A 67,230-nucleotide genomic window follows, 5' to 3' on the forward strand; every position below is an offset into this window, starting at 1 on the left:
ATCCCTCTGATCCCTGATCGCCAGCGAGGAGCATGTCGCTGACGCAATGCCACTTCGTTCCGCCACCGTCCCGCTGGAGATCGCTGACTTCCTTTCACCGAAGCGACAAAGTTACGATCTATGTGCTGCTGCCGCTGCCGCTGGGACATTCGATCCCTTTTCTCCTTTCGATGATGGTTCATATGGCCAGGATGCGGATCTGCAGCAACACTCTTCGTTCGATTCATCGGCGACTTCGTCGACTGGAACGACCGACACGACAACCGTTACGACGACTGGTACCGGGGCTGTTGCTAGCTACGACCAGTTGATCGACTTCGCTAGTCTCCCCGCGGCTGACGATGACGACATCGGTTCCACCACTAACGATTCCAACTTCAATCCCTTGGCGGCACCGTTCGGTGGTGCACCGGAAGCACCCGGAAGCAGCGATACCCAGCATCACCCGTTCGACTACCATAACCTCTCCAACAATAATAGTATTAACTTGTTCGACACCACGTCGTATGACGACGGGAGTAGTGCAACCACCACCAACACCACCACCACTAGGTTTAACAATAATAACAATGCATCCATCGCCAACCCGCGGCTAGTCTCGGCCACATCCGACGGTCAAGAACATCGAGGTAATTAGGAAAACGCGTGTCGTATCGCATTCCTCTGCTGCTTTGTTGGCCTCTTTTACGGCGGTCCTAACTTACACCAACACCAATCACGCCGCCAGCAATGGTGTTGGTGGTGTGTTTTGTGCGTGCTATCTTTTGCGTGATAAACGATTCGTGCACCAGTGTGAGCTTCCTTTTATCCTTCCCGGTTTGGTATGCTTGAAGTTTCCTGCACGCTCTAATATCCTCATCATCGTGTTATTATCACTTGTTCTCCCCCCGCCGTGCTGCCGCAATTCTAAAGTTCTTACTTTTGGGTAGTGTTTGGCAAAAGACGAATGGTTGTTTCACGATGTTGCACATTGTATGGTTGGATAATATTTTGCACAACGATTAAACTTTTTCTTGTACACAGTATCATTTCAATTTAATTTCAACACTTTTTTATCGATTTTTTTCATCACAAACATCACGTAATAATTCGGCTCAATACATTGGCATCGACATGACATCATTCATAAACACTGTAAATGGGATGTACCCTGAAGATAGTCGCAAGACTGCGCAGCTCTTGTTCCTCCGGACGTTTCGCCGTTTGGCACCTCTGCACCGATGGGCTCTCGTACTGTGCATAGTTCTCGTTCAGTTGGCTATTTATTTATGGTGGGTTTGCCGCACAACGACGCCAACAATTGCTGATAATAGGGCATCCGTACCATCGATAGAGCTTAGTTTGAACAACTAAGTGTCAAACAGATGGTCTGATGCTGTTGAGATTTACTCTTGTTGTTGTGCAGTTTGGGGTCAGTAAGAATGTTGTTTTTATGATATTTATGTTGTTTACTCTATGGTGTCTAATATGTTTGAGACGAAGATTGCTGTTCCGTTCATGTTTGTACACATAACAGCAGTTTGATCGGACGATCGAGAAGTAATCGGTACCAACTTGTTGTTATTAAAAATAAATGAATTTGAGATTTTGCCACTTATAACATTTTATCTCCCAACGATGAAAGTCACATTTTTGTGAAAAAATATTGCTTTTGAGTGTTAATAAAGGACGATGAAGTAAAGATGCTTTTACTTAACGGTATCATCCTTCTACATCATGTGAACCGTTTTCGGAAGTCCCAATGGGAGTTTATTGTCACATATAGACTGTGATCTTCACCATTGTTAAATGATTCAAATTGTGTATTACTTCTCTTGTGTTTGTGTGATATCTTTGCTACTATTTCTTATCCAATACGTGTTTCAACTTCTCTTCGTGATCTGCACGCAATTGTTAGCTTGCGCCGTGTGTGAGTGCTATGCATCGCAGAGGATCTTACAGCACATTTCTATTTCCCAAATTTCCTCTTCCAGACTTGTCGCTCTTGTGAACGAGTAAGGCGCATGAGAGACAAGCAGCACGCCGAGATGAGGAATGCAGCTTATCAGATTGATCAGCTATAGCAGATTGTAAACCGATACGATACTATTCGCCGTAGCAGTAAAGCGAGGCAACCGAGACAGCAGTAGACATGCAAGGACGAAGGAAAAGCATTCCTGATTTTCAGCCACAAGCAACTGATGATATCGGAACGGACCAGCTGAGGAAAAGCGGGTGGTTCCCTCAGTGCGGCACAGCGTGGATCCTAGGAAAGAATGTTACTGCTGCAAGGTGTTTCTCTTACGTTACGGCGCGACATAACGTTGCTGTCACCAGCAGGATGGATGTGTTTTACCAATAGTCAAACATACTAGCTAAGTAAAAGAAAACATGCTAACTCACACACGAGCAAAGAGCCGGTCAACCGACAGGCACAAGGAACGGAAAGGTCGCCGCTGTGTTATTGTTGTAGGATAGTTAACGAGTGGGAGAAAAAAAAATAGCTTGTGTTATTGATAGGATAGAGAACAAAGTTTCAAATGAAGAGCAGCTTGAAAGGCATCACTCCTAGCGAAGCGAATGTCGGTGGCGATCGGTGAATCGAATGGATATATATTTATATTCGCATATACATTTATACTACATGCAAACTGCATATCTAACTGAAGAGTTTGCTCCGCTGCTGGACATTGAAAGGATGGTTTTCTTTTTAATCACGTGTTGGTTCGATCTTCAGGATCGCTTTGGACCGCGCGTTACACATTCAATCGGACAAGTATTTGCGTTGCGCCTGAGTTCGGATTAATTTTTACGTAGCCCAATTTCTACTTCTATTTTGTCTCTAACGTTGATGTAACATTTTGTTTCAAACATCCGTTAGACTCCGTTCCGTTAGCTCAGGTAATGTTTGAACACATTTTTGAACGTTTTTACATTGCACCAGTCATCCTTTCTAATCATTTAAATTTGTTTCTTCACTTTTGCCCTCAACATTGTTGTTTATACTATTGTTTTAATCAAACTCTTTTGAAGTGTTTGTTTTAGTAGAGTGCATTCAATATTTAATGTCATGTGTTTTTCCTTTGTCTTTTGTGATAGAATTCTATCAAGTGAGTCAGCATTTTGAGTGGTTATGCCAACGAGAATGTCTATATACAAATGTTTCGTTTGCTGCTTAGTTTGCAAGTAAACTGTTCTAGCTGCTACTGCTACTGCACATTATTTGGTAGATGGCTGATGTTAAAGTGGCAATTCATATAAAACATGACAAGAGCGCAACAACGATTGGTTGATGCATTTGCGCAACACATTCGCGCGTTGGAGAATTAAAACGAACGACATTATTCGCGGTTGTTGTGGAGGGCGTGTGCAGTAAATCTAATTTACTATAGGTGCCGAGCTAATCAAAATCAGCGCAGAGCGGGAAGCTTTAAAAATAGTTTCACCCAGAGAGGACCAGGAGTGGCCGTTGTAGTTTACACAACAGGAGAGGTTTGAAAGTGTAAAGTAAGCAGAGAGAATGCATAGTCCAGAACGTGATCCTTTCCGGGATGTTCAAAGTAAAGCAAACCAATAGTTATTGTATCCACATTCATGCGTGCTTGGTTGACTGTTGAAAACCTGCTGACTACTGATTAAGTATAGTACCGTGGTTGATGCGCGCCTTTTCCTTATCACTAATCAAACTAGTAGCTACGCAGCTAATGAAGGATAAAGGGGAACAATTCCACTGATTCGGCAGTTAGGTGCAATACAGAACAGTGCAATGTGATGCAATATAGGACTTGGAAGGCAACATCAAACTGTCCGGCTCGCTGCTCATCTTGTTGCTACAGAAATTGAGTACGATGTTGTGGCACACCGCTGAGGGCGACGACCCTGTCAGTGCCGAACATTTGATCCTTTTTGCGCAGGGTACTGCTGTGGATATAAATAGAATGAATGCGAATAATGCCGAAGAAACCGGAATGGTGGAATGAGCGAGAAACGATAATCATAGTATTCTAATCTGTTAAATTATGTATAAATCAAAACAATTGTGAAGTTAAGTGTCTTTGTAAACACACGCGTACACAGATGGGCGAAGAAGGAAGTTAAAACAAGAGAAAAAGGGAAAGATAACGAGCAGAAAGAAAGAAAGATATGAGAAAGAAGGCGTCAAATTGAACGAATATGCAATCGTAAAGGAAAATATTGACACAACACACTAACGACACTTCCTACATTAGCATGAGAACACAAACCCACATACACACGTACACACATCTACCTTAAAACTAAAACTATGCATACATGTGTTAATTAACGTATCACGACGACGAAGTTCCCCTTTGCTCGGCCGCTCCGAAAACGGGGTCTCATAAGTCTGTTGCTTTCAAGTCAATACCCCGAGCGAAATGAAGCGGACCCCCACGGAAGCGGACATCAGGTTCGGAGCTACATCCTAAAGTATGCTACGGACAAGGGATGTTCTCCGCTGGAAAAAGGGTCGGCATTCATCGTGGCCCCACACATACACCCAACAGTAGCTCTATACTAGCCTAAAAGTTGCGCAGCGAGCAAGGGAGGACTAAAATTAAATTATTCAATTGTATGTTTTCCAATGATAATGTTTTTTTCTTTATCTTATTCTTTTTTGCAATAAAACCAGAAGAATAGTACCAGGATATTCGTTTTTGTTTTCGACGTGGATATTTTATTTTTAACTCAGCGATTTGGTAGTAGTTTTCTTGTTTACTCGTTTTTGCATTTCGTTGAATGGTTTTCTCTCGTTTGTTGAATTTTACGCCGAAAGAAATCAGTTGTCAACAGAGTTGTAGAGAGTGTACAATCAGCAGAATCAGAGTGCACTCGGGTTCAGACCCCAGTGCGCTAATCTGTGGTCTAATTGCGTAAGGTGTGTATGTTTTGGCACACAACCCCTTATTCTGATGATGGTGTCGATGGAAGTTTGAAGTATGATCCAAATTTAAAGTAAAGCAAAACGCAATACACATAAGCAGAATAATAACCCTACATAACATTTGTTGCAAAGACAAGACAGTTGCAGTCAGGCAGTGCACACTGTGCAGGGCGCACGTTGGTGATCATGTTGAGAGCAACGTACTACTCCTATAATCGACTCGTATGACCTTGTAATCATGCTATTTAATCAACCAGTAATGTGCGTAACCAGAGCAGTGACATTTTCTTGGAATTTTCATCTTCAGTAAGCAGAAGGAGCAGGAGCATGGTAAAGCATATACAGACGGAACGGTGTGAGAATAATGCAAGTCAGACCTGCTTGAGTTTCGGCAGTTTGTGGACTTTTGGGACTGTTGCTGTGAATTTGTGAACCGATTGCGAGGGGCACTGGATTGGGTTTCGGTTAATAGATGCAGGTAGATACAATGAGCCCACCAGCTCAGCTACACCAGGGAAAGGAACCAAATGATCGCTTGTAATAAATGCTTTACATCAACCGGAGATATATGAGAACTAAATAAAATTCTATTTATCAAACCGTGTTTCGCTTGCGTGAACCAGTAGCCCTTCTTTCAGCAATACCCCCGCCGGGCATTTCAAACACTATGGGGACCTCCGAGCAGCGATAAAAATTACTCTTCAAAACCAACTTTGGTTGTAGAGATACATATCAAAAACGTTTAGTGCTTTATAGTTAGTTTTAAGTACCTGCCACGATACATACAGTATTGGCTCATGCTGGGGATATCTGGGAGGATATCTGGACAAGATAGGGCAACACGCGCAAGAAAATCTTCCAGAGAGAACAATTTGGAAGATACTTTCATTCGGACAATACTTCCCTAACATTAGTTCACTTACATTAATTCAAATTTGTGTGAGTAGAACGTTATACTTGAACGCGTGTATTGCACATAAAATGTTGAATTTAATCTTAAAAAAATTCGTTGAAAAAAGTCCGCAGATTCTTTCTAAAGCCAAATATGTCCGCCTGTCGCATGCAAATCCCCCATAGTAACATCGGCAGCATAAATCGCACACAACATTTCGTCTAGCGCGCAAGTTATGTTGCAACATGTATGGATTCTTTTAACTAATTTCACAATTGTTTTCCTTCATTTTCACCACTTCAGCACACTGTATCGATGTCGCACTCTGAGTCAGAGTTTTTTGTGTTTATAGTGGCAATGGTATGAAGAAAAACATTTTACCGAAACAGTCACTTTTGAGCAGGCTTTCGATCCGATTTCAACCCCGAGACACGCCGCTGTAAACGGCATCACGGCTTGGCGGGTCACACACCGTTAATGGCTCCGGCAATCCGGTTTTCGAGATCGATGTGCCGTGTTTGCACGCACCACAGTTCTTCTAGTCCGTAGATTCTTCTTGAAACCAAATATGTCCACCTGCTTCATACAGATTCCCAATAGTGATTTCGGCAGCATAAATCGCACACAACATTGCATCTAGTGCGCAAGTTATGTTGCGGCTTGTATGGTTTCTCTTTAACTAACTTCACAATTATTTTCCTCCATTTTCACCACTTCAGCACACTGTACCGATGTCGCACTCTGAGTCAGAGTTTTCTGTGTTTATAGTGGCAATGGTATGAAGAAAAACATTTTACCGAAACAGTCTCTTTTGAGCAGGCTTTCGGTCCGATTTGAACCCCGCGACACGCGGCTGTAAACGATGTCCCGGCTTGGCGGGTTCATGAATTTCAATACCCACACACCGTTACTAGGTGTGTGCGTTGAGAACCGAAATTTTTTAACACACAAAAAATGCTTATAAAATTTTTATGCAAATTTCTATTTTATTCGAAGTATGCGTCCAAAGTATAGGTGTATGCGTCCAAAATCGGGAACTTAAAAAGATGACTGTACCTGCCGATTGGGACTTCCCAGTTTTGCTGTTCATTCATCATTACCTTGTGTTGACAAGAGGTAAATGATTTCAGATCGAAAAAAAAATTATTTCGGTTTTCAACCCATCATTGAAAGGGTTAAACTATGTCAACTTTTGTGCCTGAAAATGACGGTTTGCGGGGATTATAATTTTTCTGCTACTCTTGAAGAAAACTGCTTCGGAATCGCACCAAATGCTTGTCGGGACTTGTGTTTGGAAGATCGCAGTGCTTTGAGTGGGTTAAAAAACTTCAAAATGGCGAATTTGACTTAACAAAAAAAAGCGTCGAATTACTCCAAAAAACGGACTTTCTGATGGGACAGAAAGGTGTGGTGTTTCACAAGCTCCTAAAACCTGATGCAAACGTTAATTCCGATCGCTACTGATAACAAATGCCCTATTTGAACCTATGCATGCGATTTTCTATTTTATTCAAAGTATGCGCCATCGCTAGCTATAAATTCTCCTATCTCTCTGCTAAATCGTGGATTCCCAGGCGAAAGAATTCTTCTTTTTTTTAAGTAAGCTAGTTAGTCATCCAATTTCGACTTCCTCGTAGAAAAACGAAAAGCTGCTCAGCCAATACGTGTTCCATCGATGAAAAAGACTGATATTCGGAAAGAGCCAAGTCTGGTGAATAACGCGGGGAGGGATAGAAGCTCCGATCCAAGTGATTTGATAGTATCCTGAAACATTTTTGCTTTTTTAGGCGCCTGGTGCTTGATTCCACGGCCTACTAGGCGCCTCCATTGTAGAAACCAGGAACGGCTTTTTGGTTCAAATGGGGCATTTGTTATCAGTAGCGATCGGAATTAACGTTTGCATCAGGTTTTAGGAGCTTGTGAAACACCACATCTTTCTGTCCCACCAGAAAGTTCGTTTTTTGGAGTCCTTCAAGGCTATTTTTTGTAAAGCCAAAATCGCCATTTTGGAATTGTTTAAACCACTTAAAGCACTGCGATCTTCCAAACACAAGTCCCGACAAGCTTCTGGTGTGATTTCGAAACAGTTTTCTTCAAGAGGAGCAGAAAAATATTAATCCCCGCGAAATGTCATTTTCAGGCACAAAAGTTGACATAGTTTAACCCTTTCAATGATGGGTTGCAAGCCGAAATATTTTTTTTTCGATCTGAAATCATTTACCGGATATCAACACAAGGTAATGATGCACGAACAGCAAAACTGGGAAGTCCCAATCGGCAGATACAGCCATCATTCTAAAATTTCGGTTCTCAACGCACACACCTAGTAATGGCTCCGGCAATCCGGTTTTCGAGATCGATGTGCCGTGTTTGCACGCACAGTTCTTCTAGTGCCGTGTACGCGTTCGGACGTTCCGCCTTCCGCCTGTTGTGACTCTCGCCTCGTTCGGCTTCCTTCGCACGCGTTCTCTACCACATCTCCGTGCAGCGCCGGTTGGTGTACTTTAATTCGTTTACTTGCCAGTACACTCGAGTCTCATCTCTCTCGCACGGCAGCCTCTCAGCTGGAGTACGAATCCTGTCTCCTGCGTCCTGTGATTCCTTGTGCTTTGTGCCTACCGTGATAAACAGTGACAACCTCCGTGTGGGTTCCGTATCAACGAGCACGAGCACCGCAACCCCAACAAAACGGATCCCAACGAGATGTCGACCAACCGTGCCCCGAAATCTGGGTTTGCCGCCGAAGCGCAGCGAAAGGTGAGTGTCGCCCGGTTGACCCCGAAACCCGGGCCGGGTGAGCGTGGGAGACGACGGTCCACATGCCATATGCCAGTCCTCAGGCGATGCTTTCTCTCTATGCGGTCACGGCACCGAATTCCTGGCCGGTCAGTAATCTGCATTTCATCTCCCGTGCCGGGCCGGGCCAGGCTGGGCTGGGGGGGCCACCCGGCGGCCTACTCGAAACTCCGTAGAAACGAGACGACGCTCCACGGTGGCCACGTTTCTCTCTCTCGCTTTCCCTTATCCCGTTCTGTCACCCGCTGGGCCACGGCCAAAACGGGAATAGGGAGTGCTTTGAGTACAGGTTTTGTCTTTTTTCTTCTCCGGCCGACCCAACCGAAAGGCTTTGGCCGTTGCGACTCCCGATGGGTCCCGGTGGAGTTTGTTTTCTTCCTGCGCTTCTTCGGTTCCCGAGTTTCACCGTTCCCTCTTTCGTTTCGACTTGGTTTTGTGATCAGTGTGTGTCTCTCCATTTTTTAATAGATCTTTTCATCCTTTTCGCCGTCACTAGAAGTCCTTATACATATTAGGGGGCTAGTGTTTTTAGCTAATAATATGATGTTGGTGTCCTGCGTTGTCTCAAGAAAGTTACATCGCATGCAACCCAGAATGCATTCGCCTATTATTTACATAAAATATCATAAATGTCCAAGGTTCTAATCGTAATCAGAAACGCAAATCGTCACTGCATGATACGTCAGTTCCGTCCGCGATTCCGAACCAATCAATCAAACACTAGTGGTCGTTAGTGTCGAATCACGACCATACCACGCCTTACTCATCGCTCCATTGATGACGATGGCATTCGTTCACCAAAAAGACCATCATATTCTGACGACACCTAAATTCCGACAAACCAGAAATGAGTGACGTTCGATGTGAAACATTGCTTTTATCGCACACCGGATTTGTGGCATTAGTTTGCTGGCAGCAAAACAAAGATGTGATAAGCCACTGACCACCGCGTGTATTGTTTAGTCACCTTTATCGGTTTGCTTCACGACGGCACAGGGATCGTTCTACAGGGTGTGTACATCCTGAATTCATTTTTTGCACACATTACTCCTTCGGTCTGTCTTTAAGTGATAGCTTTTCGCCTAATGCCTTTTTGATTATGTTGATTAAAACCTAAACGATTGCCAATCGTTTGCCGCTTCCACGGGGCGGCCGGCGGCCTGTGCTCTGTGTCTGTGTGTGTATGTAATTAATCCGCAATTAGACTGCCTCTGGCCAGCCGGCCGGAAGGCAGGCATGTGGGTCCAATTTGTGCGAAACGTTGGCCCGGGAGGCCTAAACACGCCTCAAACCGGCCACTCGAGAATGGCGGCCAGCAGCATTATTGGGATGGTTTCGGTTTTTTGCCAATCCAATTTCCTGTGCCCGCATCGGTCACCCTTCTGCCCAATCTGCCGAATGTCGGAGCATTGCTGCCGACGCGCGCGTCGTATCGGTCCAGGAATAGAGTTGTGCCCTCTTCAAACCGGCGCTCCTTTTGTGGACGCCCGCAGGAGTGACTTCATTCCGGCATTCCTCAAAAGATAGGATACGAAGAACACGGTCGGTGGTGTGCGATCGCTGGAGGGGAATGGGAGTTTCGTGGGCCGCGCCTTTTTGTCGAGGAAACGAGGCAAAGGCACAATAAAAAAGGAACCAATCGGTAAGAAACGGATGCGCGGCTACGCCAACGATAACCGGTACGGATGATGTCATCCTTTGGCCAACGATCGCGCGTCGGAGCCGTTTATTTATTCTTACTTTGCTTCTTCCCACGAGCCTTCGCGGTGTGGCAGGTTCGTGTGCTGTCCCTGCGTGGCAGAGAGAGCAATAAAAGCAAACATCCTTCTTCGGGCAAGGAAAACCAGAAAGTCATCAAGCGGGGATCGAGGATGAGCCATAAAAAACATTCATGTGGTGGCTTCCAAGGATACCCTTGAAGCAGAAATTAAAAATATCCAGACATACGTGGAACTTATGGGGGAAAATTAGTAATATTTCCCTCTTTCCGGTATGCTTAGCGCCTTCTTCCGAGCTGTCCAATTTGGAGTACCTCTTCACCCCGCACTGAAGAAGCTGTGCGTCATCAGTTCCGTCACCGTTGCGAGAGCTGTTTGAGATTTGAATTCAAATTCAAATTTTGCGCTTCACTTGCCGGGAGCGAGCGGATGGCTTCACGTCAACGACGACGGCTGGCTTCTGCGATGATAAATTGGTTTCGATTCCAGTTAGCGGCCTGCAAGTGACTCACACGAGCACATTCCGCGAGGCCGACCCAAACGACCACTGTGTCTCCATAAATGGCCGTCCAAGGGGCACTGGTGAAGTGTTTTGCATAATCTTTCCCTATCTCGCTCACTCTGTCTTTCGGTTTTGGCCGCCCCGGTGCTTCACTCCAAGCGAGAGTGCTCTCCTAGCAACAGAGTTGAGGTACCAGCACTTTTTACGCTCGAGGACGCTGGGCTTGGGCTAGATGCTGGCCACCTCCCGAGCTGCCCGATTAATGCTTGATGAGCCTATTTAGCCACGCGAAGCAATGAACACCAACGCACTCGTTTGCGGCCCAAGCGTGCGATAGCATCTCGAGTGCCATTCGGCGAATGAAAGAAAGTGGCCCCAGAACCGGATAGAATTTCTGATGAGTTCCAGTAAATGGCAGGAACGTGGTCACCGGGGGGAACTTTTTAGCCTTTGCGGTTTGCTTTCGTTCCGGGAGAACCTTGACCGGGTGGTGGTGGCTTCGGCGATCTCCACTGCATTTTTTGCACCAAATGACAACTCCTGCCTGGTACGTTCCGGTCCTGCGGAGTAGTTGACACCGTCCTTGACGCACAAAAAGGTGTGGCCAACGCCAACGGTGGAGGACACCCACATTTCGTACCGCTAGGTTTTTGGTGACCACTCGCCCGAAGACCTTCGCCCGCGCTCTCTTGTGCTTCGTTACGCATTGTTGACTTTCTGGGCAACGCGCAGAAAGTCCGGCGGGAGTTTGTGGGAACGCACTTGCCAAAAAAGCCCCCGCTCGCACCCCCCCGCGCCGGTACTGGTCGTCATATCAACACAGTGCGACGATAAAGCCTGCGAAAGCACCAGCAGCGAATGGCCGAGCACCAGCAGCGAGCGCCACGTATCACAACCGGCACATTCTTGGCGCTTGGCGCAAAAAACTCAACCACAACATAAAAAGTCCATTAACTGGCAAAGTGTCCTGCGAAAGTGTTTGTCTCTGGGCCAACCTGGATGGACAAAAAAAAACAGGCCGTGAAAGGGTGTAGAATACTATCACAAGCCAAGGCGATAGAAAGTCAAGCCTATCGTGTCTGTTCGTGGCAGCTTCATCGTGTTACTTTCGCGCCATGGAATGTCCATAAGAGGGAATTGGAATCGGGTGCCCTAATTGAGATAGCAACAAGAAAAAAACCTACAACCATTTGACAAACTGTAATTACCCGGCAGTTACAGTTTTAAAATTCTTCCTGATGCTACGGTTTTTTTTGTACAGCCCATTAACTTGTCCATTCCTCACTCTGTACGATGTTCATAAAACCAACGGTAAACTGTGACCGTGACACTCCCTGTGCTGTAGCTTGGAGTCCAAAACAAACGACGGATACGACGCTTCACCGGAAAACGGAGCTGATCAGTAGTCTAGACTCAACACAACCCGGGCAGCCAACGTAGCCGCGCCAAGAAGGAACTAACCTCAAAATGCATTAAAACCCCCCGGTCCGGTCTGGGCGTTAGAATCACAGTTTGGGAAAGATACGACGAATAGGGGCGTGTCGTTTATGGTGGCATCGGTTCACCGATTAGCCGCGCCAGACAACCCGAACTCGCGTGCTGGGCTCTGCGTGCATTCCAGGAAACCGTTCGGTTGAACTTCCCGGTCGGGAATGGTGCGCTTCGCTGGTGGGTTCAGCCGCTACGGCCCAGACACGTGCCGCAAGATCGTAACGCAAGAAAGCACCCGACCATGGGCCCGCGGTCTCTGGCGTAGATTTATTTTTATGACACTCACCTGAGAAAGACGCTTTCGCTTCACGGTTCAAGATGTTGACGGGACCTGTTATCTATCTGCGCTTATCGCTCCACGCAACGCCCGTACGGGCGTGGAAGAATGTAAACAGTCGACTGCGCCGCGGAGTGCATTCGTATATTTGATGCATCGCTCCGCTCCGTTCCGGGGCACAGTCATCACATCGGAGCGTCCGGCTGAGAGAGATCAGCATGAATTGGTTAGCATACGGGTCGCGCGCCCTATTAAGTCAATCACTTGAAAATCGAGTCACGTCCCAGCGCATCGACATGCGCGGGTCTGGGCGCTTCAGAGGCTCCCGGAAAAAGTTATTACGAACATTACAGCAGCCGTCCTAAATGTAGGTTATCGTTTGCCAAAACGACCGTCCCATCCCGTCGAGGACCCGGGCTAGGGAAGAAAAGCGCTTCCGTTCGACCCGCCGGGGGGGGAATACATTATTTCACCCGGTGCAAAACGAACGTGTTAAACTTCCGCCCCGCAACCTGGCGTTGGGTTTTGGCCGCGTTCCATTAATTATTTCATCCCGGGGGGTTTCCGACACCTCATTAATTGTTGCGTTACTTCGTTAATTTGTTGGAAATCTTAAACCGCCAAAAAACGCGGACGCCGACGCCGAGCGTAGTAGAGCGTGCCCAATCCGCGGGTACTCCGGGCAGGCAGTTCCGATCGGAAGGATTGGGTGGGTCCCGTTAGCGAAGCGAGAGGATATGATTAATTGCACTGGTGTGGCGCAGTTTTCGGACCAGCATGCGGTCAGCCCGTCGTAATACAGTTGTGTCCGTCGTTAACGGGAAATCGAAGCGATCGGCACTTTCGGCCCGTAATTTGCGCGGTACCATAAATCGGTGCCAAGATCGGCAACATTAAAAGAGTGTCGGTCGATTCCCGGAATCAGTGTAAGGTGATGACCGCGTATCAGGTTAGAGTGTCTTTTTTCACCGAGCTTCTCGTTTGTTGCACCTTTTGTTCGGTCATTTGCACGATTGACACGATTTGAAGTAATTTTTATGTTGCTGCATTATATGGAAGCAACTTTTTGTCGAGCTGCTAGATTCATGAGGAACTCCGTCACGCCGGTTGGTGGTAGTGCGAGACGCTTGTTTGGTGTGCGTGCCTCTGGCCTCTGTTTGATTACAACATTTTTATCTCATTGAACCGCGCGCGCACCACCTCATCCCGGCGGCCCGGCAACGCGCACCCACCGATGTCACATCAATCAGCGGTTCTGTTAAAGAGAAACTTCCTTCCCCGCGGAGGTCGCGGAGAAAAATGGCGGAAAACAACGCCCCCCCTTGCCGGGTCTGCGGTTTGTGTTTGTGCTTAGTGGAACCGTGTTTAGATAGCAACCGACCGAGCGTACCTTTTCGGGCGGCTCGCGGGAAGTGGCGTTTCATGTGGTGCCACATGCTGTCATATTCTCCGTCGCCTTCGGTATCGAATGATCGCGCTCGACCCACTCTGCCAATGGGCCGTGTCCTGGGCGCGCTACATCCGAGCGACGTGATCACCGCGCAGCTGCTTACGTCAGCGCGCCGTGGCGTGGCGGTAGATAAGCGTGGCCCAGGCTGATGGGCCCAGTGTTAAGTGATTGGAGTGAAGCCCCGTTCGAGCCCTAGCCGTTAGAGAAGAACACGTTCTCGCTGAGGTCATGCTGCCGTCAGCGCCTGAGCTGAAGTCATCCCAGACTTTTTTTTGGGCCTAAAGCCATCAGTTCAATCAACCACCCAATAAAAAATGCAGTCCCCGGACGGACGATGGGACTTAATCAATCAAGTTGATTATTTCTGCAGCTAAGCTGCCATCCTCGGTCAACTGGCTGGCGCAACGCACGAAACGGATCGCAGTATCGTGGACACGGAGTGTCCGTGGAGTCACCCATTTGCAAACAAACGAACAAACACACGCATGAACGATTAACGATGGAATGATTAGTTCCGCCATTTCTAAGCGATTCGAGTCGAAACAGAAACTTCAGCCAACTCCAGTCGAACCCCGCCGGGGGGGCGGACGTAAATTGAGTCAATCCGTTGGAAGGTTTCACTGCACGTCTGGGCTTGACAGGCTTTGCCGCAGGGCCAAATCTCCGACATGCTCGTGTACTTGGCAGAACTTAGTCCGATTACGGGCCGCGGGCAACACAGACGGTTGGAGATTTCGCTGGCTCAACGGAAGCAAGCCTCGGTCCGATAAGGGCAACGGTAATGGCCGCATAAGGACACACGTCGGGCGGCCTATGTCCCATGACTGTAGCAATGAATCGGGTCGGCTTGCGTATCGTTTCACGATTTGCACACTGTTTCACATTCCATTCCGAACGCAAACCAATGTTCTGTCGGAGGAGAAAATTAAATCACTTTTCATGTTAAAAATGTTACAAGAAAAGGTTTCATTATTGATTTGCTCTCATCATAAAATCAATTAATAGGCATTCATAACAATTCATTTGATCGTTCTATTTGTGCATTCTAAAGTTCTTGTCTCGAGTAGGAGGCGAAAGTTGGCCACTTCAAGCCAAGAACCCATCCGATCACCTTCGTACGCGAGCGATAAGGTGTAAAAATATTTATTGGCAGCAAACAGTTGCGTCATACTCGTGAGCTGAAGCAATAGAATGCTATTCACAGTGTGCGTCAAAGTGAGACAGAGTGGCGATAAAGATAAAGCCTGAGAGAGAGAGAGTTGGAATTCTAGCACGTCGCGTTGGCGATACGTGATTAGTGCGTTCGCGATCGTCCTTCGCTGGTTACCGCCCCGAGAATCATCACCATAACAACCGAGCCAGAGTCGAGCTAGGTTCGCGTGATTACTGTTTATCGGCATGTTTGCGATCGATTTATGATCTTAGCTCTATTATGGCCCCGAGTTCAGAGGTCTAATGCCTCCTCCAGGGAGTTAAGAGGGAGCGTTTGCCTCATAAACTTACGTTGTTACGTCGATCAGATTTCGATCTGTAAAGTGGGCTTTTGCTTGGCGCTGGACTTAGGGTTGAAGATTAATTTAACAACCCGAGCATCAAATGCTGGCGTTGGTTGGATCACGCTTCGTACGTTGGGATGATGTTGTCTTTTGGCGCGACTTCAATGGGGCACTCGCAGAGCGGACGACCGGTGGTGGAAAATGGCATCGACTAAATCAAATCAAACGCCATGATTTGGCAATCCTTTGGGCTGGTGAAAAAGTTGGCCCCAGGAAGCGTGAATGCCGACCATTCAACCAACCGGCTCTCTCTCTCTCTCTGCTCGTTCATTCTTTCGTTCAATACTTGGCATCATCCATCACGAACGCCGTAAGCAGTTCCCGTAAGCCCGTCCGTTAATTTGCAGGGAAGTTGCGATAATTTTGGTTGATAATTTCTGTCAAAATTTTGACAGCTCCGAAGGAAGAGCGAAAGAAGAACCGCAACCGTTACCATTGGTGTGCGCGGGATTCGGTGAAGCGGATCACGACCTCTCTCATCACGGACACTGTTAGTCCGTAAGTCCGAACTGGTCCGAGAACTGTGTATCTCTAATGTTCATTAAACAATCTTTTTAAGGAGCTTACGTTGAATGTTGAGCACACACCAAATTGCAGTAATTCTTACGATTGGAAGACGGGATACTTCTTGACGCGTCAAACGATCATTTTATCAACCTATGGTACGCGCATAAGTTGGTACGAATGAAATAAATTATTATCGTTCCACGTCGCTGTTTTGCGCAATTTACTCAATTAGCGACAAATTTTTCAACTGATAGGAGAAAAATCGAACGATAACGCGGGCTCGATAAGAGGTTCAGCTTGATTCAAACACGTGTGCGCAAACTGTAGAACTGGTCGCCAACGAATTCTTCGAACGCGGCCCGCTATATCACCAGAGACGCTGAGCAGCGGTTAGTCATTTGCCGCTATCTGTCGACAAAAGTGGGCTCCCTAATGAGCTTAACATTCCGATTCAAATACCGGCACCGGATCTGTAAAACTTCGATATAGATAAACTGATTTGCACTCAGCCCACCGCAAAGTACCGTTGTGTGTATTAAGTTTTATTTCTTATGCAGCCGAGTGGATGTGAAATTCTTTCATTTATTCCACGATGCGTTTCATGCCAAATCGATATTTTTACACACTCGCCCATAATGATAAAGAGCAATAAAAATCCAATTTCGAAAATACACCATCATAAACCGACGATCGTAAAGCGAACCTGAAAGTAAAACAAGTTGTTTGACCCATTTTTAACGACGGCGGATCGCTACGTCTCCATTCGGCGCGGCTCGGCTCGTTGTTGTCAGATTGTGCACCATTCAAGGGGAAGCTGTTCTTTTGGGCTCGAAGGTTTCTTCAGCTTGACTCAACCGACGCTGAGCCACCGCGCGATCACCACCACACCGGTTGCTCTCCTTGGTGTCAATTATGGTCGCCGCCGTCTGCATCGCCGGGGCTCGGCGATCGTGCCATTGGGCTGACGTGTACAAATCGGTTCCCTTAACCGGCCGACATTTAACGCAATACCGTAACACAGTGTGCCTTAAGTCGTGCCCGAAAGCCGTGGCCCCTAAAAAAGAACCCTGGATGCGAAAGGGACACAATTGGTCGAAGTTTCCGGTCCACACAGAACCGGTTGGGCATCCGAGCCTGCATTGCGCCGTTCCGAGGGATCCTTAAGCCACGGGGAGTGTGTCACAAAAGTATTGTAAATTATGCGTAAAAAGGGCCTTGCAAGTACTGCGGAGAAGTATCAACGTTGCACTCCTTGGCAGCATTACTGTTGTGACCTTCTAATGCTCCAAATTAATTACACGCCCATGTATGGGAAACAATCGTAATTGCAATCTGCAATATTACTTAACATGATAACGACGCGAAATTATTAGACGCGCATCCATCATTGGATGCGTTCGTGATGTAGCCCGCCAACCACCACAACCCCGGCCGAAATGGGTCTATTTCTTTTCGGGGTGCCCAGACATAAATCAATAGAACAGACCCCGGCGGACAATGCAGCAGCCACGGGCTGATAGCCGTTGACGTCGCGCCATTCAATTGAATCGACAATCGAAGGAAATTGAAAACGATTGCCATCGCTCCATTAGCGCATACGGTGGAGGAGATCCGCAAGTAAATACGATAGCATTTAAAGGCGGAACGCGAAGACCACACTCACTTCATCACGGCGAGGCTCGTGACGATCGTCACGAACGGAATGGTTTTCTTGCAGCCGGAGACTGATAACGGATTGTGCGCTACAGACGTTACACTCACCGATGTGTGCCAAATTCACCACCGGAGCGCGCCCAAAGGGTCACATGGGAGAGGAAGCTACGAGCTAAGAGGAAGCTAATGTGGGGTAAGCCACACACGTTAGCAATGAGCCGGCGGCCGGCAAGATAAACTATTTATTGGATGCCTCAAGTAGGACAATTTAGATAGAGTCTGCAATGCTCGATAGGTTTCGCCGATAACGCTGTACTATGTTGTAAAGCGTTATTATTTATAGATCTTTAGGCGCTGATTGGAAGATCCTGAACAATGTCACACTTCACACGTATCGTATCAGGTTATTTAAGGCATTACAGTGCGCTAAGGGACGTTCATTTTGCCGTCTAGATTCCATTCCGCAACGTAACCTGGACGGAAGTGAGTGAGTGAGCATTACGATGGCTGCGGTAAGTTTTTGTGCAATCCCCCAAATTGATACGGTATTCGATGTGCAATAGCCGAGCTTATCCGTCGGCAACGAACACCCGCAGTGTACGGCAATAAACGAAGATCTAGACGAGCATGACTAACAGAACTTTCTGCGCCGAGTGTCAAGATTGCTGGGTGTCAGGTTTAAGGTTGTGCGTGTGGTTTCGTCGGCTTAAGCTCACCGATATCGGCATCGGTGATTGGTGGTTGGCGATAATTTTCGCGATCGATCGTTTTGCGCGCTACTTTTCAAACCATTCGCGTGACACTCGGTCTATTGAGAAAATGCTTATGTTTGCACCATTTGGAACCCCACGGAGGCGAGAAACCGCAGGCAGACAGGCAGGCAGGCAGGTATGTCAGGGCGAGTTCGGACCACCCTGCGGTGGCCTTTAAGTTGCAGCGTGAGCAGCCAAAGCCATATATGTTGATGAATCGCAAACGACGCGCGGCCTAAAGTTACAGCCTTCTCCAGGCGACTAACAGGCGCCCTCAGGCGCCCAGACGTTGATGGTTGGCCGTTTCATCGGCCCCACGGTGCTGCTGACTAAAGCATCTTCTCACAGGCGCCCTGCCCATTTCTCGGTGTGTCCCATAGGAGAGACGTGGTCCCAAAGTCCCAGGCTGCCAGGAGGTGGTGTTCCGACGACCGATCGCCTGACCCGGCGGATCGTGGCCTGAAAACGCGGTCAAACACGCGCTCGGTCGCAGTTGAAGTTTTGTGCAACGTTTTGCCATTTTTGAACGCAAAGGAGCAGCAGCAGGAGCGAGTGGGGTTTTGAAGCTAGGAATAACGAGAAGTGTGAAAGAGTAGCCAAGTCAAGCCACAGTTTCCTATCTTACTTGAACGAGCTGTTTATGAACCGGCCAATGCTTTCCGTTCGATGTTGGCTACCATCTGTTCAGGGGCCAGAATCGTAAACAGAACGGGGTTCACACAAGGGCTGTTGATTTTATGGCGCCCGTTAGTGGAGTTGGTGAAAAGGAATCTAATCTCGGGCCGCCTGGAGAATCCCATCTGAGCGGGAAGGATATTCTGAAGCAATATTTGGTTCCGTAGCTAACGTGTATCATGCAGCCCATAAATTTGAGATCGCCTCTCCCAGTTTTATACCATTTACAGCTGCCAACTGTTTCCACACACACACACACCGGGCAGTAACATCCGTTGGCAGTTGCCACTCGCTGCGGGTGTGTGCCATATGGTAAATCAATTTCTTTATGATGATGAACTGCTCACCGAATGAGGCCACGCGAACATTTGGTACAGTGTCCATGGGACAACGAAAGGAACAAACTGTGTCCCGATTAAATGGGATAACGTTTCGTAGTGCCGTTGCCTAATGTGTGTCCGATTCGTTTGAGTCATAAAGCGATTACATCGTTCAGTCAGCGACGAACCGGAAATCCTCTAAGGCCCTAGGGCTGTAGGATTATCCTCTGGGTGCGGCACACAATATTAGTGACAATAAATCACTGTACTTGAACGATAGCCTTTCAATTGTACTTACATTAATTAGAAGAAAGATAGGAGTACAATATACCTACTGATTACTCTATGATGTATTTTGCTTGCTTGCTGGTCATACTTGCTCAGTTTACGAACGTTTAAGCTCATCGATGTCATCGTACCATCAACGGGGCCGCATGTCAGCCACCAAATCGAGTCATAGGTAAATTATTCGATCAGTCGCCCTCGGTGCCGCGATCGACGAAGGATCGAGCAAAAATAGCGTCCTTCAACTTGTCAAAAACGCCTTTTTCGGTACGGTAGACCTTGGCCGATGACTCGGATGCTTAATTCGATTTGTGTGGCCATGGAACGTAGGCTCGCCGTGTGCGTGCGGCGGATCGGCTCCGGTTGGCCTTATTTAGCCTCCGCTCCGCTAGATGATGATGTGCTTCAGAAATCTCCGCAATAATGATGATCACTGCCGCAAGTGCGGCAACGTTCGCATTTGGCTTCATCTGGCGAACAGCAACACTTCTGGACGCGGCTTCTTAATTTCCTCAATTTATGGGGAAAAAAAAAATCATAACTGTGGTGGGGATTTCCCCACGGTGCGCGTGGCAGATGCCCCGGCGTGTCTTGGTGAGAAGTGTCGGCGTCGGCCGGACGAACACCATCGCGGACAAGCCAAGTGCTTTCTGTTTTATCATCACCCGGCCCGGCCCGGCCCGGCGTTCAGCGGAACAGGTTTTGCCGGGGCCACGATCGTCGCCCGTTGGCAAAAAAGGGAAACTGAATGCAGAAACTAAACAAACACGCCTGAAACCGGCCGCGAACGTATAGCTGTGTAGGAGAGACACCACCCAGGGCATGGGCTGACCTCCTGCGAGCTGGGCGGAGGGGGGGGGGAAACAAGTTGCGACTCTGCGCAGCCCGTTCGTGCAGTGGGCCGACTTTTAAATCCAAATATGGAAGAATCTTTAAACGGAACGGATCGAAAGTGCGCACGCACGTCGCTTCGCGTCGCCTCCAAGGGTGGTGGCTCCAATTGGGGACGCGCTGTTCGCCGCTCGAAGGTTGTGAGGTTACGTTCGAATCGCTGCTGCGTGTGTGTGCGTCGGGATATGGCAGTCACTTGGCGGCTATCCGCGGCTTCGGGATTTGCGTTCGGCCAGGATCTCGATCTCGTATGTGGCAGTCGATCGCGCATGAATTATGGAACAATCCGTAACTTCTTACACCACCGGCACCGGCGGCAAACTTGGTGGACTTTTGCTGGCTTCAAGTGGCGTGGCTTACGATTCAGTTTCAGAGTATTGCAACAAACTCGCAACCAGCGCCGAGCGATTCCGTTTGTTTGCGATTTAAATCACGTCTTATGGCTTTACGCGGGATGAGAAGCAAACACGAGCCTTACCGAGCGGGTCACAGCTTAAAGGGCTCTGATCTGCCAAATTGTAGCAAACCGCGATGCGAATTAGCATCCGATCAACGTTCTGTTGGTGATTTGTACAACGTGACGGATATGTCACTGAAATAGGAAATCGATTTAACGAAAAGGGCGCAGATATCCCGGAGAGTGTATCAAGTGTCGGAACCTGCCTTAAAACACCTACTAAACAGCAGCTACAATGTTGTAACCGGACCCAACATAACCGTCATCGCCGGTATCGCCACGGAGTTACATAGTAAAACACAACGGTTCCCGTATTTGGGAATGCTGGTCACTCACTGGGGATGACAAACTTCGGCAAACTGCTTCGCCGCCATCAAGTGCTCGCCCAAAATGGCTACAATCCGCGGCGGGATTGATTTCGCTGCTGCCAGCTGGCTAGACATAACCAGTTGGCTATTCGCACCCGCCGCGGGAAGATAAATTAGACGCAACCGGCTGTTGGCCAACAAATGAGAAAATGAAAAATTTGTTTGACACGTTTGTTTGTTTTTTCGTTTTTGGTCGTAGTTAAGCAGGATAACACGTCGTGGTCGTCGGGGCCGGAGACACCGCGGTCGATGGAATGATGTACTTAAAAGGCGATCCAACTTTCTGCAGTCACTGGCGCAGCTTTGAGACACTGTGACAGCCTCTCTCGCAATTAGTCATCTGGTGTTCGCCCCCGGGGCTAGCGCATAGAGTTTCAATCGGAGATCAGTCGAACTTGCCACACTAGAAATATGCAGGATAGAGAGGGCTTAAAAATGTTGTCATTACCAGTGCGATCGGTATGGGAATTTCGACGCCCGTTTCGAGCCCGATTTCACCCGAACCGGCACGACGAACCGTGAAGACAAGTCGTTTGCCAAATGCACGCATTTCGAGTGGGGCTCCGCTGCTAATTGCTGGAATTAATTAGCACCTTGCCTCTGGCTCCAATCTCCGATCTTCGCCCGTGGTGGTGCCCGGCGAACCGACCGTGATCGCGTGACATGTCATACCGTTTTCTATGGGCGCCACCAGCGTCAACGATCGACGGAGGCTCGACGATACGATGCGGGGCAATTTATGCTACTGGAAGTTTTTGTTGCAGTTCATCAAAAGTGCACATCATTTGCATAATCCGCCGTAAGCCACCGTTAACGGCTGCGCGTCGCTTTCCCTTTTAGCGTCAACGCTTTTTAACGACAGCCGTATTTTGAGCCTCGTTCATCTGCCTCAATCTATCGCAAGTGGCCTGTACGGGATTGAATTGTGTTGTGTTCCGCAGCCCCATATCGTCTCCGATCGCTGGTTGGGAACTACAGAGCGATAATCTGAGTGCACAGTGCACAGCGATGCAGTCAAGCGGTTTTGCGTTTGTCAAGTTGGAAGTCAAATAAATGAAACTGTACATTCGTGTTCGAGGGACACGGCCACTTGACAACTTTGTTTGCGATGACATCAGCCCTCGGACAGTATGCTTAAACAGTCCACCACCACCACCATTTGGCGATCGTGGAATTTCGAAAAACAACGGAAGGAAACGCATAAAAAATCGCATGTTTTGAGACGTGTCTTGGATGCGAGAGTGCGATAAGAGCAGATGGTGCGGTCATAGCCAACACAAAAAATAATCTCCACCCGCGGTACTTTTTCTGGATCTTTTCTAAAAAGTAGTTCAGTCTGTTTCACTGAATTCTTCATTTAATATGATCGCACGAAGGCAGGGACACTGATGCACGCAGTCTTTTCAGTCAGCAAGTGTAGATCGCAGGGTGTATGGAAAAGAATATTCCAGTTCCTTCGCCCGTGTGACACTCTCAGCGTGAGGACAGAAAAGAAACAGGTAGCGGCCGCGGGAGTTGCAGCGGTGATTTTTTGCGCGCATATCCTTGACTCTGTGGACATGTAGGTGCACCCGGGCGCATTGTGGTTGCCTCTCAAGTGCATACCTTGACCGGGCTGCCTTTAAAGGAAGCCCAACAGCGCGTGCATTTGTGATGCAAAGTGAACTGGCGCCGGCAAGGTCAAGGTGCGCGTTGGAGAAGATTGTAAACGCACTAATGATGGATCCGGCTGCGGTAATAGAAATTCATCTCTCCCGTATTTGGAATTTAGCAAGGGACCTCACGGGCGAAGCTCAACGGAACGGTTGGTTAATGTCGTATTTCGTTTCGCTCTGTTTACAGATCAACTCCAAGTACAGCGAGGAGTTGGCCGCCGAGTGTCTGGAATGGATCAAGGAGGTAACCGGTGAGCCGATCAACACGTCCGGCGATATGGACAACTTCTACGAGGTGCTGAAGGACGGCACCGTCCTCTGCACGCTCGTCAACGCGATCGAGGCGGGCACGGTGAAGAAGGTCAACACCAGCAAGATGGCATTTAAGTGCATGGAGAACATTTCCGCCTTCCTGGCCGCGGCCGTCAAGTTCGGTGTGCCGCCCCAGGAGACCTTCCAGAGCGTGGATCTGTGGGAGCGCCAGAACCTCAACTCGGTCGTCATCTGCATCCAGTCGCTCGGCCGGAAGGCGGGCAAGTACGGCAAACCGTCGATCGGACCGAAGGAAGCGGATAAGAACGAGCGTCAGTTTAGCGACGAACAACTGCGGGCCGGCCAGACCGTCATTTCGCTGCAGTACGGCTCGAACAAGGGTGCTACCCAGAGTGGTATCAATTTCGGCAACACCAGACACATGTAAGCGGTGCGGCACCAACCACCGCAAGCGAGCGGGAGACATGCTCGGCCACCGAACGCGCGATGGCCACGCGTTTCCGATGTCTGTTTAAGCTTGACGTAAACGAGCGAACGTTTTTTAGCCACGTAAGAACTCAGTTAGAGGGTAGTGAACGGTAGAAGTTAAATCATCCAATCAACCCTGGATACGCACTCACGCATCCCTCATAGCGGCCTGTAAACAGTGCCCGGAAGCACCGATCTTCCGAAGAGTAAACAGCTGCAAGCGTAAACACGATCCGAATATTTACCGCTTTCCGGTTGGTAGGGCCAAGGCCGAATTCTTCACTAGAACGCAGCGCTAGGCGGGGAGACAGACACATGATTAATTACCCATCAGACGATAGGATCAAACGATCGACGATCGGTTTTCAGAAAGTGCATTTGAAGCGGAAACGAAATTAGACGAGTAGAAATTGAACGTACCTTTTTAACCGAAAACAAACAAAACTAGAGCGCCTTAACATTGAGAGACTTTTTCATTGGCTTAGTCAAGGTAGAAGCAAGGAAAACTATTTACTCAAAAGTGAACCTTTTTACACACACGACGATGTATTTCTCAAACTTAGTCACTGTTATCATTCCAACTCGATAGCGTATATTAGAGCGAGAAGGATATAGATATTCATCGACAGTTATGCATTCCATAAAGAGTTACATTTACAAAACAAGAAACGTATCATAAAATAAATACCAATTGACCACTAGCGAGTTTAGCACCGTAGCCTTTCCTCCATTAGAAAGGATGGATGGATCATAACCATTTACAGACGACATCCATTAGGTCAAGCCGAACATGGGCGGAAGAACATCGGTTCGCAATGAAAAGCAGGACATTTTGGTTTACCAGACGCGAAGGAAAAGATAAAGTTAGCAAAAACAACGATAATCACTCTGTCGGGTTGAGTAGGTAAACCTCGTTACAAACAGGTAGTCTCGTTAAGCACAGTCGTCCTGTTTAGGCTGATACATGAATATTTTTAGGACTCTTAGGATTTCGAATGCAGTTTAAAATTCGTAAAACCTGTTCGGTTCTATCTGATTCGAAATTCACTCGGAGTAGCGACTCGAGATATGTTAACACTTTACAAAAAAACGAAAATCTACAATTTCTTTTTTAAAATACTGTAAACGATATCGCCTTTATGCCTTAAACTGTTTGTTTTTATTCTTGTTTGGTTTTTGCGCGCATTTGAGATTGGCCTCAACGCGACGGAGATCGTAAATTATTGACAGTTTACTTTATGATGTATTTTTGTTTAATGTAATCGTTAAAACAGTAAGTTATTGCCTAATAAAGCGAAAACGAAACGAGCAAAAAGATGCGAAAATAAAGCTTTTTGTTTGCAAATGTCGGCGTCGAATTGTAATTACTATATCCACATCAACATCTTCGGTGTTGCTCGGTGCAACAACAAGTAAGTAACATCTTATAATCCTCATCTTGGATTCCAATATTTCTACTGTTAATATAATTTATAATTCGTAAACCGAAAACCCTTTTTAAATTGCAGAACTTTCTGTACTACCTATGAGTTCATTCGAGGGAATGAACTCGAGAAACAACAAGAGCAATAACAACTGTCAACACGGAGCTGTCACGCTATCCGTCGTCGGTGTTTTGGTTAAGTTTCCTGTGAAATTTTGTAGTTATTTTTGCTAGTCAAAACGTACTTATTTCGTCTAATTATTAGTGTAAAACGTGTATCCGTTTTGGTCTTATTGCGTACGTGCGGTAGGTATAGCCGTTTATGTTGAAATGCTGTAGTATTTTCCCTGATTAATTACACACCGCACCGGTATCAAACTTCTAACCTAACACCTCGTCTTACAGAAAGTGATTTGTTTGTGATTTGTGATCCTGTGCACTGAAAGTGCTGCTACAGCAAGCCATGGGAACGTGGAGTAGATTCATGTCGAAAAAGCTCATTTCTGCCACGGCCATCGGCGTAAGTGGGGTAGCCGGATATTGGTTGATAACACGGAACGGAACCACGGAACTGACCGATCGACATACGGTTCTCAACTCTTTCACAACCAACTATGAGCCATCTCCCTGCTCTCTTTGGGATCACAATTGGGATCAGTAAGTGTCCCTTCCAGCTTTGAGCCGTTTTGGCCAATCACCCGTTTCGGAGTTCTGATTGCAACATTCGCTTTCTGTTATAGCCGTGATCCGCGAAGTCTCGTGAAGCCACTAAAGAAAAGTGAAGACCCGGAGGCACAGAAAGATTATCTCAAGGAAGTGGAGAAGAAAAAAGGCCGCGCTACACGGCATCTGATTCTGATCCGCCACGGTCAGTACAATTTGGACGGTGAAACCGATCTTGAACGCATACTGACGGAGGTTGGAAGAAAACAGGCCGACTTGACCGGCAACCGACTGAAGGCTCTCGATATGCCGTACGATGCCATAGTGCGATCGACAATGTCCCGCGCGCAGGAGACGGGAGCAATCATTGGCCGTTCACTGCCCCACCTAAAGTTCAAAGACTGTTCACTCCTTGAAGAAGGTGCCCCAATCCCGCCGGAACCACCGATCGGCCATTGGCGTCCAGAAGCTTCGGTAAGCAGTGGATTACAGTGTCCGCCACCAAGCTTGATGTAGGAGAGGTACTAACTATTGGTGCAATGTTAATATTTTTAGCAGTTTTTCCAGGACGGTGCTCGCATCGAAAGTGCATTTCGGAAGTATTTTTACCGCGCTGACCCTTCGCAGAAGGAGGACTCGTACACGATCATTGTGTGCCATGCGAACGTTATAAGGTATTTTGCGTGTCGTGCGCTACAGATTCCGGCCGAGGCCTGGTTACGCTTTTCGCTTGGACACGCGTCGATCTCATGGATATCGATATACCATAATGGACGTGTGTCGTTGCGAACGCTGGGCGACTGTGGTCATATGCCGAAGGAGATGCTTACGCGATAAGTACTTTCCGGTAGTCGTGCTCCGACAGTGATTTGATCGAACGAAAGGTGATCATTTTGGACGATTTTATGAGAAGTATTACCTCACATGTTTGTTTTAGACGAAGCAATTACGAAGAAATAGAAAGATATGGGTTTCCTTTAACGGATGTGCGCGAGTGCTTTTAATCGAAAGAAGATTTCATCGTTGTTGGTGAAGATCGTGACAGGTGAGTCGATTTCTATTACATAATCATCCATCCACACATATCAAGAAATCGGACAAGATAACACCAGACAAGACGTCACTGACCAATGACAACGAATTCTTTATCATATACAAAGCCCAAATAACAGGATATTTTGAAGGAAAGATTGTGCTTTTATTTAAACATACATAAAATTTCTTAGCATTTATTGATGTTCGGTTGGTAGTTTCAAAAATTGTACAATGGGCAAGTATGGTAACGAACGCGAATGCTTACTGTTGCCTGGCATGGGGTTGCCGTATGGATATAATCTCATCATATTTATGATCTTGTTTTAAAACTATGTTCATCGGGAATGTTTCGCTCGGCTTCATTCTATTTGTGCGATAGAATAAAAAAGCTCCGACCGAATGACTATCGACACCGTAAAGTACTGCTCAGAATCGAATGATTTCTTTTGCTGTGAATGTTACTCATTGTTTTGCCGATAAAATCCCACAAAAGTTTTGCAAAATCTGAAAAATAACATCTGATTGATGTGGTGTGGTACTTAAAATGTTCCATACCGGCCCCGTGGGCGAATAGTACGTGATATGGCGGATGATTTAAAAGCATTAGTCGTAAAATGGGACTCTGGCATTGGCAAGACTATTTTAAATCATTCATCTCATTAAAATAAACACTAATCTCGCAAACTTCACTTAACCATACTTTATCATTTTAATACTAGTTAGATGTAGTTTGATAATTGCTTCCTTTTTTTGTGATTTTTCATATGATTGATTGCGAAACAGCGATTATGTGGAAAAGGATCTTAAAACGTTGCTATTCATTTGCCTGCCTGCAAACCGACAAATCGATCGCTCGGTCGCAAAGTTTTGGCGCAGAAATAGCCCCCAAATGCGTAAAAGTCTTCCCTTTAAATGCATCAATGGGTATGTATAAGCGAAAAATCGATTAGTTTTAGGTTTACGTTACGCTGTTACGCTGGCGTTCGTTAGGTCCTGCAAGCGGGAATGCAGTTGTGTGTCCATTCCGTTCACTCGGTCAGTTCCGTGATCATCTTGGTAGGGGTAGCCAAAGCTTCGGGAACTCCATCTCATTATGCCTGCACATCGAACGATGGCGAGCGAATGGAGACTATCTCGTCGTCCTCATCGTTCTCCTGCGAATCCTCCGGCTCACCGAGCGCGTGTACGAACTCGTAGAAATCGATACGCCCGTCCCCGTCGACGTCCACCTCCTTGATCATGTCCTCGACTGTAAGAGAAGATTGCCACGGTACAATACTCCAACCGTTTCTCCAACCGCTCACTCTGCCCGCTGAGGAACTTACTTTCTTCTTCGTCAAGATCCTCGCCCAAACACTGAAGGACCGCCCGCAGGTCCGAGGCGGTGATGTAGCCTCGATTGTGCTTGTCGAACACTCGGAACGCGTCCCGCAGCTCGCGCTCCTCCTGGTCGGCCGACGATTCCGCCACCGTGTCCGTCATATTGGACATGATGTCGACAAACTCCTCGAAGCTTACGTTACCGTCGCCGTCGACGTCGATCTCGAGCAGCATCTCCTGCAGCTCCTCGACGCGCGCAAACTGCCCCAACGAGCGCATCACCGTGCCGAGCTCTTCCTTCGTGATCGACCCATCGTTGTCCTTGTCGAACAGCCGGAACGCTTCCCGGAACTCCTTCATCTGGTGCTTCGAAACGAAGCGCCTGTTCAGCGCGCATTCCACGGTGTTGCCGGACGCGAGGGAGTCCGTGGTCTGCGAGCGGCGCTGTCTACCGTGGGAGGGCGCACTCGCACCGTCCACAAACACGTTCCCATCCAGACTGGAGGTGTCGCTGGGCGGCTGATTGACGCTGTCCTGCCGAGAGCCGCTGACCGAGTTCGGGCGGCTGTGCTGCTGGTAATCTACACTGTCCGCGGGGGTCTGATTGGTAGAGCTCGTTCCTGGTGTGGTCGTTGGGTCGTTGTTTGTCTGTCGGGTCTGAGAGAAAGGAATATTTACTTAGGACCACACAAAAGGGACTTCTTCAATCATACGTGTTTCAGCAATCGGAAAGAGCCAGGGCTGAACGCCCTGAAGGGTTGGAACAAGCCACACAGAAACAGGACTGTTGTACTACACAGTTTGCTGATCAAAGCGAGACTCGTTTGTTAGCAGATCGTCTTATTAAGGAAACTACCATTCGCGAGGGAACTACCATTACCTTGTTGATATAACACTTCGGACGTGGCGTTCGATATTTGTCGGATTCTATCCTAGTTTGTTTCTATAAATGCTACTTACGCATTAGTAACAAAGTAGAATCAACACTTTAAGGCATGAGAAATAAGAAAAATTAAAGTCTTAAAGACCCAGTGTATGGCTTGATGTTACGATTCCACTGTACGTGGCCACGTGGAAAACAAAACTCTCCACCACCGTTGTCATCTCCCGGTCTTCGAAATGCGGTTTCGAAGATTCAATTGACTCCGAAATCCAATCAGGGACTACAAATCGAACGCAAGCGACGAGATAGAGAAAGTATCGAGGAACATACTTCAACAATCCCCGGCCTGGCGGAAGACCGTTGAAAGAACCGCAAGAAAGTGTAAAGCGCGTCTCAGGAGCATTGAAACGATTTCACGCCTTTCTTTCGCCTGCGGCAAGTAACGCCGTGGTTCAGTTCGGCTATCCTTAATCGATGAAGTGCAAAAGCTTTCGGATGTTTTACACTACGTCACCCCGGGCCCATCCGCTTGTGCTCACGTGTGTGGCTGTGGGACCCGAGTGGATCCTGCCACCTTTACCTGGAACTGAGCAGAAAGTACTGCTTACTACGAGGCAAGACTCCGTTTTCGGGCGAAGTTACGAAAACTTGTTGAGTTATTTATGAATTCTTCCTGTTTTTCACTGGCTGTGGATGCAGAATGCCATTTTGCTTGTACCGCTTTTAGGACCAATTACTTCCACGAACAACGGGCCGTTCCGGGCCATTGAGATGTTTGTTCCTGGCAGTTGATCAATCGGCTTTTAGTTTTTCTTAACCTGTTCCATCCATCCCTGTTCGGGGATGTCGATCCGTCCGTTAACGTAATCAGAAAGGTCAATTCAATAGATTTCCATCGATCCTTTTCGGGCCACGCAACCAGTCGGCATTCAACGAAGTAAAAGTTGGCACAATATTTTAGTACCAAACTTTGGTGAAGGCCTGTGCAGGCCGATTTTATTTACGATACGTAGTCACACGAAGGAGACACTGCCGAACGATGGATCCCGTAGCCGATCGGGATACACTTCACAGAGTTCGTAAAGCTGATAAATATTTGACGAGTTTTTTTTTCCTTGTGCCATGTTCGCCTCCCATTCGCGGTTGAAGTGAATGAGTTATCGGGCCGATGGGATATTTTGCACCGCTTTTTGCACCGTCCTCCGATATTTACTCGCTCGTTGAACGCTCTGTTGGCCGAAGGCATTAATTTCGCTTTGTGTCGGTCAGAATTTAGGTTTTTCCCTGTCGGTTGTTGTTTGTTTGGCCGTGAAGAAGAACTTACAAAACGGCAGTCAACATAATTAATGATCTGTTTTGGAAGTCCTTTTAACTAAAGTGACTCGAAGTAAATTGCGAGGCCTCAAGGGGAACGGATAGTTTGGCCGAATTATCCTCAGTTTTCGCTCCGCCACACGTTTGGTTGATAGTGCGATGCGGCCGGACTTGATATGGAGCATCATTGCACCTGAAACCGGAAAGCAAATTTTCATTGGAAAACCCAATTGCTGTCCGAAATCGATTTTCCGTTCCCAATCACTCGCCCAACGGCTTTCTGTGGTCACGTCGTTATCGGCGTGGCAAGTAATAAATTGCCCCTGCGACCGGTGGGACACCAAGAAGCAACAAGCTGTCAAGCTGTTACACTTTTCACATAATTGACCATGAAACTTTCCTCTCGCGTCCCAGGCCGGGGTCAGTCTAGTACCGAGCTTCATGTGCTTTAATATTATTTGCAGTTCTTTTTTCCCTTGCTGGCTGCACTCAATTCCATCGGCAAATACAATTTGCAATCGGGACTCGTGCTGCTTATGGTGCTTATTAAAATTCAACAACAGTTTACAGCCGGCCAGTCGGTTTCGGTGGGTTTTGCATACATTTTCTGCCCAAAGTTCAGCTGCTGATGCTGCTGCAAAAACGTGCGCGCCAAAGAGCAAAAGTTCGCTCGGTGCTACGTGTTGCCGCGGTGCATCATCTGGGTGTGCCGAGGGCACAGCCGTCCCTTTGGGAAAGCGGTCAGCAACAACTTGGGCACCGGATTTACGGAATCCTTTCTAATGCTTTGATGCGAACTCGATAAGAAAGTAAATTCAATAACAGGCTTCGGATTCCGCCTTTCGAGCGCGTTTACCTTCCAGGAAGTCAACCGTCGGTAATATGAACGGTGTCGAATTTTATGTCGTTTCAAAAAATAAGAGATTTAACTCGTTGTCGTTAAAATAGAAAAAAATATCGCGTCAGCCGCCATCGCCGTACATTAGCACGAGTGCGGCACGGTCGTCATAATAATACGGCGTGTGGTGTTAATGGTCTTGACTTGTCCCGTTCCATCTGCGATCGACTTCCGGAAGGCCATTTACGGCGACAAACGGATAAGCTCAAACATGGTTCACCACACGCATTCCGACGGGCTTGGCCGATGGTTGCAGACGTCGTCGTCGATGAAAGCTAATGGCCAAATACTGTTTTCCTAGCCGTCGGTTGCTACTAGAGTGTGGCACGCATTGCATCGAATGAGTGCCAACAGTGTCGATGATGTCCACGCAGAAAACGTCCAACTGCCATTGGACTAATGTGATGATGTGATGTTGCCTTCGGCTTTCTTTATTCTTTCTTGGTCGGACCATTTTATCAGCTTTTACCCGGTTCTTGCACCCCAATAATCTGTTGATCCTTTGTTATCGGGGCCAAGGTGAACAAGGGGAGCAAATACATCAACGTCGGAGTGTAGTTTTTCTTCGGATCGGAGAGGAAGGCCTTTCTTTCCAGTAAACCGATAGTGGTAGCAATCTTATTGAGTTTTTTTGCCGAAGTTATTGTCTCAAAATAGTAGTTTGCTGAACTTCCTACACGCTCCGGAACTTTTCTCACCTACACGTGCCCGGCGACGTGTGAACACGGCTCCAGTACAAAAGTTTTGTTGCACTTCCATCCTGGGGCTCGGGGGGACTCTCGAGGATATTCCCGAGGCATTGGTTTTTGTGTCATAAATTTACCATTCCTTGTCGACCGGAAAGCGGAAGTTGCGCAACCACGCACGCCTCCGTTCCCGTAGCGGGCCAACAGATTTATCACACACTGTGGCACCAGTGGTTTCTTGCGGATCTTAGCGAAGGTTTGTGACGGCTAAAACTTCTCTCCTGCAGCCGGCGGTTAGATAACGGATAGTGCTTCTATCGTAAGGGGTGAATCGTCTCGCAGCCGGTCGCAGCGGTCCGGGTTAGTAATTAATAAATTATAACGCCCTGCTCGTTACATCACACCTACCTACAATGTTACACATTCCACGGAGGCGGAGCGTACCCTCAGGTATTTACGCGCCGGGACCAGAACCCACGACAGGCTCACGACAAGGTTAATCAGTTTAGATGGATTAATTTACGGCACTAATTGTGCGGATTGTTTGGTGACGATGAAGAAGAAGTTCAGCGAAGTTGGCGCCCGTTGGGCTGGGTGTTAAATTTTAACAGGGTCACAGGTAACCATAATATACCTGGCAACACCCTTTGTGTGGAAGCGATCTAATTATGATTAGAGGGTTCCGTTTCCACGTAATGTGATTAGCTTCTTGGACGTGATCAATTGTTCGGTAGAATGAGTAACAGAGTGTTTGCTGTTTGTTTTACCGATCAATTCGCAGTGCACGATGGCAACACATGATAATTCATGAGAGCATCATACAGAAAAAGAACTCACCGCATAGGAGGTGTCTCCTGGGAAAACGGTGCTTAGATTCGTGTGCCCATTGACACAACCTTCTCCAGTATGCGTGGACCGCGTACGTTCTCGGAAAATATCACACGTTAATGAAATGTCTACCTTCTTCACGCAGAAAGGGTCGTCGTCCTCGTGGGTTCCACGGCTGGGGCGTTAAATTAGTTGCCGCTCTTTTGCTGGCTTTCTAACGAGACGAATCCAATTACCGAGTTCCTTCATCACGTTACGAACTTTTCGTGCCAAAAAGGCGCGTTGGCGCAGAGCAAAGCGAAAAAAACAGTAGTGGACCCAAATAACGCCACGATGGTGTATTTTCGCAACCCCTTCGCAACGGCTTGGGATGGCACCTAATTCACATCTCCGGCCAGTGGCGTATTTTAGTCATGTGCGCCCAGTTTGGCATCGCATGCGTACGATATGTGTTCGAGCGGGCGTCACTTTTGGGACCAGATAAAAGGGTTTTCCCGTCTGTTTTGCTCATTTTCCCCATGTTTTCCACTCACCATGATCAGCTGTCTGATGTCTTTGACGAAGGTCGATGCAGTGAGAAAGCTGTTCACCGCCGAGAAGATTTTTCCTTCCAACTTGACGCGATTTTTTGCCGGCCCGGTGTCCTACGTAGAGTCCGTGGTGTGGGTGGGTGGTTTGGTTTCGTGGGTGGTGCCGGTGTGGTTCTATGGGGTCTTCCCTGTGTCGTTTGATGATGGGACTTGGAGGTTGCGCTCTTTGATGCTTGTCAACTGGGAGGCCGCCGGGGGTTGATTCTTTTTACACGGTTGATGCTTACCTGGTTTTACTCATTCGCTACCATTCTTGATCATGGCTTATGCTTTTTTCTCCAATTGTCTTTTAACAGTTTAGCACACTGCGAACACGGCAATGGTTAACACATTCTCGCTGCTTCTCCGAACGAACACGTGCCGAGCATTCGAATCCAAACCAAATAGAAAAAAGCAACATGAAATTTATGCAAAAAGAACCGCAGAACGTTTCTCAAAAGATGCTGCCCAAAGGCGTTGACGTCAAAAGGGTAACCCAACCGGTAACTGATCAAAAGGTGTCAGAAGGAACGAGAGAGAGAGAGAGAACTTCACAAACCCCCAGCAGCCATCGGTGTTGTGGCGCCGCATGTAACTGTCGGGCGACTGATTTTGGCCGGACCCCGGATCATCACACAAACGTTCGATCCCTGTGGGGCTGATGAGAAGAACCACTTCACGGCGGTGGCTTCCAATACGTTGTGTGTGTTGCGACCACTTTGGGATCGGCTATGCGGATTCACGTCAATCCGTGGTGGTGGGGCTCCGGGTGGGAAGCCAAGGGGCGGCCTTTTGTTTACGTTTCCGACCACTAACATCACCAACGGTGCGGGTTTAGCTGTGGGGATCGTGTAAAGGCGCGTCGCCTGGATTGTGATGGGTCGTAAACGTTGAACCTTTTCTGCTTTGCATACATTTAATGTGTTCCCGTGTGTGCGTGTTTGTCTGTTTAACAATTTGCCTGTATTTTTTTGGGTTACATTTGATAGAAAGGTTATTTTGAAAATGTTGCCGGAATGCCGTCGGTGCCATGGTTCTGCAAAAATCCCCCGTCGGCCGATGCTTCGGATATAGGCAACGATGTTTGACCGTTGACGACAAGGCCATAACGCGATCTATGGCGTGTGGTCATAAATTTAAACTGCTGCCGAGCTTATGAAGAATCTTACGAAAAAATAGTTTTGGGATTAAAAGTTCTGAAAAGAATTAAAACATTTTTGGCAAACTTATCAAATCGTCAGAACCAAACAGCGAGAACTCCTCGAGCTGCGCTCGATATTTAATAAAGAAAAATGTGGAATCCGAAAAGAATATTTTCGTAAAACTGGCAAAAAACTTGAAATGGTTTTCCACGGAGCCATTCGACTGAAAACAAACGTAGATAACGAGTCCACCAGTTAGCAGTTTCTATTCGTCCGGAGCCCCCGGAGAGAGATAAAACATAATTAGCCACACCGGAGCGACAAGCGCAAGCATGCTGGGAACTGGCACAGCCAGTCAGTGGCGCGGAATTAAATGTGTTAGCAAAGGGAAGGGGAAAGAAAAGGTAAAACACCAAAACTAAAGCGGAAACCAGTCGAAGCTGGGCCGTGTTAATAAAGGAGAATATTAAGCACGATAAGGATAACAGCCAAGCGCAAGCGATGGAAGATAGCACATAAAAACGCAGAAGCACACCATCTGACTAGAAGCTCGGCACAAGTAGCAACAACATGGCGCAACACGGAATACCGACATCCGGCTGCAGCATAACTTCATTCCGGCAGCGTTTTTGGGGCGCTCTCGGGATACGCACCGGCCACGCTAAGTGCAGTTTGCACCAAGTTTGCAAGTGGCTGGTGTTTGCACGTAAAAAGCCCCGACCGAACCGAATGGTGCGCCGTTGCTGCGTAAACGATGGATTTAGCCAGAGCCGGAGTAGAAGCCGGAATGCGATGGGCTTGGGTAAACGCAGCTCAAGCAAACCATCCGGCCTGAGCACTAACGCACGCAGTGGCCAACTTTTACTATCTTATCACCATGCGGTCCAACGAGCATGATTATTGCAACGAGCAGCAGTGGAGCGTCCAACAACAGCGACCACACTATCCCACCCAAGGCTCGCTCCGTGCGAGGTTTAGTGTTAGGGACGACGACGAGAGCACATTTTTGGCTTGGGGCATACTTGGGGTTTGGCATACTTTTCGGAACTTTTTCTCGCCGTTCTTCGCCTTCGGACAGAAGAGCGACACGGACGCTTCCCGTTCGCCCGACTCCTGGCAGCACATGCACGAGCGCTCCATCTGCCAAATCTTGCTTCCGGACACCTGGATGTAGCTGGCACAGCGGCCGATACACGCGAAGGACGGAATCGGCTTCGGCACGCAGCCCGGGTACTGGAGCACGTGAATGACCGGTGTCACCTGGCACTCGTCTGAGGCCGAAAAGGAATAGCGCGAACCATCCTCTGGCACGTCACCCAACCCGCGGTTCCGCGGTGTGTCGATGCGATTAACAGACCGAGCCAAAGTGAAATGGAGGAAAATCAGAGAATAGAAAATCATTTAATTATTTTTAAAATTATTTGACAGTTAATACTGCCCTTCCCGCATACACCAAAAAGTCCCTTCCGGTGATAAAAAAAAGGATAGTAGGTCACCCTGTCCAAATCCGGTGAGTGAAACCTAACCCACCAAAGTCCATCATTTTCCCCAAAAACGGCGTTGGTTGGTTGGCATGTGATTTAGCGGTTAGTTGGTTTGCCGGTCGGTAAAAGGTAAACATGCTGTTAGTGCGGTGCTTGTGGTCGGTAGTCATCGCTGTGTCAGGCCTCCTACACCGTGTGGGAAGCTAGGGAATGCGACTAGCATGTGTTGCGGTTGTTAGTGTTACTGGACTGGATTTGGGTTGACTGTAATTACAATGAAAGTGTGATGTTTAGCAATGAATTAAATAAGGCACTACTGTTGTATGATTAAATATTAGATTAGTTGCAGTTTGCGCATACTTAGTTTTCGCATAAACCCTTACTTAATCTTAAAGTTTGATTCGCACTTAAGGGTAATGGAGGCGCCCAGCCCTTTGTGGTGCCAATTTTCCCTTCACTTTAAGATTAGTCCGCTCAATAAAATTCCTTATCATTCCTTAGTAACTTGAATTAAAGTAATGTTTGTAATTGCTTTGTGTTGAAGCATTTAATAGCTCTTAGTAATCATAAAATGTGTCGCTAGCTCGACCGTGAAAGTTTCATTGCAATTTATGGTGAAATCCGTAAGACAAACCATGGCATTTCCGCATGAGCCATGAACTGTTCATGTCCCAGCTGAGACAGTTTGCAAACAATCACAATAAATTTACATTCCCCGCGAGTGACTTGTCCATAAAACGGAATAAGGCCACGATGAAGACTAGATGCAATACCGCTATTCACCGCTCAGACACAACGGGAACCTTTTTGGCTGGAACAGGACTTCCATACTCACTACGGTGCAAGCTCACTCACTACATAGCAAGAATGACTAAAAGACTCCATTAACTACGTGCATATCCTTTGCCCAAAGCGCAACAGATTAGAAGTTCATGTAAGCATTCTCTTCTTCCTTCTTCTTCTGATGGAAATCCTAATAAAATCGTCACACGACACAACCGAGCTGAACCGAGCAGGACAAACACGTGTCCTTCTCCGGGGCAATCGTCCATCTCCGAGCGAAGCTCATAAACTTCCGGATCTTTTTAAGGGTCCCCATCATTCCACTTCCTGGGACGGCGCAACCATCGATTCGATTGGTGTCCTTCGGCACAAACACACAAAGGACGCAGCGTAGCACGTCAACTCGGAAATGACGTGATTCGTGTTGGCAAACAAGTCCATGACACGGGCTCCTCAAACTCGGTGGCGTCCTACAGAGCGCTCACATCACACTATAATCAATTCGATCGGGTTCATCGAAGTCCGTGGTGCTTCTGTTGACATATTGGGACACCTATCTTCTCGCCGCGGGGCACCAGGAAGGGGTCGACAAACGCGTTTCGTTTGCCAACGTGTGCTGATTCGCTGCAAACTTCCGTTCACACCCGTCACACCCGGTCGTTCCGGCGGTCTTGGTGGTCTCCGGACGGAGCGGTTCTACTAGGGGGAAAGTAATCAAACTTTGACGCGACCATCACCGGCACCATCATCATCGCCCGGAGCAACATCATAGAACTCGAACTTCTCCGTCTAATGTCCACCCGACAGAGCGGTGGCTCGTTTGACTTTTGTCGGATGCTTTGTCAACTTTTTTGCGCCATCGCAATATGTCTCTCGATCGAGGAAAATTTGTTTGAATATGAATACCGTCGGGCGTTAGCAGTACGGAGCCCGCGGTTAACCCCCGTGGATGCTCAGAATCCGGATTTACCGGGAATGGCGCAGGGTTGATGTTTGATTTTCGTGTCGTGCCCTTACTTTATGACCTTTCGCGGTTCGCTAGCAGAAATCATTCGTGTGTGTCATCCCAACCGAAGCAACCGAGGGTCTAGCTCTTAGATGGTTCGGTTGTGGGTTCGTTTCATTTGTTCCGGAGAATCGTATCCGCGGACTGCCCCGGATTTTTTTATGTCGCTAACGAACAGATCTGCGATGATGCGTTAACAGTGATTGAGTTTTATTGGATGGAGGCCACCAGCATGACACCGAACGAAGAAGGAAAAGTTACTACCCATCGTTGGGGGGACAAGGGACAGCAAGGGACACGAGCGAGCGATCATATGATTACGCTGCGGGGTATTGATCGCACGATTTATGAACGCCTTCGGAATTGGAACAGGAATGAAATGGACAGCACGGCCGCCGTCACTGGTGACCATTTCATGCCACTGCAACCAATTTCCGTGTTAAATATGTTTGAATGTCTGGTGTGTTGCGTACCAACATTTGTCAGCAAAGTCTGGAAGTCTTTGTCTCACACTTGGGAATCCTTTTTCATGTCTCCTTCCCGGCCACACTGGGGCCTCATTTATCAACCCGCGCATGATGACAGCAAAAATCCCACGGTCGTTGGCCGTGGTATTTTGACCATTTCGAAATGGTCAACATCAATCATAGCTGAAGCCAATTTGCCGCTATTCCGCGTGTGGAAGGTGGCCCCACTTCCCACAGAAGAAAACAAGAGTGACTGAGTGCCTTTGTTGATGCGCTTCCCTTTGCATGGTTAACTGTAAAATGTCTTTCCATCGTTTTCTTAATGTGTTAACTTGGCCGTGCCGTGGTTTCGGCCGCGGGAACCACAGCGAGGAGAAGAATATTACCATAGTGCGACACCAGCTGTGCTAAATAGTGGTCCGTGAAGGGCTGCTGATTTCAGTATGCAAATCGGCAGTCGGTCTTTATCTTTACGAGTGCCTTGTCCCGTATCGCTTCGGATAAGAGGCGCCTTGAGATCTGCCTCTGGGGAGTTGGATCTGATTAGATTCGCACTCGGTGTAAGCACCACGGGTTAGTTTTATACGTTGGCACCAAGTTTCATAACCACGGAGAGCTTCGGTTCAATTACTGCACAATGACAAACATTTCCCGGTAGAATAGCCTGCCTACTGAATGGCCACGTCATCGAGAGCTTCAGCTAAATCAACTCGATTCCAACCGCTAACAGAAGAGCAAGCGATGCACTAACCTCCCAAGAACCACTACCGAGTGCTGCTGGCAACACTTGGTTCGGGCGCGGAAGGGAACTGAATGAAAACGGCCACGGGCAACGGCACAACGCGATCCGATGGAGATTTCGATGGTTTCGCTCGAGTGGGTGATAAGAAAATGGAAGAAGTCCTTCCGCAAGCGGATTCTACATCCGAAGAGAACGCTAAACGGAGCTCCGTAGCCACGCTCGGCTTGCGTTGCTTGCTGGCTTCTGGCTGCCACGAGCAGCACAAAAGCCCACCGGCCGCATCTGGTGTCGGTATTGGGAGATTTTTGAGGACGCAATTTCCGGTAGCTTCCCGCCACCAAATGCTGCGAGCATTCGCTATGATACGATTACTGGCAAAACTGGCTTCCATTGTGGCCCCGTTTATGCCGCCGAATGTTTTTATGGCTTCAAGCGTGCAATGTACAAGAGCTTCGCTTTACATTTCGATTCGGTTACGGTCGTGTTTGGAACGCCCGGAAATGGGAACATAATTTGCGTTTCGAGGGTATTTAGTAGTAGCAAATTGAGAAAAAATGGAAAGTGGCACTCCATTTAGGGGCACTGATTGAGTTGACTTGCTAAGCGGGAATTGCTGACACACAGCGGGAAGCCTAACTCGCAGCCCTAACCGTGTGCGACAGAGGAAACGAAAACGGCACTGTTCTGTGGCCGGTACTTAATGACTTTCGTATTATCATAGAAAAGCGATAAAGATGCATTCCGTTTTCCGGGCTATGCTATGGGTTTTCGAGTTTTGTCTCGAGGGTCAGGACGGTAGGGTTTAATTTTATAAAACCGGAAAGGCGCTTCTCGGTACTAAACTATGCAGTAGAAGCCCCAAAACTGAATGTCAGAATCTGAAGCTTTTGAAACATAATTTGAAACATAATCATTATAACAATGGAAGATCCCCCAGCTGAGTGCATTCCACGTTAACGATGCTCCGCTTTAGAAGCAGTATCTCGAACGTCCCACTGGATGTGTGCTGAAGTCATAAAAGGGCTGGAAAACGGTGCGTTAGTTCTAGCTATTGTTTCACTTGATGCTGTTTCACGCATCGGTGTGCTGGAATGTTCGTCAGCCACATGCAACACTTGACACTGGGTTTTTTTCTCTACCAGCGTTCATGACACTGAAAGGGAGCTTTCACCTGACGGAATCCTCAAACCGTCCGGACAGGACACACTTTGCACAGTAAAACTGACGGTGCCAAACTGCACCCCTTTTTCGCCACACTAAGGGACACTAGTTGGGATTTTCACTGGCAGCGTTATTTTGTTTCGCTTCCGGAATGGGGAAGGATTTCTAACAACCTGGGCAGGTTCCCGCAACACGGTCGTTCGAGTCGAGTTTTCCACCGAGAATGAGCATTTTCCGAGCGCGGGCTGTTTATTTTATCCTCCAACCGAGCGCTCGTTTGTCGTTTTATTTTCCCTAGCATCTGCTCTCCGTGCTCGCTGGCTCCGCTGGCCACGCTCTCCGCTCGCTGTTTTCGCAACGCAACGAAGCTTCCCGCACTATCCGTTACAGATGCTGAGGCACAGCTGGAGCTCTCGGCCGAATGGCGTCTTCTCAGCGGGAGGCACGATTAAAGGATACCGTAGATTAAAAACCGTGTGTTACGCTCTCGGCCAGCTTCTGCGGAGAAAGTGCGAGAATGTGGACCACCATCGCAGTTATGCTTCGGCAGCATGTGCGGTCGCATATCGCGATACTCATTTAATAATCATAAGCGATTCTAGATTGCTATACTTTTAAAATTATGATGAAATTAAATGAAATTTCATTAGTTTCAATGATTTTTATTGCGGTGTTTGATACGCTTGGTAAATATCTACACGTCCCAAGACTACCATCCTGCCATACATCATGGAACACATTAAATAGACTCTTGATACAAGGCGAACATGGGCGAGGGCTAGAGATAACGGTGCCATTGGCCGTGAGTTATTCTCCTTACGCACACGCACTCTCTCTCTTTGTCTCTCTATCTCTTGATCGGTGGACAAGTCTGTTAACAGCGCAGTACATGCTTTACGCATTGCCGTTCGTCCTCGCATGTAATCTGCTAAGGATAAGCGTGTTCAACAACACTGTTGCGCGCGCTCCCGTTGGTAGGTCATGTGTCGGCAGCTAGCCTTTCTTTCAGTGCAGCAAACTCAGTGCATTTTTTTTTTCGCTTCGGGGGGGCAGAGCCTGCGCGTTATGAACGGTTTCGGATGTGGAGTAAATCAAAGGGCACCGTATTTTGTTTCCCCACGACCGGCGGCAGGGAATTGCTTTAGTAAGCGAATGAGAATAATGTACGCCATGCGCTACATAACGCAAAAGTATCACAAGAAAATTGTTCCAGCCGGCCCTCAGAAAGCAGCGCGCTCCAGGGCCGTTAGTTGCTGCACAAGCCGGTCCTCCTTCGCCTTCCGCTGTGTGTAGAGTTTGCGGGTTTCGATGAAATTTTGCAGAAACGCACCGACGTCCGTGTCGCCGGCTAGGAAACGCTGCGCTTCGTCGTCACTCTTGGCATCCGCCGTCGACACGGCAATCTGGAGCAGCTCCTTGATGTGTTGTGGTGAAAAATCTTCGGCCTTCCGCTGGTACCGCTGGCTGGCACTTTCCCAGTGCTGGCCGAGCCGCTTGAACTCGATCGCCAGCGATTCAAGGTGGCCTTTGCGCTCTTCGAGCGCTTCGCGGCGGGCCAGATTGTCCAGGGCCAGCGCCTCGATGCGGCCCATCAACTGTTCCATTTCATCGGTTTGATGCTGCACGAACGGTAGCTTCTCGATAAAGTCCTCCCGATAGTCATCGTCCGCGTCCAGGCGGGACAGTTCCTCGGTGGTTAGTTTTTGCAACCCGAACGGATCCTGTTCGTGGCTGCTGTTCGGCGACACAACGTTCCGGGGTTCGCCGGCGAACTCGTGCACGTTTCCGTTGCGGCACTGCGGCTGCTGATGGGAATGGTGTTGCGGTGTGGATGGAGTTTCGTTAAAGACCATTGGCGGGTGCTTCTCGAACTCCCTGCCGACCGCCTGCACTATTCGTCCCAGGTCGGAATGGATCGTATACTACGCGTTTGAATGCATTTAAGGCATTAGGTCACCGAGGTTTCAAAAAATGTGTCTCCATCACTTACATTTAGAATTCCTGGAGCACCCTCAATCTCACCGGTTGTCGGGTTGACCCACTGGTGGCGCAGAATAGGACTCACTATTAGCTTCGGCTTTTCATTCGGAAACCCGCTGCCGAGATGGATGTTGATTGCAATTTCACGACCGCCACAGTCGAAGTTGACCAGGTATTCTTCATTCTCCACCACCTCCTGTACGCTGCAGGAAAAACAATAGAATCCACTGTGGTGTCTTGTGATTGAATACTTGTTTGTAACATACTTGTGATTGAATATCTTTAACGTATCGATCTGCCTTTTACGCATCGTTCCGAACGTTCGATCTCGGCGGAAGAGATCAGAAGAACTCGTTGATGGGTATCCTAGAAACCGGTTCGGGCAAAATTGACCATTGAAAATATTAATTTGATTGGCAAAACGGTGACTCAATTTCGCGATGTTGTTTTGTTTTGGTTACGTTTGAGCTGTCAGCTGCTTCTTTTTTCTTTTCTTTTAAATCACGTTTGCGCAAGAAACGTCAGAAGCCATTCGAAAAATTTATCAGTTTCTATAAAATTGGTAGGTAAATTTATTTTACTATTTCTCGAAAGGTTTTAAATAATGATTTCGAATTAATTAATTTATTAATTAATTAATTTTTATTATTTTTGCCCCTGGGTTTCGGTATAACAGTTCGGTATAACAGTCTGTCGGAGAGTCTCACTCTTGTGAGAACACCAGAATGAGAATGAGAATTCGAATCGAAAAGTGAGAATTGCTTTGAATTCGATTTTTAAGTCAAGGTTGAAGGATTTAAAATATATTTTTTGTTATATTTTCATTATTTTTTATTCTTAATGATCACCAAATGGCCAAATGTGTCAGGTTTCGCAGGCCAACGCAATTTAGAACTTTTTCTATTCAATTTGGTGAGAAAACCAGAAGGAGATTGCGAATGAGGATGAGAATTCGAAAAAGGTGAGTAAGTTTGTCATGCTCTTTCCCGAAGAGCGGGCGAGAGAGAGAGAGAGAGAGAGAGAAACAGCAGCGCCAAGAAATGTCAAAACAACCGATCGCCAACAAGCACAGTGAGAAACAATTGAACGACGAGCGGGTGTGTTTTGTAGTTGGGAAGGGTTTTTTGCTTTTTACACTCAAACCGTTGCCGCAGTCTGGTTCGCGGGGACATTGGCAAAACAGCGAGAAGAGCGAGCGATCCCGAAAATCCCGGAGGCATACTCGCGACGGGTTTTGGAAAAATTTCTGTCACAAAGTGCCCCAGTTTGGTAATGGCATCCGCACTGGCCGATGGCGCGACCATCGGGTTTCCGCCGGACACCATCGAGCAAACACTAATCGTTCGTTTTGTTTTAGGATTTTCCACTATTCCTGGTTCTGCTGTGTTTTCGACGGTTGCTTTCTCGTAGAGAGAGTCGAGTTTGACAGTTCGTCCACTTTGGCCACCGACCGACCGCGCGTGTAGTGGTGAAACATTGTGCGTACGAAAACTGCCAGTGAGAAGCGATACGCGCGTGTGTGTGAATGTGTGTTGTGCGAAAAAGAGAAGACGAGCGAGCGAGCGAGAAGGATTGAGCGACGTGCATTTGTAGTGAAGAACGGGAATACGATTTGGCCCCAACTGGCCGCGCTCCGCACTTGGCGCTCTGCTCCACCCGTTCCACACGCCCGGAACGTCAAACGAGCGTCGCCTTTCGCGCAGGAGGAGGACGAGCGCGGGCTTTCTTCACGGGGTGCGTGTGTGTTGCATGTGAGAAGGGCACGGACCCGCGTGCGTGTCCCAGTTTCCGTCGGTCGAGCAGGCCACGCGGGAACAGCGCCACCGACACGACACGACGAGCAGGAACGCCGCAACGGAACGCACAGACAGCACACCGACCGGGGTCGGCATAGAAGCGCACACCGATGGACCCGGGCGCCAAGCAGTTCGAGGGTAAACTGTTCCTGCAGACGATCGACATCCGCGATGAGAACGAGGAAAAGTATATGCGGGCGTACCGCAGCTTCGAGGAGACGACGGCCGGGCTCAGCGATAAGGACTTCCACGACCTGCTGTCGGCGCTCGTCAGCAAGGAGAAGCAGCACGAAGACATTTCGCTCGCCCTGGTCTACATCATACTGACCGATCCGCTGGCGGCACCGAAAACGTACCGCGATCTTACGCTGCTGACGCGCGATGGGCTCGGGTTCGTCACCAACAGCCTGGCGATGCTGGTGGCCGAAAAGCATCACAAGCTCACGGACCTCGGCCGCAAGCAGTTGCTGTGGTTGCTGCGGGAGCTAATCAAAAACCAGGTCCTGAACGTGGACAACCTGGCGTGGAACATACTGCGGCAGGCGAGCGGCGGAGACATTAGTCCGAAAAATATCGCCCTCATCGAGGGCCTGCTGGACATCTTCACCGACCACCGGGCGTGGCTCGAGAAGGACCCGTTTCTCGTCGGCACGGTCGCTTACACGTACGTGCGGTTGATCGAGGACCACTCGGGGCCTCAGTTTGGGCATTTGCGCACCCGCGAGGTGAAGTTTGTGATCAGTTTGATACGCGACCGGTTCTCCGACATCATCCCGCTCGGGCGCGAGTTCGTGCGGCTGCTGCAGAACGTCAGCCGCATACCGGAGTTTGATCAGCTGTGGAAGGACATGCTGTACAACCCGAAATCGCTCTGCCCCACGTTCAACGGTGTGTGGCAGCTGCTGCAGACGCGCACCAGCCGCCGGTTCTTGCGCGGCCGCCTGACGCCCGACATCGAGCGCAAGGTGCACTTCCTCACGAGCAACGTCAAGTTCGGCAATCACACGCGCTACCAGGATTGGTTCCAGGAGCGCTACTTTACGACGCCCGAATCGCAGAGCCTGCGGTCGGACCTGATACGCTTCATCATCAGCGCCATCCACCCGACGAACGATATGCTCTGCTCGGACATCATGCCCCGCTGGGCGATCATCGGGTGGCTGCTGACGTCGTGTACGAACGCGGTCGCCCTGGCCAACGCCAAGCTGGCCCTGTTCTACGACTGGCTGTTTTTCGATCCGATCAAGGACAACATCATGAACGTGGAGCCCGGCATCCTGGTGATGTTTAACTCGATCAAGAACCATCCGCTCGTGAGCTGCACGCTGCTCGACTTTCTGTGCCGCATCATGAAGAACTTCTACCCGAAGTGGGAGGATCGCATCCGGGCCGGGATCTACAACTCGTTGCGCAAGATCCTGGAGATGAAGGTGATCCCCAATCTGGGCCCCCTGTTCGACTCACCGAGGCTCGATCGCGAGCTGAAGATGATGCTGAGAGAAAACTTCCGCGAGTTTTGGACAAACAGCGCACCGCCCAACAGTGGCAAGTACGGGCCGGGCGGCGCAATGATGTTCCCGGGTACGCTGGAAGCTCCGGGGCTCCATCCGGGCGTGCACCCGGGGCAAACATCGGACATCACACTCATGACGGGCGGACGGTTGATGGAGCAGCAGCGCAAACTGCACGGCGACTCGGGTGGAGGAGGATTACCACCACCCGGCACAGGGGCTGCGGCGGGCTTTGTGGGACCAATGGCAGCCCCGGTGGGTACACTGTTGTCCGCTCAGCAGCAGCGGCTAGGCATGACGCGTGTTGCGGGGCGAGCGGCCACCAACAAGGCCGGAACACCGGAAGACCCAAAGTTCAGCGACGACGAGGCTGACGCTGATGCCGCAAAGATGAAGCCACCGGCGGCCGCGTTGACGACGAACGCGATGCTAATGACGGGCACTGATCGGGGGGCCATCGGTACGATCCCAGGGACACTGGCGGCACCTACGGTGGTTGCCACGAAAACGGAGGACGTGTCGGACGACGACGATCTGCCGCTGGCAAAGGTACGGCTGCTGGAGAAACCACCGGCGATCGCGAAGGTGGCGCTTCCGGACACGCTCAACACACACCTGGAGGAGTTTCTGAAGGAGAAGAGCGCCAAAGCGTTCGAACCGCTGCTGCAGAGTCTCGGCAGCTGCGGGAAGCAAGCGCTTAACCAGGAGCAAGAGAACTACCTCACGGAGAGTGTGCTGTCGGTGATACGGCAAACGCTGCCCGACAAGAGCTACTTCCCGGAGTCGAAGACGGACGACAATCTGTCCGAAAGCATCAACTACCCGCTGTTTGCCGCGTACCGGTTGCTCTATCAGCAGGAGGAGTCGTGCAAGAAGCGCGTCATGGCGCTGCTCGTCGCGATCGTGAGCCGCGTAAACGTGGCCGGCTACATGTTGCTGTACTTTCTGAAGGTGCACGGCAAACTGCAGTGCCGGCGGAAGGAAAGTGGCAGTGGCAGCACCAACACCGCTTTCAAAGCCTCCGTCTACACGGTGATGTGTGAGGCGCTCGACGATCCCGACACGGTCGACGAGTGCATCGAGAAGGACCTCAATCTGCTGGAGAAATACAACACGCAAATGTTTCTGTGGATTCTGCCCGACATGTACCGCGAGTTTAAGCCGACCATGCTGAACAACTCGACCGTGCTGCATTTGCTCGTCGGGTGCATCGACGGGACGAACCTGCGCGACATCATCTACAGCATCACGCAGGGCAAGCTGATCATCTTCGACGAGGACGGCATCGTGGACATACTGCGCAAGAGTCTCGAGTACGAAACGTTCGAGCAGATCTGCATCTGGCAGCTGGTGCAGGCGCACGACATCCCGCTCGACACGTTTCAGGAGATCATCCCCGACCTGGAGGCCAGTTTGCACGCGGAAGCCCTGACCGCGATCCTGTTGCTGCTGCGCAGCGAAAAGCCGACCACGGAGCTGGTGCGGTTGCTGTTGAGCCGCGGCTCGGATGCACCCAAGCACCGGGGCGACCCCTTCGTCACGTCCGTGCTGCGCTACTGGTGCCAGGAGTTTGAGGAAAAGCTGTCGGAGCTGATCGCGGCCCTGCTGACCTCGAAGTATCCCTCCAATTCGCCCAACAAACGGAAGCGACCGTCGAAGAGTGCGCAACAAAATACGGCCCCCAGCTCGGACCAGCTGCTGAACCATTTGGAACACTTTCGGCGCAGCTGCCGGCACGGGAACGGCACGGGCACTGGGCTGTTCGTACAAAACGATATGCAGCGGGCGCTACAGACGGCGTTCGCCCACAGTTCCGAGGCCCAGCGGAAGCAGTTCACCGATCTGTTCGCGCTGGCCGCCGAGGACGAAACGTCCACCACGGTCGGACGACGGGGCACGAGCAGTCGCGGTCGGAAGGCACCGTCGAGCAAGAAGGAAACGGCCGCGGAAAAGGCGGCCGCTGCCGCGACACACACCAACAACAGCAAAAAGGCTGCCGCGGCCGCAGCGGCGGCGGCTGCCGCAGCGGCAGCCGCGGCCGAAACGACCTCCAACTACTTCAGCGACGATTCGAGCGACGAAGACTGGTCCAAACAGAAAGCCTCGAAACGACGGAAAACGCTCAGCGATTCCGATTGACACGATCGTCGCTCGTCGGCGAAACGATCGGAACGGAGCGGTCGGGCGAAGGAGGTGGTCCTTTTGTACAGGAGCAGGGTGTTCAGGGGTGGCGTCGCCGCTGCCGCCGGCTGCTGGTCGTGGACACGCGGATCGAAACTGCCATTACGCTTTCGTTGTCGTAATGACGGCGACCCCGGGGATGCTGTTGCCGCTATGGCCGCGTTTGGCCAGGAGGGAGTCCTGCCGGAGTCTACTCGCTGCGGTGCGATGTTTCGCGCCACCGTCGAGAGGATGCTGGGGTGTCCTTTCCCGGGTTCCGGGACGGGGGAACACATTCGTTTATTCCTTCGTTTTTACGGTTACGTTTCGCCCGTTTCGTTCGAACTCTCCCACAAATGAATTGTAAAATATCCCGCTAGTGTTAAGGATGGGCAGGGAACGCGCGGATCCTCCGAGCAGCTTACCAGAGCCAGAGTGCTCGCGGTCGCAGACGTGGTAAGCAAAGCGGGGCAGGGCGCGATAGAAAGAGTTAGTAGCACATTCTGTTTTTAATTTTTGAATTATGTTTTCGATCGAAACGGCAACGGTGGCGCAAACCGGCGTAGGCAGAGCACAGGTGTATAGACTGACATACGTACCAAGGACCTTCGAGAGGGCATTGAGCTTCCGGGATCCGCCGGAATACGTTGTGGTATGTGGTATCAAATGCGAGGAACACAGGGACCCACTCACGGCCAGAGCCATACGGGACGGCCCCACTCGGGTGATTCAGGAAGGAAGGCAAACTTTTTACACTTTCACTTCCTTCACTTGGCGCAAATCAAAATCGGTCATCAAATCATCGGTCCCACGCGCGATCGATGTACAAATTATGATCAGCTAGGAAGGGCCGGCGGGTCCATTTCCGGGTGGCCAGCCAGGGTTTGTAGCGGACGCACTGACGCAAAACGAATGGATACAGTTACACAAAACACCTAGTACTTGCGGTCGACAGCATATGTAATAGTATTTCTAAAAAAATGTTTATAGTTTAAATAAAGCGAACATTGGTGTAAAGATGTCCTAGAAAAAAGGGTTCCAAGAGTGGTCGCGAGGGTCGCAGGGTTAATAATCTTTTTTTCAGCTTCCGCTCGTGTCCTGCGGCAACTAAATAATAATTATTTGAGATTTTTTAATCTTTCTGTAAACCGCACATTTGGTCCGGATCGGATCGGCTAAGAGCCCTACCGTATGTTGCCGCTGCAAAGAGAGTGCCGCTGTGCGAAAAGGTTTGCCAGCTGTCAGTTCGTTCCGGTTATTTACTTATTATTATTATTATTATTATTATTCGTATGTCGGTCACGGTTTTTAGGACATAAACAAAGTGGTCACATTCGCGTGGTAGTGATTATTTAATCAATGTATCCTGCGCTTTACATAATCTCGCTCGTTTTCGTTGCCGTTAAGCTGGTTAATATTTAGTGATCCGGATTTTCGGTCGTTTGATTCGGCACGGCACAAGCGCGGTGCCGATCGCAGAAGGCGCTGTTGAACGCTTATGAGGGGTTTGCTTCCTCTTCTGCAGCCCGCCCAGCTACTACGCACGTGTGGAGTGTTCCGGTGGCCACCACTAGCAGCAGTTGCCGCACTAGCCGTAGGACTATCCGCGCGGATGGCCAGCTCGGAGGAACGCACCTATCCGACCACATTGGAGGGTTTCGGGTATGGTTTCAACGATGGTAAGCGTTAACGATTAACATTGGGTTCTCAAGGACTACTCGACTTGATGACGTTCGGTTTACTTGCAGCGGGAAAATTGCGACAAATCGACAAAGAAACGGGAAAGCTGACCGACCGCATCTTCGACTATCAAGTGTACACGTCGCTTTCGGAGAACCAGGCACACTACGAAGCGCTCGGCGATGTTATCACGGAGTACGTGTACGATCGGCTAGAGACCAATGTGGGTCTTAAGAAGCTCTACCTTCCGGCTGACGTACCTCCGGAAGAGGCGACGTTTATCTTCAGCACCCAGGAGAAGCTGCAGCGGCCAAAGAAACTGCTTGTGTTGATTCACGGAAGTGGTGTGGTGAGGGCCGGTCAGTGGGCTCGCAGTCTCATCATCAACGATTGCCTCGATTCCGGAACACAAATTCCGTACATCGACAAGGGACGCGAACTGGGCTACGAGGTGCTGGTGTTGAACACGAACGACAACTATCGGACGGTGGGCGGTGACCGGAAGCCGATCCGTAGTAGCCGCAATCCCACCGAGCATGCGGCCACAGTGCTCGAGCAGCACATCTTGGCAAGCGAACCGGAAGCCGTTGCCATCGTTGCCCACAGCTACGGTGGAGTGGTGACGGTTGAGCTGGCCCAACGCTATCCGAAGTTTTTCCAGCAGAAAGTGTTTGGTGTCGGATTTACCGATAGTGTCCATTCGGCCTCGCTGGTGCCGGAAGTGTTGAAAGGGGTAAGTGTGGCAAATGACGTGCAGCAACTTGGGGTATTTTAATGAGACCTGACCTTGTGTCTTTCTCCTTTTGCAGATCGCACGGAACTGGGTTACGGCGAAGGATCCTCTCGATACACCGCTGACAATTACGAAGCGCGACATACCGCGGCACTCGGCAGGTACGATAAGCGCGTTGTGATTAGATTTCACAGTTTAATATTTGATTCATATCTCCATAGGCCATATCAAACACGAGATGACGTCGTATAGCTGCATGGGTGCACTGTTTGACTTTCTGGAGGCTCGATACGTGGAGTTTAGTCAACGGTCATCGGAACCGCACCCTAAAAAGAGCAAGGGAGACGAATTGTGAGATAGGCAATGCTGGCACGTTGGCTACCAGTGAATAGTGAACCCTTTTTATGGATGTCTACGGTTGGGGCTTGTGTACAAAACGTGGAAAATAATTGTTTTCGCACCAAACGTATTTTAGGGATAACAGAGAACAGTGAATGTCGCAAAAAGTCAAGTGACCGTGGCCGTGTAATTTTGTTTTTAATAAAAAAAATGCTATTCCTGTCATTTTCAAAACATCTGGATCCGGAACTGAGTGAGATATGATTTTGAAAGAATGCAACGAAATATTTCAGCGCTCGACTGAGCAATGCGAAGTATTTCACACGTGGCTCTCGCGTACAACTTACACACGTTCCTTTCGCCTTCCTTCGATTCCTTTTTCGCTACAGACCAGGAAAAAGTCGGCGATATCGATTGTTTTTGGCGTTTTCACAATGAAAAGAAGTTTTTTAAGCTTTGTCAATAATTTATTTAATGCATTTTCCGCTGCTCTTTATTACGAAATATAAACACACGATAAAACACACACAAAAGAAGCGTGAAAAAAACAGAAACAGCTTACATTAAATAAAACGGAGCAAATAGGGAACACATAGAGCTGCCCCGCGTTGCGATGATGCTATTAATAATGAAGAAGAGATCAGTAAAATACATGAATAATGTGTAGCCATTGGAAAATAGTTTCGGTTTCTGTTGTGAATTGAATAAAAATCAATAAAGTCATGAATTTCACGTTTTGCCAAAATTTGCTTAATTGCTTCTGTTTCTTTCATCCGAAAATTATAATCTGTTAATTGTTTTGTGAATCGCTACATCCCGAAAGAGAACGGCAGCTTACATTTGTACAATGGCCATCGGACAGTTTGTTGGTAGTTTGTTCAAATCCTGAAGTGGGTTTTGGGATGAAATAGTGAGAGCAACTGTGGGATCCGTGTTCCGCGCCGATTATTTGTAATCATCTTGAGAAAATGACACCCGTCCTACCGGTCCTTGGGAACCTCAACGGACAATCTTCGATCGTTCTTTCGAGGACTTACTTTAAACATACGACGGGGTTCACCATCTTGCGCGTGGTTCCATCTTCGATTGAGCGAATCTTCCCCGCTAATACACCAACCTCTCGCAACCGGTGGTGTTGGTTAAATCCGTTTAAATCGAAATCAGCCCACAGCCGTTTCAGGCAGTGACGCCCGTCGAGGGGTTTATTTTACATTCACCATTTTTGTAGTAAATCTCGCCACCGATTGTGTGGTACGCTAGATTACCATCTTCTTCCTCCCTGTGTTGGTTGGTTGATTATTTTTGCTGCTCTTCTGTGGTCTGATTTTGAGTTCGTTGATTGTCCTGGCGTTCCTAGTCTATGGGACACGATTTCTGTGTACGTCACAACGGGAGCCGGGGGTAATCACGCGGCGTAATTCGGCGAAGCAGCTCCCGATCTTCTTAAGGAAATTTACAGCAAGACAAGACGGTGCTTCCGACGTTCCCGCCTTCCTTTCGGAACCCTATCGAAAGCACCGGAGTTGCGGATAAAGAATTTCTTTCTGTGCGCTACCGATCCGCATTGTGGAAGTTTTCTCCGTTGAAGAAATCTACAAGCCGTGTGTCCTTTTGTCCCAGCACCGTAAGACATTTCGCACTCGTCGATGGTTGCCTGCCTCGTGGCGTTGCTTATCAGCGTGTTTCATCATTATCCTACGCCCAGGAGCCACGGACCGCGAACCGCGACTGTGGAGATAGACTTTCGCGCCAGCGACAGACTCATCCGCACATTAACAGCCTCCCGTTGGTAGTAGTAACGTACGATAATCGCAAAGCAATTGTAAACTGGTTGTTTTCGGCGGGCGGTACATTCGCCGGTGGTCCTGCGGAGTACCGCCGTCCGTGTAAAGCTCAACGAGATAAGAACCGAGAACGCGCGGTGTGACAAGCGCCTTAATCCAGCCAGTCAGTGTCGAACGGCTGGTGGTCGATTTAGCTTAAGCCGACGGACTGAGTGATACAACAATCAACATACATTACACTTTTAATGTAACGTTCTGATCAGTTCTGAGTCGATAATCGTACCATTTCGTACGAGTGTATTAAAATTTTGCGAACGTTCTGCAACAACTCGTTCTATTTGGATCATTTGACCCATTTACTGCTTAAATGATAACAAAGAAAAGACACAGCCAATCGGTTAACACATGTCAAACAAACAGTCCCAATGAATTCGAATCACGCTGTAACCCAAAATTAGGTACTTAAAACCATGCTTAACTTCGAAAATTTAAATCCCTCAAACGGTAGCCCGGTTTAGGCAGTTGAATCGGTTCGAAAAAGCGCCAAAATGTAGGCAATCTGAAACTGTTTCGATACCTTCATCTCAAACCGCCTGAAAGTATGCAGTTGGAAACACTTTATGTGTCCTCTTCGGTTTTTTTAAGCGACAAGCGAAAAAGAGGTTAAAAAAATGTGAAATAACAGGAAAATCTGTGCCGTTGGCTTAAAAACACTGCGCACATTATGAGATTAAAAAGAAAACGCTTTTCCGATGAACTGACATTTTCCGAGCTCTGTCAGGCCGCGCGCTCACGTTAATCGTGCAGAAAGAAAGAAAATCGAGTCAAACGTGCAGCAAGCGAATCAATTCACATTTTTTTCCCGTTGGCCGTTGACACTGTCGATACAGGAAAAGAGGGGAAACAAACGCTCTTTCGCCCCATGATTAATTTGCGATCGGCGCGATGCATCATCTCCATGGGAATGGCACCTCGGAGTCTGCCAATGGCAGGCGATGCATAAATATTCGCATCGCAGCAACCGTTGGCGGGTGGCGTTGTGGCGGCGAAAGCGAAAGCGACCAAAAAACGGTTCTACAAAACGGTCAAAAAACGAGGCGGGATGACCTCCGCCGGTGGCGGTTGTGTGTGATGGGATTTATGTTGAAATCTGACGCAAATGCGACATTTAACCAGCGCCAGTAAATTATCGGCCCGGCCGAGGCCGTTTTTATGGGTTACCCGCGGGCGGCGCGGGTGGCTTCATGTCATAAAATTATTGTCAACTCCAAAAAAAAGGAAACCATTCTCATTGCGCGCAGGGGTCTCTACGGCAGTGCATTTCCATCGCCGCGCTTCGGTTCCGGTTCCGTTCCGGTTGGCTGACCACTACGCCCCACCGTCACCACGCATCGCTGCGGCGCGGGGCAGAACACCGCCATCGGCAGGACCACTACCGAGCGACCGAATCATGTTTCGTAATTTATTTTCACGCCTCACCGGCACCGTTCAAATCTGTGTTTAAAAGTGTAATTACTTGTGCCGTGCCATGGTTGGCCTCTATTTTTTTTTATTGCCCTCTTCCCTGTTTTATATCCTTTTCGGGGGCCGCCGGGATCCGCTCTGATCGTCGGTATGTGTCCTTGTTGTGGTTGTTGGCAGATTCGGTTGATAATTTTATTTGATTAACTTTTCGAGGCTACGACCGGAACCCGGAGGGGTTTGCCTTCCACTTGGTCCACTTGGTCCTTGCTTCCGGCCCACGCTGGAACGGAAGTTTGAAATCATAACATGTCGGGGCTCCTGTCGGCGGCTCACGGAAATGATCTGCCCCAGCCAGGTCCTAACGGGGTTGCTTCTGGACTCGGAACACTACGCGCGTGTGTGTGGGAATTCCGGGCTTCGTGTTTTTGGGGTTTCCGATTTCCCACTCGTTAGCTGCGTCCGTCAACCGGGAGTGCAGTTGCACATTGCCACAATCGAGTGCACACAAGCCGCCCACCCACCTAAATGAAGTCCTGTTTTGCCCGTTTTTGTTCGGCAGTGTGTTGTGGGAGCGATCGGTGATCGTCGAAGCGGAGCCACCGACATCAGGCAGCAAAGATGTTGGGGGCAGGACACCCCAGGACGATGGACGCGAGATTTGATTTTTCCGTTTTGTGGTTTTTGCTGTCCCGGACTCGAGATCTCGGCGCCGGTAACGGAAGGGTGATTGCGTTGATCGGTGTCCGTGCAGCTGGACACGTCGTCCCGTGCGTGGGAAAGTGTACGTTAATGTTCGTAGTGGGGCCCGACAGTTGGCAGTTCCAGTTGGTAGTTCCAGTCCTAACTATCATTCGCTTCTTTGGCTCCTTATAGTGAGCCCCCACAACTCTTCCTGTGACATCTTCCCGTTTCAATTGATATAAATAATGTGTCAGGCCTTTACCGATCCTCAGGACTACCACAAACATCGGGAGATCTTATTCGAACAGAACAACCTTCACAATTTATGATCGATCAATAATCATTCCTTATTGGGTTAATTTAATGGGTTGTAGCATTAAGCATAAACATTGTGTACAAAATTATGTTTACAGATTCACAATTAATAACGTAAGGCTATGAAAACGTCACTCTGACCCACCCGAAGGTGCCTTATGGGACCTTCCGCGAAGTGTGTTCATCTCAACGGAGTCAATCCAAGGAGAACTCCGAAAATTGAATTTTCCCCGTGAGTCGCGGGAGTTATTGGCCGTCGTGTGAAGCTTATCGCCAAGTGAGAACGGATCGTCTTCGTAACATTATGCTGACAAAAGAAGCATAAATCTACCCGTGCTACTTTCTCTCTCTCTCCCTCTCTGTCTTCCAGATTAATCACGTCACAGCCGTGCCAGTCGGTCCCTGGTCACTGGTTAGCATAAAACAATGCCACCAGAGCCAATAGAACCATCGGAGAAGCGCAGCCCAAAGCCGCGCCACTACAATCTTACGGTAAGTTTTAATGATTTTGTGCTGATAAATGGCCCTTGCCCTTGACATGATCATGTGGCCCCTACCGTAGAACGGGGTTTTGCGTGCGTCCATGCGTGCGTGCGAGGGGGGCTTTAGCACCTCGGACGGACAGTGAGCATAAAAGTGCGCGCGAGAGCGAGCATAATCGATGCTCTCGGGAGGAACCCCTCCCGGCCAACATCCCGACTCCAAGCTGGGATGATGATGATGATGATCTACGCGAACCTTCGGTGCCTGACGAGGTGGTGCCGATCCTCGCGCCGCGTCGCGTTGCGTGCGTTCTGTGCGCCAATCAGGCCCAATAGCGGAGAAAGATTGATGAGCCCCCCCGGCCTGGCCACCGCCCCCCACGTGGCCCCACGGCCCAAGGGGTGACTAATGGTCAAAATATAATAAATTTTATTCAATAAATTAACAGATTTTGATGATTCTTGCGGTCCCGTTTGCGTGTATGTGTCGGTTCCCCAGGACTGCTTGACCCCGCCTTTTACCGGCTGAACTCTCGGTTGAAAAGGAGGATGGGGCATCCCCAGGCGTTGCAGAATTCCCTTTCCCTTCCTGCGCAGGGTCCTGCAGCGAAACGCGCCAAATCATCAACCTCGAAGAAGAAGAAGGTGCAAACTAATTTGTGGAAGCTGCTAACTGCACTTGTTTGCCGAGAAGCTATAGGTGCGCCGGTGTCAGCGTGTGTTATGATCCGTTCGTTTCGACCCGACGAGGGGGGACAGTGGGCGGCCTCAAAACAGATGCGTTGCGCTTGACTTCGACCCACCGAGAGCGTTCGTTCGAGGATCTCGACTGCCAGTGAGTCCGTTACAGTCGTTGGCAAGTGTAGCGAATCAGATAAAACTAACAGCATCGCGATTGTGAACATAAAAATAAGGTTTTGTTTACATCGCCTTAGTTATTATTGACCATCAATTGGGATTTTAGAGCGAGTTTAGTCGAATTCATAGAACTTTGCATTTAAATCAAACCAAAAATCTTAAAAGAAAGAAAAATATATTAATATTTTATAGTTTATGATAAATGAGTCATACTTACTTTTAGATGTCCTTCGCCATTAGACAAATAATTCTCCATCATATTATACACCAAAAGACAAACGGAAAACTGGGAAATAATAACCGAAACAAAACAAAATAAAAAAAAACACTAAAACAAAGCTAAACAAGCAAAATTGAATAAAAAAGAATGAAATAAAAACAAAGAAAATAAACAACACAATAGAATAGAACCAATTGAAAAGGTTAAATCGGAATGGGACACCGACGCAGCGCCGTTCCGGCTGACCGTAATCAGGAGCGCCGCCGTGCCCGGCAAAGGTCATTGCAGTTGTCCCTCGGGGTGATGGGTGGTGTTGTGATGAAATTATCATTCTCGCACCTCTTCAGGCACCGGCGGGGTCTGCCTCGGCCGTCCGTCCTCCGCCATGCCTTCATCCGAATGGTAGGCAAAAACAGTCCCTTAACGATCTCTCTCGGTGCTTCCCTGGGACGGTTCCCCACCCCCCACGCACCGCTGGTGGTGGCATTTTTTAGCCTCTTCCCCTTTCCGGCCAGTCGGTCCGGCATTGTTACGGGGTCCGTTCGGTCCTCGCTGGGCAGCCGAGAGTGTGAGCGCGCGTACAAATCGTTTTAAATTCGAGAAAATGATAAATGATACACGGTAATGAATTTATGAAACACTTCGTTTGCTTTCGGGCAGCGGGATAGCCCTACCGTGGGTCCTGAGCCATCGTGTCTCCGTCTTGCCCTGCGTCGTGAACTGAACCCGTGGCGGCGGATGATGCGCCGCGGATGAGTAATGATTGACGTCTTCCAATATCGGTTGCGCTTTCCGGGGTCCGGGCTGCGCTTCCCCTTGGCCGGTTCCTACGGTTGTTGTAGTTTGATTGATCTCTGGCCAGCGCTCCGGGGCACACGGCGCAGCGCAGTGCGGTTCGCATTTCGCTCGTTACGGTGTGTCGCTTTCTTCGAAGCCCTCTGCCGAACCGAGGCTGTCGATAATGATGGCGATGGCCGGGGCTCGTGGTCGGGGCCGGGGAGTGAGAAAAGAGATTTATAAACATTTCAATTAGAAATAGAGTCCATTAATTGGATTTACACGCCGTTTTTTCCCGATGGTGGGCACCGTTTTTTCCCGTTGTCTTCTCTTTTTGTCTTCTTACGTCTCCCGATATGATCCGGACCGGCGCGGAGAAAGGCAATTGATGCTCCGCAGAGGGGTCTTGAGTGGTTTTTGTTGAGTTTTGATCGTTTCATGATATCCACCGGACACGGATGCCACGGAAAACCAAGATCTGCGCCACTCGTTTGTTTCGTTTATTTTGTTGTTCACTTTTTGTTTTATCATTATGGTTTGTAGCTTTTGACCCTTTATCGATTTCATTGTAACTGATGGGACTTTCTTTTGCATTATTTCCTCTCTAGTTTGCAGTTTTAACCTATTTTAGATCTTAACTGGCTTCTTTCATAAAGGAAGTGGACCTAAACAGTTTCCCCAACAAAAGATCACCTGCCCTTTGGTCCACCAATGGTCTCGGCTGGTCGTTAGAAGGAAGGTAAACTTTGCGAACATCACTTGGAGCGCCAACAGACCTCCGTGGTGTCAAAAATCTCTTGCCCCAGAAAGCGGATCGTTCTGAGAGCCTCATTCCGTGCCACGCTGCTCACACAGCCGAACATCGTTTATCTTCGTTTTGTGCCTCCCGGACCTCAGATCTGTCGGCCACGGGCTCCTCCCGGGGAGTTGGTGGGGTCCTAAAATCTTCTGCCTCGAGGCACGAGTGTGCCCGGCACCCGAATAAACGGTACCTCAGCTTGACCTCTCGCGGCTGGGGTTCGCCCATCGATCGGTGAGTCCGGTCTGGTCCGTTTATTAGATTAGGACCCCTAGTTGATCTCTGAGCCGCTCTTGGGGCCATAATTAATCTAAGTCCGTGGGGCGGTCAAGCTAATTGTGGCCGACTCGTTCTCTCTCTCTCTGGCCCGGGTAGCGGATCATCGCATCCCTGCCGAGGCTGTGGATTTTTCTAAGTCCGAAACCGGAGTCCGGAGTGACAAATTGACCATTAAAATAATTACCCTCGATGCGGCGGGGGGGTTGGGGGACACGTTTCTAGTTGGAGTAGTGCATCTGGTCCGGTTTTTTGTTTCGGGTTGGTCCTTGGCGTTTGGCGAGAGGTTACAGCCACACCACCCACCAGCCCTGGCGCGCAAAGGGTGCTCCGTAAATCATAATAATCATTAAACAGCAATCCACTACCGGCACACACACAGTGTGCGGGGAACCGCGTGGTCCTTTCTGGTCCCGGTCGTCCGTCCAGCATATCGGCAGGCGGCATATTGTTGCGCCGTGTTCCGCGGAGGACGCTCGCCGACGGAACGGAAGCAAAAAGTGCATCATTTAGCGATTCCATTTAGGGGCTCACTGTGCGCCATTTTGCCTGGTCCTGGCCGGTGCTCTGGTCATTATGTTAAGTACTTAATAATACCGTTCGGGTGCCTTCGCGGACGCGCGTTGTCTCACTCTCTCTCTCTCCCTCGTTAGCGGCACACTTTTTTCCTCCGTCCCAGTAGTGCCCCACTCGTCGGATGATTAGTGAAGCCGGGAGAGATGCTCTGGCTGGCTGCAATATTTATGAACAACCTTCACCTGAGCCCCGGAGCCGGAAGTCGAAAGTTAGTCCATTTTTGGTGGTCGTGGATTAAAAAGTCCCAAACAGTACCCGGGGCCGGGCGCACCGGCGCGAAGATTAACGGGAGGCAGTACTTAGGGGCTAGGATCGGCCGCCCGGGTGTGTAATCGTCCTGACAGGGAATTAAACCGCCTTTTTGCACCCTCGACTGGTGATGCTCCATCGCTCAGCTGGTGCGGTTCATTATTTTTACGGTTAAGTACCGTTCCAGCGTCAACAGCTCACAGTCTTTCGCCGCTCAGGGATTAGAGTTTTTGTGCGCGTTTTTTTCGGGACTGGCACTTCGCCTTCGGGGAGTCTAATTACTTAATCAGTTAAGATGATCTTTTGTACGTGCGGTTGGTTCGGTGATGGTCGATCGAGTCGAACTCGTTTCTAAAACGTATGCCAAAATTAGGACAATATTTTATAAACCGAGGCCGCCGAGTAATTCCATTAGCAAATAGGTGCCACTTCTGGCATGGATCGTCGCCTCGCCATGGAACGGCTCCCACGGCGGAATGATGCATATGTTGGAGGACGCCACGCGGCTAATTATGGGCCGAACTTTGTGGGCCAAGGAGCCCCGTGGCACGGGGAAGTAATGCATCTTTGCTCTTAACAACAGCATCAACACACAGGCCTCGGTCCCAGCTGTGCTCCTCCGTGCAGCCATTTCGGGGATTAATCTACGCTCCGTCGGTGCGAATCAGTGAGTTTCCTTCGAGGGAGAAAAGTCGTCGGCATCATGGCTCTTTGAAAGTTTTCACGTTTAAAAATGGGTTTGAGTTAGAAAGAATTGTTTCAAACTCTAAGCGCATGTGAGCGTTGAATATTAGCAGTCTTTAATTACTAAGATTAGCGCCAAAGACAGTCCCGTGTGCTGGTAGATGACTGCGGCGAAGGCCTACAATCGAAAATAATAAACAAGATCATTACAAAAAATTATTCCATTGCATTCACTAAAACGTTAGTTATTCTGTTACTTTCTCTGGTTGTTTGGGAACTTAATCTGTTCTACTGCCGACATACATACCTCTGTCTTCAGCTCAAATTGTTTTCGATCTTTTCCTGATAAGTTTCACGAGTTTTATAATTAATTGAAGCTACTTGGGGCAATCTTGCACAGTGACCACGACCAATGACAGCTGATCAAACAGACAAAACGTAAGACAAGTAATGACCTATTGAATATTAAAATCACATTATTAATTTGTGGCAGTTCTCTCTAGAGGTTAAAAATAACACGTTGTAGTTGAGAGAGTAAAGGTGTTGATATGATCTTGGATTAAATAACGGGAAAACATTCTTTGAAACATAACGTAACAATTGAAACAACATAAAAAAACTAAAAAATGACTGTCTTCTCTAATGATGCAGGAAGCGAGCTAGTGTAAGCTGGTTGTTCCCTTTTTTTGAGGATAATCCCTCAAGAATGCACGTGAAAAATGTTACTCTCAGTTTCCTGCAATGAATTCCTGCGATACTTCCGACAACTTGCCGACAGCATCGGACTTACTTACGATCGGCTGCTCTCTCAGACGAAACAACTCAATTAATAACCAGCCGAAGGAGGAATGCGCTTCATTTGGACCTCCTTAACCGAACAACTTCCGGTGGTGGTTAATCAATAATCTACCCGGCGCCAACCGTATTTCCGGCGTCCCTGGTGACAGCCGCTGTCAAATCAGTCCTCAACGTTCCCGTGGTTGGCCTCAAAAGTATGTGCCGTGTGAGGGTGATGATGCCTCTACACAGAGTGTCTCCAGATTTGATGTGATCGACTCGAACTCGGCCGATGAAGATGTGGTCCCCTTTTCGCCATTATCTCAACGCGATGCGGTGGCGCCTCATCAACCGGCTGTTGGCGTAGGGTCCCCGAGAGTCAAAGTTTTTGATTTCCGGAAGGTTTTCGTGGGAAGGAAACGATGCGCATCCTTGCGGTAAGCTTATCGCCCAGACAAGACCGCGCTCAGCGGAGTGCAATTTCTCAACTATCGTCCCGTTCCGACGGTTTTACGAGTTCTTCGGTTCCCACCGACGTCCTGCGAGGGGCGACGGTGTACTTGAAGTCGCTTCCTGAGCGTCTCCTAACCGTTTTGCCTGCGGGCGTGTGACCTACGGCCTGCTTCCGTTTGGTTTCGAACGTCCCGACCCGACCCGACGTCGGACCAGATGTTTCGCTTGGGCTTCCGACTTCCGCGGATGCAAATGACACCGTGAGAACCTGACTTCCCACGCGACGCAGCGGAGGGAAGACATTTCGGACCCCACTTAAGCGGCCCGGGGTAGCGCCTCTTAGGCCGGAACGGAAAACGGCGATTGGCACAGATTTGACGTACGAGAAAGACGGGGACTTTCGGGTTGGTCAAAACCGAGAGTACCTTATGGTCCACTTCGGTATCGCTTCCAAGAGTCCGCACTGTCCGCAACTGTTGGATTATCCTTCTACCACAAAGGCCAGCGAAGGAAGTCGGCCAGTAGTGGAGATTCGAAACCAGAAATGTCGCCAACCGTCGCTAACGACACCCCCGGGGTAGGCCGGGAAGTGCCGTTGGGACGGGACGGAATCGGGTTCAGGAATCGTAAAGTGCGTCAGAACAAGGAGCGAACCTGGAACGGAGAAGGAATCCTCGAGACCCGGGGCATCGAACAGAGCCGAAACCGTCTGCCTAATATGTTAATCACTTTCCGGTGTTGGTTTCGGGCGAGTGTCAGGTTACGGGACCGGACGGTCAGTGAGGCTCATGAGACGCAGTTTGTGGCTGAAAGTGTTGAGTGTTTTTGCTGGCGTAACGTGGTTATCGTAAACATGCTCTGTCACATTTGGTTACCTCGGTTTCTTCTGCTCTAAGTCTTGTAGGATGCAGTCGTTGATCATTGACACGTATTTCTGGGCTAAACCTGAGATGTACGTAATTTTATGTTTAATAACTATAATTGGGATAATTAGTAAATTAAAACTAAATAATAACATAAGAGAAGATAAAAAATTACGGAAGTAAAGAAAACAAAGAAAATTTGAAAAGTAAAGGAATAGTTCGACAATAAGTGAGAGTATTAATCCACACAAAACAAACGAATTACAAAAACGAATAAACGAACTTAAAAACTATGAAAGGAAATCGCACAACGCACAGCAACAATCGTAACAACCTATTTTGCTGTTTGCAATCAAATCGATTAGTTCCGCCTAATTCCTCCTCTGAGCGGTGAAATCCCAAAATATACGACCCGTTAATGGGTGGGCCTCAGTTGTAAATTGTCCACCGTTTAGACCGCGGGCCTGCTATAATCCTCCCAGCTGGTGGTGCCGGTGGCGGGAGGCTTCCCATCTCCCGGGCGTCATCCTCCGACCGGTCGCGAACTCGACGTCGACAGAGGCCACATCACGGCCACACACAATGTAATCAAAAATCAATTTAAACCCGAACGGCGGTTCGATTGCATCGATGCACATCGCACCGCATCGGCCATCCGGGGGCCCATCATTCCGCAGTGGATAGTCCCTCCGAAAGCCCGCGCCAAAGTGTCCGCACGGCGGTGGTGGTAATGTGATTATGAAACATTTATGAGTTCCCCAAGGGCCGGCCAGATAACAATTATCACGTGCCGCACCCGGAGCGTATCGTGCGGTGTTCCGGATGTTTGCACGCCCGAACGCCTCCCGTGACACACGGTGGTGCGTAGCTCGCGGGATTTTGGTCCAGCCAGCCAGTGTAGGTCATCCATCTTCAGGCCATCATCGTCATCGCTGGGCACTCGGGGTCCGGCTCGGCAGCCGATGACAGTGGTGCCCCGCCGTTCCATAATTACATTCCGGTTGACAATGATCGATCGAAGGGTCCAACGGGGGGCGCCGCGGTCCGAAGGTGGTATGAATTTTTGCGGTGAGTGATATCTTTTATTAAATTTTACAGATAAATTTCAACCTGCCAACCAACCGGTAAAGTGGACAATGGCACAGTTGGCGTGCGTTACGCAAGGACACCGGCGGCCGGATGCCACGGGGACCACATTCACAGTGGCTGGCACTAAAGGATGGCTCGGGCGCGCCAGTATGTGTTTCAAATAAAGGCTTTTGTAGCCGGTATTGAATTCCACACCATTCCGGTGACCAGACACAGTGATGACACACGGACACACGCCAATAATGAGCCGCCATCGTCAACCAGAAGGGAGCATTTTAATTAATCCATCTAATTCCAGCAGGACACTGGAACCCGGGGCCAGCCATTTAGCGATGACCAAACCCTTTTGGGAAGAATTGAAAAATTGAACCCCATTCGGGGGACGCGTCGGATGGGCTGCGAACAGGTTGCAGCCCTCCCAGCCAGGAAGAAGATGAATTTATGGCTCAAATGTCCAACGGCCCAACGTAACCGCACGGCGTCGTGTTAAGAGATTACGATGCCATTGGAACAAATTTATGCGTTTCCAAGTCGAAAACAAGAACACCCGAGGTTCGTCGCTCAAAGTTCGACGGTCGGGCTGTTCCAGAAATAGTTCCCCAGTGGCCCAAGAGCTCTTTTTCTCACGTATGCCTCGCAATTAGCTTGCAGCCACAAAACTAGGCCCACCTACACATGTGACGGTAATTAGTCGATCCTGTCGTAAATCTCCGGTCGAAGCGCTCCGGAAGTTGGGCGACAGAATTGGTCCTTTCGGGCGTTTTTTTTTTACCTCACTCTCTCTCTCTCTCTCTTTGTCTGTATTTTGGGGCTTTTTCTGTCTTTGTTTTGTATTTTGGGGCTTAGATAATTCTGATTTGACACCGCGGACCAGTTCCGGGTCACGTCAGATTTTTCGCTGCTTGAGGCATTACCACAAAACGGCACCACTCGGATCAGTTCCGTTGATGGCACGACTGGACACTGAATTAGAGGCGATGACCACACGCGATGTCCTAAGTAATCCCGGATTCCCCAGAAGACCATGAACACCTGAGTCCGGGGTGGGCATAATTTTGAACGAGCATTTGTTTCGCTCTGACCGCCCTATCCGTCGACGGCACCTCGGCCACGGTCTTCGGGGTCTGAGGTTTAGCGTTGTTGGTGGTCCTCACCCGGTCCATCCACTTGAGATGATCCACAGAAGCTCCCTCACGGGAGGTGGGCCAAAACCCAAATGAGAACGACATGTGGAACGAAGTCGTTGGAATGTGCTGTCAACGCCGCCCCAGTGAGCCAATGTCAACGTTTTTCCCACAAACCATAACACGGGCGGCGGCTAACTGGACATTGCTTGCCTGCCGAAAAACTGCGCCGTGGTTGGTGGTTCCCAGGAGGTAATTAAATTATTTATGTGCGAGCATGATACTCCGGCTTTTGGACGGCCTACAGGCGACAAGGTTATGGGTTCCCCCCCCAGCTGGGTCGCTTCTTGGTTTTTGCACGGTCCAAGCGACCAAAGGACACGGATATGAAAATGGAAATAAACTCACACGGAAAGTCGTAAACCGCGGCAGTGATGCGGTCCGCGTACCGTGTGGCTGGTGATGGCGGAGTTAATCGTTGTCTTTAGGTCTCTGTCCCGCTCGCTTGGGGACGTTCCAAAACGCATCATCTAGGTGTTTCAGGCCGTGAAGGACAACGCTATGCCTCGACCCCGAGATGGGCCGTAAATGCGTCAGCCGAATGATCATCAAATATCACCACCACCCTCGGCAGCTCGAAATGACAGCGCTACCTCCGGAGGTGTCCGCTTCTGCGAGAGGTGCGCTTTAATTAATGAAATTTGGACAGAAGTCTAGCTGGCGACAAAACAAAATGTTACTCCCAGGTTATGACGAACAGGAGCGGCAGTAAGATCACCGGCGTCGACTCTCTTTCGCGTGTAGACGTCGCGACATGACAAGATCGTCCCCCCGAGCGGAGATCGTGAGAAAGTACACCACCGAATGGCTTCCGGGAACAAGCATCGCGTCACGTCCAAGACGGTAGTGGCCGTCTGCCGGAATGCCGAAGCGCATGCTTTCTGGAACCGAGCTAGGAATCCTCTGGCGGTGCGCCGCTGTCCGCGGGTCGTGTGCTGTGCCGGAATCTCTTGCGTGCCAGATAGCCTCGAGCGTGTGACTGTAAAGTTTTGATGGCTTTATTAGTTCAGGGTCACAGCGGACCCCGTACGCCACTTACCTGCAGCAGTGTGGCCATCGCGTCGTAGGTTTTTGCCTTCTTGCGTGTCTGATGTCCCCGGATCACCGACTGTAGCAGAGTGGCGGCCGCTTCGGGATCCGGTACGGGTTGTGGTTTTGACCCCAGGCCCCGCTGAACTCTTTGCCGATGTCCACGATAGACCGATTGTATTAGCGTAGCCGCTTGCTCCATATTGGGGGTTTCCGGGGGTTGCTCGCCGGTAGGAAGGGCCCGGCTGACGGCCACGTTTACCAAACGGCGAACATCGTCACTGGGTGAGTAACTAAGGTCGGATTCGGGAGTTACCGGTTGGAGGACCTCGTACGCAAGAATTTCGGAACTAGCTTCCTTTAACTGTTGGCGTCTGCGGAATGCCCGCTGTATGATGGTGGCTTTCCGGTCCAGTTCCTGCCGCTTGCGGGTGTAGTACCCACGGTAGGCGGCTTGAATCCTGACGGCGGCGGTTTCCATCTCCTCACGGGTAGGTCCCGTCTCGGCGAAGATGGCCAGAGAGTGCTTCGCTGCCCGACGCCAATCGTTAGCTCCACCGTCCGGCGGTTGAGGATCTCGGTATGCGTTCCGGAAGTAGAACGTCCGATAGGCCTGCTCGATAATGGCCGATGCTTTTCGTGCTTCCGCTTCGCTGAAGTGACACTCCTTGATCAACCGATCGAGAACTTGACGTTCGCGAAAAGCTTCCCGTAGCCGCTCGTCATCGGTTCGCGTTTCAAAGTGACGGTGGAACTCTTGCCGAATACGTTTCACCGCAAGCTCGGCACGGTCCGCGTCAAAACCGACCGCTTCCAGCATGGCGACGATCTCGACACTGTGGTCCAGCACGTTGTCGACGACACGTTCCGCCAGCCGGCGATTCTCACGCTGGACCAGCTTCTCTTCGAGGTAATCCGCCAGGAAGTGGATCACATTCCTCGGTTGGGATCGCAGCACCTCACGGCTCATGTCCTCCATTAGGCCACGGAGGTCCTCCGGGATTGGAACCACCGCGCCGGGACTTCGTTGCTGGTGCAGGAGAAGGTTCATCCGTCCGATATGGCCCGATACCCGAGGAGGGGGATTCTATTTCTTCCACTTTCTCCAACAACGCTCGCTCGACTGATGCGAACGCAAACGCGAAGCTCACTGCGATGTGCCGGGTGCTTTGATTGACAGTTTTATTTATGTGCAGTTCCGTGATTAGGAAACAATAAACAACGACCGAAAGGCGACTCCCATTGCGCGGGGACTTGTTGTCGGTGGGAACGAATTTGGAGATTACGGACCGGCAAGCTAGGGAAGAAGTCCCTAGACAGTCACCCTTGTTACCGGCCAAGACAGAGAGCGGGAGAGATATGATTCCCGCCGGAAGATTTCGAAGGAGGATTCGGTTCGGTAGACTGTGTGAGTGAAGTGAGGTGTATTCGGGGAATTCATAAATATTTATTGAACATGATATACTACACCGGGCTGTTTTGGACATCATTTACATCAACAACGTACAACGATGTGCAAGACAGCAAATAGGATACTGTGTTTCGTCCCCGAGAGTGGTCAACACAGCATATTGGATGCTGATGGGACCTAGAATAAGGCCATATTTTGTGTAAAACATGCTTGAATAGTAGGAACAAATAAATAAAATTTTAGTTCGACATATTTCTACTTCTATGAACATTGACCAAAGAAGGGTTTAAAGTAGCCATCAAAGTAGACTTGGCGATGCAGAGGATGTTCTTCATGCTTTCTTTGCTTACTCCGCGATCCACGTGTGGTTGCTGTGATCGATGAATTGAGTGCAACAGACATCATTTGTCAAATAACACCAAAAGAGCTCGAAACCCGTTAGTCGCCGATTCGCCAACATTCGAATATAACTTTGTCAACATTGCATTCTTCGCACGGCCATTGTCCATTCGTTGTAAGTTATTCAAACCATTCGGAGAGTTGCTAAACAATAGAAGCTCACTTGAACTTGAAACGAATTTGTCCAAAAAATCACAACAAAAGCAAGCCTCCTGATACGGGATTTAATTCAATTTTTAATGCCAGAAGTAAACGCATGGCATATCTTTGGTCGCGTTATTTATGTCCTCAAAATCATATATCATTTCCTCGAGAGCGGAAATAGACTCTCCCACGTGCGGAGTGCGCCGGTGACCATAAAAAAAACTGGGGAGTGAATGTTTTTCCGG

At 49.1% G+C, this 67,230-nt stretch overlaps 9 protein-coding genes across 17 annotated transcripts in view; 5 read left to right on the forward strand and 4 right to left on the reverse strand.

The window, feature by feature from the left end:
• Positions 1-4,646, forward strand: part of LOC128274386 (epidermal growth factor receptor substrate 15 homolog) — a 42,828-nt gene extending 38,182 nt beyond the window's left edge. For 6 of the 8 annotated variants that reach the window (XM_053012574.1, XM_053012575.1, XM_053012578.1 and 3 more), the window contains 2 exons: positions 25-629; positions 1,974-4,646. In XM_053012574.1, the coding sequence (XP_052868534.1) occupies positions 25-629; positions 1,974-1,990 (622 nt within the window). In that variant the 3' untranslated portion in view covers positions 1,991-4,646. The remainder of the gene's footprint in view (positions 1-24; positions 630-1,973) is intronic. The other 2 variants (XR_008269300.1, XM_053012576.1) reach the window with 1 other exon arrangement.
• A 3,530-nt stretch (positions 4,647-8,176) lies between these two features.
• On the forward strand, positions 8,177-25,182 carry LOC128275510 (myophilin). Of its 2 annotated transcripts, none has more exons than XM_053014035.1 (2): positions 8,177-8,531; positions 23,315-25,182. In XM_053014035.1, the coding sequence occupies exons 1-2, from the start codon at positions 8,478-8,480 to the stop codon at positions 23,825-23,827; spliced, it is 567 nt and encodes a 188-aa protein (XP_052869995.1). In that variant the 5' UTR covers positions 8,177-8,477; the 3' UTR covers positions 23,828-25,182. The 2 variants fall into 2 exon arrangements, with proteins under 2 accessions (XP_052869995.1, XP_052869996.1); XM_053014036.1 differs by lacking the exon at positions 8,177-8,531 and adding an exon at positions 18,174-18,236.
• A 572-nt stretch (positions 25,183-25,754) lies between these two features.
• On the forward strand, positions 25,755-26,827 carry LOC128272921 (serine/threonine-protein phosphatase Pgam5, mitochondrial). The gene is made up of 3 exons (XM_053010808.1): positions 25,755-25,948; positions 26,032-26,428; positions 26,510-26,827. The coding sequence occupies exons 1-3, from the start codon at positions 25,755-25,757 to the stop codon at positions 26,789-26,791; spliced, it is 873 nt and encodes a 290-aa protein (XP_052866768.1). The 3' UTR covers positions 26,792-26,827.
• A 375-nt stretch (positions 26,828-27,202) lies between these two features.
• On the reverse strand, positions 27,203-40,443 carry LOC128275126 (calmodulin). Its single transcript, XM_053013526.1, has 4 exons — positions 40,283-40,443; positions 33,452-33,845; positions 28,315-28,966; positions 27,203-28,238 (listed from the first exon to the last, which is right to left on the reverse strand). The coding sequence occupies exons 2-4, from the start codon at positions 33,452-33,454 to the stop codon at positions 28,081-28,083; spliced, it is 813 nt and encodes a 270-aa protein (XP_052869486.1). The 5' UTR covers positions 33,455-33,845; positions 40,283-40,443; the 3' UTR covers positions 27,203-28,080.
• Positions 35,572-36,172, reverse strand: LOC128269952 (bursicon). Its single transcript, XM_053007355.1, has 2 exons — positions 36,160-36,172; positions 35,572-35,933 (listed from the first exon to the last, which is right to left on the reverse strand). The coding sequence occupies exons 1-2, from the start codon at positions 36,170-36,172 to the stop codon at positions 35,572-35,574; spliced, it is 375 nt and encodes a 124-aa protein (XP_052863315.1).
• A 941-nt stretch (positions 40,444-41,384) lies between the features above and the next one.
• On the reverse strand, positions 41,385-42,686 carry LOC128273078 (vacuolar protein sorting-associated protein 37A). The gene is made up of 3 exons (XM_053010992.1): positions 42,519-42,686; positions 42,263-42,455; positions 41,385-42,194 (listed from the first exon to the last, which is right to left on the reverse strand). Exons 1-3 carry the CDS (start codon positions 42,560-42,562, stop codon positions 41,493-41,495), a joined length of 939 nt encoding a protein of 312 aa, XP_052866952.1. The 5' UTR covers positions 42,563-42,686; the 3' UTR covers positions 41,385-41,492.
• A 1,472-nt stretch (positions 42,687-44,158) lies between these two features.
• On the forward strand, positions 44,159-47,698 carry LOC128273472 (integrator complex subunit 3 homolog). The gene has a single exon (XM_053011439.1). It carries the CDS (start codon positions 44,159-44,161, stop codon positions 47,696-47,698), a length of 3,540 nt encoding a protein of 1,179 aa, XP_052867399.1.
• Positions 47,699-49,107: 1,409 nt separating this feature from the next.
• LOC128272418 (FAM172 family protein homolog CG10038) lies at positions 49,108-50,699 on the forward strand. Its single transcript, XM_053010222.1, has 4 exons — positions 49,108-49,398; positions 49,468-50,132; positions 50,209-50,293; positions 50,354-50,699. Exons 1-4 carry the CDS (start codon positions 49,218-49,220, stop codon positions 50,485-50,487), a joined length of 1,065 nt encoding a protein of 354 aa, XP_052866182.1. The 5' UTR covers positions 49,108-49,217; the 3' UTR covers positions 50,488-50,699.
• A 14,195-nt stretch (positions 50,700-64,894) lies between these two features.
• Positions 64,895-66,082, reverse strand: LOC128269953 (abnormal spindle-like microcephaly-associated protein homolog). Its single transcript, XM_053007356.1, has 2 exons — positions 65,042-66,082; positions 64,895-64,981 (listed from the first exon to the last, which is right to left on the reverse strand). The coding sequence occupies exons 1-2, from the start codon at positions 66,080-66,082 to the stop codon at positions 64,895-64,897; spliced, it is 1,128 nt and encodes a 375-aa protein (XP_052863316.1).
• Between the last annotated feature and the right edge of the window lie 1,148 nt (positions 66,083-67,230).

The sequence above is a fragment of the Anopheles cruzii genome, chromosome 3, assembly GCF_943734635.1.
Source record: "Anopheles cruzii chromosome 3, idAnoCruzAS_RS32_06, whole genome shotgun sequence".
In the NCBI taxonomy this organism is placed as follows: Eukaryota; Metazoa; Arthropoda; class Insecta; order Diptera; family Culicidae; genus Anopheles; species Anopheles cruzii.

What these genes read in the sequence shown, in the direction of transcription:
- LOC128275510 (XM_053014035.1), top strand. Translation starts at nt 8,478, where the DNA reads ATGTCGACCAACCGTGCCCCGAAATCTGGGTTTGCCGCCGAAGCGCAG. An exon ending in CCGCCGAAGCGCAGCGAAAG is followed by an intron (nt 8,532 to 23,314) that starts GTGAGTGTCGCC and finishes CTCTGTTTACAG; the next exon opens with ATCAACTCCAAGTACAGCGA.
- LOC128272921 (XM_053010808.1), top strand. Translation starts at nt 25,755, where the DNA reads ATGGGAACGTGGAGTAGATTCATGTCGAAAAAGCTCATTTCTGCCACG. An exon ending in TGGGATCACAATTGGGATCA is followed by an intron (nt 25,949 to 26,031) that starts GTAAGTGTCCCT and finishes TTTCTGTTATAG; the next exon opens with CCGTGATCCGCGAAGTCTCG. An exon ending in ATTGGCGTCCAGAAGCTTCG is followed by an intron (nt 26,429 to 26,509) that starts GTAAGCAGTGGA and finishes TAATATTTTTAG; the next exon opens with CAGTTTTTCCAGGACGGTGC.
- LOC128275126 (XM_053013526.1), bottom strand. An exon ending in GGATCTTGACGAAGAAGAAA is followed by an intron (nt 28,239 to 28,314) that starts GTAAGTTCCTCA and finishes CTTCTCTTACAG; the next exon opens with TCGAGGACATGATCAAGGAG.
- LOC128273078 (XM_053010992.1), bottom strand. Translation starts at nt 42,562, where the DNA reads ATGCGTAAAAGGCAGATCGATACGTTAAAGATATTCAATCACAA. An exon ending in TTAAAGATATTCAATCACAA is followed by an intron (nt 42,456 to 42,518) that starts GTATGTTACAAA and finishes TTTTTCCTGCAG; the next exon opens with CGTACAGGAGGTGGTGGAGA. An exon ending in GTGCTCCAGGAATTCTAAAT is followed by an intron (nt 42,195 to 42,262) that starts GTAAGTGATGGA and finishes TCAAACGCGTAG; the next exon opens with TATACGATCCATTCCGACCT.
- LOC128273472 (XM_053011439.1), top strand. Translation starts at nt 44,159, where the DNA reads ATGGACCCGGGCGCCAAGCAGTTCGAGGGTAAACTGTTCCTGCAGACG.
- LOC128272418 (XM_053010222.1), top strand. Translation starts at nt 49,218, where the DNA reads ATGAGGGGTTTGCTTCCTCTTCTGCAGCCCGCCCAGCTACTACGCACG. An exon ending in CGGGTATGGTTTCAACGATG is followed by an intron (nt 49,399 to 49,467) that starts GTAAGCGTTAAC and finishes GTTTACTTGCAG; the next exon opens with CGGGAAAATTGCGACAAATC. An exon ending in CATACCGCGGCACTCGGCAG is followed by an intron (nt 50,294 to 50,353) that starts GTACGATAAGCG and finishes ATATCTCCATAG; the next exon opens with GCCATATCAAACACGAGATG.
- LOC128269953 (XM_053007356.1), bottom strand. Translation starts at nt 66,082, where the DNA reads ATGAACCTTCTCCTGCACCAGCAACGAAGTCCCGGCGCGGTGGTTCCA. An exon ending in CGATGGCCACACTGCTGCAG is followed by an intron (nt 64,982 to 65,041) that starts GTAAGTGGCGTA and finishes AAAACTTTACAG; the next exon opens with TCACACGCTCGAGGCTATCT.